The sequence below is a fragment of the Lactuca serriola genome, chromosome 5 (assembly GCF_051521515.1).
Source record: "Lactuca serriola cultivar US96UC23 chromosome 5, Lser_US96UC23_V15, whole genome shotgun sequence".
NCBI lineage: Eukaryota > Viridiplantae > Streptophyta > Magnoliopsida > Asterales > Asteraceae > Lactuca > Lactuca serriola.
The window spans coordinates 286,201,827-286,273,915 of NC_136412.1; the positions used below are offsets into that span (position 1 = coordinate 286,201,827).

At 37.6% G+C, this 72,089-nt stretch overlaps 4 protein-coding genes across 4 annotated transcripts; all 4 read left to right on the forward strand.

Moving 5' to 3' along the window:
• Positions 1–13,922: 13,922 nt before the first annotated feature.
• PUM23 (pumilio 23) lies at positions 13,923–17,527 on the forward strand. The gene is made up of 8 exons (XM_079002769.1): positions 13,923–14,171; positions 14,590–15,675; positions 15,772–15,915; positions 16,023–16,142; positions 16,227–16,412; positions 16,490–16,638; positions 16,736–16,918; positions 17,011–17,527. Exons 2-8 carry the CDS (start codon positions 14,608–14,610, stop codon positions 17,351–17,353), a joined length of 2,193 nt encoding a protein of 730 aa, XP_078858895.1. The 5' UTR covers positions 13,923–14,171; positions 14,590–14,607; the 3' UTR covers positions 17,354–17,527.
• Positions 17,528–23,230: 5,703 nt separating this feature from the next.
• LOC145054544 (muscle M-line assembly protein) lies at positions 23,231–25,807 on the forward strand. Its single transcript, XM_079002770.1, has 7 exons — positions 23,231–23,453; positions 23,560–23,916; positions 23,993–24,045; positions 24,201–24,238; positions 24,327–24,675; positions 24,759–25,102; positions 25,186–25,807. The coding sequence occupies exons 1-7, from the start codon at positions 23,441–23,443 to the stop codon at positions 25,649–25,651; spliced, it is 1,620 nt and encodes a 539-aa protein (XP_078858896.1). The 5' UTR covers positions 23,231–23,440; the 3' UTR covers positions 25,652–25,807.
• A 17,864-nt stretch (positions 25,808–43,671) lies between these two features.
• LOC145054545 (K+-H+ exchange-like protein) lies at positions 43,672–46,094 on the forward strand. Its single transcript, XM_079002772.1, has 8 exons — positions 43,672–44,205; positions 44,288–44,352; positions 44,463–44,561; positions 45,115–45,162; positions 45,262–45,331; positions 45,452–45,523; positions 45,627–45,725; positions 45,828–46,094. Exons 1-8 carry the CDS (start codon positions 44,008–44,010, stop codon positions 45,966–45,968), a joined length of 792 nt encoding a protein of 263 aa, XP_078858898.1. The 5' UTR covers positions 43,672–44,007; the 3' UTR covers positions 45,969–46,094.
• Positions 46,095–47,703: 1,609 nt separating this feature from the next.
• On the forward strand, positions 47,704–50,509 carry LOC145054546 (26S proteasome regulatory subunit 7 homolog A-like). The gene is made up of 9 exons (XM_079002773.1): positions 47,704–47,892; positions 48,543–48,624; positions 48,756–48,847; positions 48,936–49,013; positions 49,103–49,164; positions 49,243–49,387; positions 49,458–49,858; positions 49,941–50,116; positions 50,217–50,509. The coding sequence occupies exons 1-9, from the start codon at positions 47,806–47,808 to the stop codon at positions 50,372–50,374; spliced, it is 1,281 nt and encodes a 426-aa protein (XP_078858899.1). The 5' UTR covers positions 47,704–47,805; the 3' UTR covers positions 50,375–50,509.
• Positions 50,510–72,089: the final 21,580 nt, after the last annotated feature.

Consider the following 72,089-nt stretch of genomic DNA (forward strand, 5'->3'; position numbering starts at 1 on the left):
AAACTAATTTATCTAATTTAACTAATAAAAAGGGGGTTTTCTCTAGTTTTACAAGACTAGAAACTTGTTAATGATTACTTGTTAAACTAGAAAACAAAGACTTGACTAGATTCAATAACGGAGAAGTACTTCTATTTAGTTCAACTTAATTGATCCTATGGTTGATTTCAAGGTAAAAGTGCAATGGATTAATTCTTTTGCTAGTTACCGATTCAATTGATTAGTTCCGTATTCACTTCATTAATCCTTAGCAAATAAATCAATTTAAACAATGGCCAGTTGTCTATTTCAATTAAATTTACTAGATATAATATTCAGGTTAAGTTAGACTTGCAATAGCTAATTAATTTATCTTTTAATTAACTTCTTGTTTAATGGTCATCTCACAAGCTTGCACATAAATTTACTTGATTTTCTTATTAATCCTAGTTTCATGTTCATTACACTAGACATATGGCAAAAAGTGTTCACTAAGCATATGAGATTGATAACTAATAGATGTTCATGCTAATTAATTATCTCCCTATTAACAGGAAATCAATTATCATTCATACACAAGGTTCTTTAGCAAGCTAAAATAACTAAATTAACCAACATAGAATTAATCCTACCAAGAATCAAACCATATTACCAATTTCGTATCCCCAAATAGAAGTTTAAAGAATTTAGTTCATAACTAAGGTAAATAACAGCAAACAAATAAGTTCAAGTTGCTTAATCATGTTGACAAAACAAAAGAAATAAGTAGAATGGTGGAATTATGCCTTAATTACTTCCGGAATTGGATTCTAGCTTCCTTGGTCGACTTCTAGGGTTCTTCTGGTTTCTTATTCACAGCTAAGCACTTCTGAATTGTCCCAGAACTCCTCTCTCTCGATCTGTGGAATTATCTTTAAATAAGCGGTCCGACTCGTCGAGTCAAGTGGTGACTCGTCGAGTCCCTCTCACATTCTACGTATTGCGATAACTATCTGGGATCCCGAGTCATTATCCTTCTGATTCCTCGACCGGACTCGTCGAGTAGATATATGACTCGACGAGTCAAAGCTTCTTTTTCAGTGTTTTCCTTCTTCATTCCACTCTCAATCTTCTAACCGCTTCTCTTGCTTCCTTTTACTCCCGAGCTTCATTTTTGGACTGAAAAACATAATTTAACACTTTTAAGTACCTTTTGTCCATAATATGCGATAATTTAGCTAATATATGAATAAAAACTATACTAAATACACACTAAATATGCACATATCAAAATACCCCACACTTGTCTTTTGCTTGCCCTCAAGCAAAACTGAATTTTAATCACATTAGAATTATATATAACAACTCCAATCTAACCCAGCCATTATGCCAAGACCGCAACGCATGCATTTGTGTCTAAAATTTTTCCTAAAGAACCCCCCCACATTCCAAATACTCACAATCCTCATAAACATTCACCCACTCACCCCGAACTATGCTCATTTTATGCAACCCTCCGAATCCATCCTCATAAAACCTCTTAACCTCAAGGTATTTTTGGTTGAGCAACCAAAGCATACATATTCTAGAAAATTACAACTTTTCGATACCACTATGGAATTCTTTGAATTCTTCACTTCTTTGAACATTTCATCTTTGATATCTTTGAATTCACCAACTTGTATTGACTTTCGGTATCTTCAACTTTTTTTTTTTTTTTTGATTTTTGGAATTTTGATCTTTGAACTTCATACTTAATTGCTCCAAAACTCTTATAACTTTTCTTGTAATTCTCTCTCTCTTTTTTTTTTTAACATGTAACTCACTTTTTTTTTTCACTCAAAACCTACATGCTTAAGCAGGGGCGCTCAATCTCAACCTTTATTGGCTAATGATAACAATTTTCCTGGATACATTTCAGGTTTAGGCTGCTAAACATATTGCATCCCCCAGGCTGAGCAGGGTCGTGTTTTTGTCCCATGATTTCACTGGAATAAGGAAGCCACAAATGCACTAGAACGTATATAGGCTCAACTAAACATTTGGGTTCTCATGCAATTATTAACACAATTCTAATATGGAATCCTAATTTTTACCAAAATTTTCTAATTAAATCCTAAATAATACTTTTGGTATGCAAATTTTTTTTAAAATTGACTATTATGTAACCAACCCCCTACCCCACACTTATGTGATGCAATGCCCTCATTGCATATTATGCATAAAAACATAAAAAAAAACTAAAGAGGGAATTGGAACAAACTCCCCTGGGATAGCAGTCGATAGGCTGATCACTTCCATTTTAAGCTCCAACTTCAATCAACTTTAGACATGGTAACATCTCATCCATGTCTTGGGTGTCAAAACTCGTGTGGGTCGCTCCAAATACGCGGAAATCAGTGTAAAATCTTCAAGAATGGAAATGGAAGAATAGGTGAGCAAGTGGGACCAGTAGCAGCATCAAATCAGCAGTCCATCGAGATAAAAAATGATCGACTCGTCGAGTCTTATAGTGGACTCGTCGAGTACCAGCGCGCCTTCTCAGAATATGTAAAAATACAAGGCGACTCGGCGAGTCTGCTTAGTGCACTCGTCGAGTAGGCCACTGAACGAAAAAACTTGGTATTTTGCAACTGTTTTAGCCTTTAAAAACTTCTTTAACCCTTCCTCACATTTGGACTCAATTGCTCATACCCCCTAGGACCGGACTCGACACTTTGACGTTAAAAACTCGCTTCCTTGACTCGCTCTTACTCTAGAAAACATCCATGCTTTACATCTCTAAACCATCCTAAGCAAGCAATCATCATTCAATCCTGAAAAATAACTAAAGCAAACAACCATTAAACATAACAAAATCTCAAAGCATACACACCAAATAATAAAACAAAAAATAAAATAAAACAAAACAAAACAAATTAAAATTGTTTGATTAAAAACACAAAAACATCAATCGTCATCTTCTTCATCATCATTAGCAGCGCCACTTCCCCCGGCTCCGCTTCGTCTAGCAGCAATCCTCTCATCCCAAGATGGAATGAATGGGTAATTCCCACCATCAATATGTGGGATATTGAAGTGGTCAAAAAGTCGAATGTGGGATTGGTTACTAAAGTTCAGCCCCCTCGCCAATTGATCATGCATCCGCCTCATCTCTACATTGTACCAATCCATTGGTACATCTTCATTTTCGACCGGAATCACTGGCGGCTCGTCCTCCACATCCCGTTCTCTTCTCGATCTCACCCTCCTTCCCGGTGCATCGGGACCAACAACGGGGTCATCATTTGGAATGGCATAATGGCCACCACCATAGTCTTCAATTATCCGTGCTCGTCGGAAAAGAATGGGATTAAACGGGGGCGTCGGGATCATTGACATGAAGTTCCAAGCTCCGCGGTTCATCAACCCGAATGAATTAGCCAATCGAGTGACAAACATTCCTCCATTGATACGGGAGGTTTTGCGATCTTTGACCGCACCCTCCGAAAGGTATGAAGCAATACACCATGGAATGTTGCAAAAGACGTCGGGTGTTATTATGCTCCATAAGTAGAAAACGTCAAGGTTGGAGACCTTGTCATCGTCTTTCCTTTGGTTGATGGTGGAGGAAATAAGGCGGTGAATGAGGCGGTGAGTCGGGGATCGGATGCTCCCTTCTTGTGCAGACTTTGGGATGTAAACTTTGTTTCCTATGGTATTCCACCAACCCGTGCTTGTGACTCCATCGGGGAATGCCATATGAGTGTTTGACAAGAAAGCCCGAAAGATGTTTGTTGTCACCAAGGGTTGATCATAGATCCCTAGTCGGCAGGCAAGGTCCACCACCGAGCATTGACGATACTCGCCCCCAAGACAAAAAGTAAAGCTCGTCGGGTGATACACATCCACTCCCCCGGTGAAAGATACCGTGGAAAAGAATTCTAAACATAGCTCCAAATAAACCGGTTCTTGAATACGGAAGACCCGGCTCCACCCATCACACACCATACTGTCGCCTTCATGTTGGAACTCCTTCAAAAGGTAAGGAGCTAGTTCTTCTTCATATCTCACACCTTGCAACCATTCCCAATCAATTTTGTTCGGTACATACACCTCCTTCTTCTTAATGTCGGAGAGCTTCTTCTTCCACTTCCTCATTGTTGAAGCGGATTCAATTTGCGGGAAGTTTAACCATGGAAACTCCCCTTGGTTATCAGTTGAAGATTGTCCTCTTCTGAACATGATTTCTGCAAAATAGACACACAAAACCCAGAAACACAGAATATAATTAAAAACTGAAATGTATCTGTAAATCGACTGGACTCGTCGAGTCCATGACCGACTCGACGAGTCGCGCAACCTGCACGAGTCAGTCGACGGGTCGCATAAAATTGGACCATAAAACTTGTAATATATGTCAAGGGTTTTTGTTCAAGGACTTCCTACTAAGTAATAAGGCCAAAATAAACGTTCAAAACAACAATATTCATGAAAAAATCGAAACCCTAGAATTTCATTACTTTTCAAAAACGGGTTTTTTTTTCATGCAATTGCAGGTATAGATGGCCTTATAATCTCATTCTTTCTAGAAATCAAGAAGAAAGTTGTTACCTTTTGAGTTTATACCTTGAGAAATTGGAAGAAGATTTGAAGATTTCTTTGAATGCTTGAGAGTGTTTGCGAAAGGGATACCCGGCGAGTGTGGTGTGGAAACTGAATTTTTAGGGTTAAAACCCTATTTACCAGATGTAAAAGTAATTTCGAAATTATTTTTTTCTGTAAATAAAACCGACTCGTCGAGTCAGGGTCAGACTCGGCGAGTCTAGTCGCGCAGTCAAAGAGTTTCAGTAATCAATATATACTCGTCGAGTCAGGGTTAGACTCGGCGAGTCATTTAACAAATTTGCATATTTTTCAAAATTTTTCTGTTTATTATGAATCATTTCACCCCACACTTAGGCTAGGCACACTCTCAAGCAGACATGTCCGATGATTTGGAAGATTAAAATTGTGAAACGAAACAAAAACTAAAAAAAAAAAAAAAAAACTAAAGAGTAAAAGAAAGCAAACTCTAACGACGGGTTGCCTCCCGCCAATCGCTTCTTTTTGAGGAGTCATGAGCTAGACTCCTTCCCATTTACGTTTTGTCATCTTCAAGCATCGGGAATGTACGCCTCTCTTTTTGTGGTTTATACTTGGTCTTGTAGGCGTGAATCTTCTTCTTGTAAGCCCTCTTCGATTCGTCTCTTCTCCTTTTCATTGCCTCATCTTCAGCTGCTTGGTCTTTCCTTTTTCTCTTTTTCTGCTTTACCCTTTTCTTTTTCACCAATTCTTGAACATCCTTCTCTTTAAATTTAATGACTTCATATTTCATGATAGTCGGTGCTCTAGGTTTAGTGGTGAATTGGTGATCAGCTTCCTCCTTCTTTTCCTTTATTCCTGCATCCTTTCCCGTGCTTATCCCTTCTTCAAATGGCATCGTATCAAGGCATGCCACATCGGCGTGTTGGACCTCCATTCCCTTTACTTCTTCTGCCAATTGTTCTTCCAAAGAATCCAAAAGAGTAACTGAACCCACGGTATGTGAAGAACTATCAATAAACATATCAGCTTTGGTCAAGTTTTTATCCAAATCGACTGGACTCGTCGAGTCCATTATGACGACTCGGCGAGTCGGATCGGGTTCGATCAATTCTGGAGTGTTTTCTGAGTTGGCTCTTTCCAGTAACTTTTCTAGATCGTCCAAGTCTTTTTTAGCATCTTCAACTCCTTCAGAGTGTAGTGTGAACTTACTTGGGTCTTCTTTTAGTAAATTTTCAAGCTCTTTTTGTAATACCTCATCATCCAATTGATAAATGAGATTTCTTCTTTCTTTTCTTCTTCTTGCTTGACTTCTGGAATAGCTTTAAACATCGCCGACTCATCCCCCACTCTTAATGTCAATGTAGACTCACATATGTCAATTAGGGCACACGCGGTGTTTAAGAATGATCTTCCCAAAATAATTGGTATTTCGGGGTCTTCTTCCATTTCCACCACCACGAAGTCTACTGGAAAAATAAACTTGTCCACTTTGATAAGGAGGTTTTCACAAATGCCTTGTGGATTAATTATCGTTTTGTTTGCCAAATGGATTCTCATATTTACCGGCCTTGGTGCTGGTAAATTTAGCTTCTTAAAGAATGAGTAGGGCATCAAATTAATGCTTGCACCTGAATCAGCCAATGCTCGTGTAGAAACTTCATTACCAAATTGGCATGGAATTACTATGTTACCCGGATCACCCTTCTTCTCAGGCAGCTCACTCATCAATATCTCTGCGACTTCAGCCAAATCCTTCCTAGCAGCAAAAAGGCCTTTAAGCAAGTTAAAGTATTTAGGAGTTTGGAGCATTGTTTCCACAAATGGCATATTGACTTGTAAAGCTTTAACATGCTCCATGAAGGTTCTATAGGCTTGAATTTTTTCTGCAGGCATGGCTCTGGTTGGGTATGGTAAAGGAGGGTTGTATGGCTTTAGGTGGTTGACAGTATCTTCATTCCCGACTAGACTCGTCGAGTCCATGAGAGTGACTCGGCGAGTCTGGTCGGGTTTTTCTGGTTCTGGTTTTTCTTCCTTCCCTGCCTTCTTCTTGGAGACTCTTAGTGTTTCTGTAAATTCTTCTTCACTGCTGGAGGTTATTACGCTCACGTTCTCCTTTCTTGGATTGGGCTCGGTGTTGCTCGGAAGTTGACCCGGTCTTCTTTCATTCACTTGATGTGCAAGCTGTCCCAGCTGTTTCTCAATGTTGAGAATGGAAGCTTGCTGATTCCTCAACATGTTCCTGGTTTCTTGCAATGCTACATCGTGATCATTATGTCTTTTCTCGGATGCGGTTATGAACCTTGTGAGTATATCTTCTAAATTTGCTTTCTTTTCCGCCACCGGCTCTTCCTTTTGGTAGAATCCCCTCTCCCTCTGTTTGTATTTCTCCTCTTTAGCCTTTTTATACTCTTCGTATGGGAGCCATTCCTTCTTTGGTTTCCTCCAGTCTTCATCGTATCTATCGCTACTGGAATAAAATACTTGAGCCTTTTTATTTCCATTCTCGTCTCGATCACATTCCTTGGTAAGATGGGGGCCGCCACAATTTTCGCATCCTACTCTAATAGCATGGATCGTTTGATCCATTTTCGTCATTCTTCGGTCTAGGCTATCGAGTTTAGCTATTACCGCCGCCATGCCATCGTTAACCGAGTTTACTGCTCCACGACTCACTTCATTCCTCGGATTGTGGTATTCTCTAGAATGCTTAGAGAATTCTTCAATTAATTCCTTTATTTCCGGAGGTGGCTTTCGGGTGAGCGGGCCTTGTGAATCGAGTAGTTGCCTTGTGGTGACATTAACTCCATCATAAAAGATGGAGACCTCCTGTTGGCTATTAAGATCATGGTGTGGGCAATTTCTAAGTAGGCTCTTGTACCTTTCCCAAGCTTCATAAAGAGATTCTCCGGGTTGTTGCTCGAAGTTGGCAATGGCTTTCTTTAGCTTGGCTATCTTGGAAGGCGGGCAGAAATGGTCAATGAACTCTTCTTTCATCTTAGCCCATGTGGTGACCGATCCGGGAGGAAGTGATTTTAACCAATCTTTCGCAGCGCCTTTAAACGTGACAGGGAGCATTCGAAGAAGCTGGGTCTCGCGTGGAACATTAGGCACGTTGAAGTAGTCGGCCACATCATTTACTTCGTCCAAATGCTTGTAAGCGTCTTCATGATCTCTCCCGTAAAAAGGGATCTCCTTGAGTTGAGCGAGAATATGGCCCTTTAGCTCAAACGTAGCGGTTGCGGGAATTGCGGGTTGCACAAGTCCCGGCCCGGTGTCATCACGCATCCTTTTCTTCCACTCCCCCATGGGGACTTCATCGATGTTAGCCATAGTGATAGCTAACTCTTCTTCGGAATCGGTTTCGTGCTCGGAAATATGCTCTTTTTCCTCCTCGGTCTCGTACTCGCTACCTTCGTGAATTGGTTCTTCAATTGTTAATGAGGCACTGGATACTCCTGATTTGCTGCCTTTCTTCTTGCTGAAAACGGATTTCAAGTTCTTGAGTGGTGAGTTCTTTGAAGTTGCGGTTTCTCCTACGGCTTTTCCCTTGCTTCTCTTTAGTGCGGATTCCGGGTTTTCCAAAGGTGGTACTAGAGGTGTGTCCGATCCTCGGGTCATGAAACAGCTAAAAAAAACGAAACAAAAGAAACGAAACGCGTAAAAGGAATAAAAATGAAATAAAAAAAAATAAAGACTGAAACAGCGATGGACTCGCCGAGTCTGCTCGAATGCACTCGGCGAGTTCAAGGCAAAAACAGAAAATAAATATTTCTAGTTATTCTAAAAACGAAATTTTATTAAAACTAAATCTACTTACTGATTTGCTTTATAAATAACTTTGTGTAAGATAAATCCCACACAAAGGATCGATTAAACCAGATTTTACTATTAATTTTAGAACCGTTCCCCGGCAACGGCGCCAAAAACTTGATGTGTGTAAAACCCACTAGTTTTAAACCTACTTTTAATTATCAAATAACACACAAAAGGCAGTGAACCTATCAATTGTGGTATAGTTCAAGCAAGTAGAGTATCGAACACAGGGAACGGCAAATTAAATAGTAAAAACTAATTTATCTAATTTAACTAATAAAAAGGGGGTTTTCTCTAGTTTTACAAGACTAGAAACTTGCTAATGATTACTTGTTAAACTAGAAAACAAAGACTTGACTAGATTCAATAACGGAGAAGTACTTCTATTTAGTTCAACTTAATTGATCCTATGGTTGATTTCAAGGTAAAAGTGCAATGGATTAATTCTTTTGCTAGTTACCGATTCAATTGATTAGTTCCGTATTCACTTCATTAATCCTTAGCAAATAAATCAATTTAAACAATGGCCAGTTGTCTATTTCAATTAAATTTACTAGATATAATATTCGGGTTAAGTTAGACTTGCAATAGCTAATTAATTTATCTTTTAATTAACTTCTTGTTTAATGGTCATCTCACAAGCTTGCACATAAATTTACTTGATTTTCTTATTAATCCTAGTTTCATGTTCATTACACTAGACATATGGCAAAAAGTGTTCACTAAGCATATGAGATTGATAACTAATAGATGTTCATGCTAATTAATTATCTCCCTATTAACAGGAAATCAATTATCATTCATACACAAGGTTCTTTAGCAAGCTAAAATAACTAAATTAACCAACATAGAATTAATCCTACCAAGAATCAAACCATATTACCAATTTCGTATCCCCAAATAGAAGTTTAAAGAATTTAGTTCATAACTAAGGTAAATAACAGCAAACAAATAAGTTCAAGTTGCTTAATCATGTTGACAAAACAAAAGAAATAAGTAGAATGGTGGAATTATGCCTTAATTACTTCCGGAATTGGATTCTAGCTTCCTTGGTCGACTTCTAGGGTTCTTCTGGTTTCTTATTCGCAGCTAAGCACTTCTGAATTGTCCAAGAACTCCTCTCTCTCGATCTGTGGAATTATCTTTAAATAAGCGGTCCGACTCGTCGAGTCAAGTGGTGACTCGTCGAGTCCCTCTCACATTCTACGTATTGCGATAACTATCTGGGATCCCGAGTCATTATCCTTCTGATTCCTCGACCGGACTCGTCGAGTAGATATATGACTCGACGAGTCAAAGCTTCTTTTTCAGTGTTTTCCTTCTTCATTCCACTCTCAATCTTCTAACCGCTTCTCTTGCTTCCTTTTACTCCCGAGCTTCATTTTTGGACTGAAAAACATAATTTAACACTTTTAAGTACCTTTTGTCCATAATATGCGATAATTTAGCTAATATATGAATAAAAACTATACTAAATACACACTAAATATGCACATATCAGTTAGTTCTGCCTCCTGGTAGATAGGATGACACTATGCTTGTTGATCTGTTAAATCTGCATCCTGGGAGTTAGGATGAGGTTATGTTTATGCTTAGTGATGTGGTTAGGTCGGTGTCCTGGTTATAGGATGTTGATGTGCTATATGATCTATTAGATCAATTTGATTGTTATATATGTATGCTAGCGTATGATATTTATATTCACATGTTTGTTTGATTGGGGGTTGGTTTAAGGCGGTCCTGCTTTGTACTGTAGGCCAACATACTTGGCGAGCGGTCCGGATAGACTGTAGCCCCCGCGAGGCGGTCCAATCATGTCGAAGGCTCAGAAACGGTCCAGATAGGCTGTAGGCCCTGCGAGGCGGTCCATTCATGTTGAAGGGTCATGATGCATGCAGGTCTGTATTGGTTATATAATATGGTTATGTTTGTATGGTGTTGGTATTTTGGAGTAACTCACTAAGCTCTCGGGCTTACAGTTTCTGTTTATTGTTTCAGGTACATCAGATGATCGCAGGAAGGCAAAGGTGTGATCGTACAACTCCTCATATTTTATGGTTTTATGAATTGATTATGGGGATACTCTGATGTCTAAATTATTTTGAAAACAAACTATAATAACTTGATGGTTTTAAATGTATTAAAAAGTTTTAATTTGGCTTGAATTATATGGGTGTTACACAAAACCTTCAAAGTGTCATAACTCACTCGTCCTAAGTCCGTTTCCAACGAACCTTATATCCACAAAAAGGTGGTGAGAAGCCTTACGTTACTAGCAATACACCCGAGCCTTAAAGGCTTCCGATTATAACCCAAAATCATTAAAAGACCAATATATCAATTTACAGTCATACCCTTGGCTTCCGAAGACATAATCGAATACATGGTTCACTTAGACCTTGGCAACTACATTCGATACGGGCTAAATCCTCCCTTGCCCAAAGCTCCTAACCCCCATGTCGACTGATGATTGGGCCTCAGCCCCCCCGCAACGAAGCAATCCGAAACTGGGTGTTACAACTCTCCCCCACTTAAATTAGATTTCGTCCTCAAAATCACTCCTTACCAATACTCATATCCAAAACTATTGATCCGAGGAACGCAACCGATGATCCTACGCATAGAACAACCTTTTCTAGTTAACCGAAACCACACCGAACTTCCATCCCAAAGAGACGAACTCCCAACTTCTGTAAACCACTTCTGCCTTCCCAAAGTCTAAATTCCATAATGATCCGTCTCCCTGACCGACCACCTTCACAACAATGTTACCATGCTTAAACCTCGTCGAACAAATGATCAACCACAGAACTTCCAACTCTAATGGATTTGATGCAATCTTCCAAGACAAAGTCCTTGACCATAATCTTGCTGCAAAATTCTTATACCTGACAGAAGGCTTAGATAATACTTCGAGTAGAAGGTTCATCCCTGCAACGGTTAGACTCATACGAGAGATGCGCAACAAGGCCAAATCAACTACTCTGAGATTATTTAATCCCACTGCGAGTGACTTGTCACTTCCCAATCAAGCAATTAATTCGTCTGTACATGAAATCCTAAAACACCAATACTGTCTGATACACTGAAACTACCTGTAACATAGAAATGCCTGAAACACTAAACTGCTTGAAACACTGATCTGTCTGAAACAACAGGTTGCCTCCTGGCTGCTTTCCCGAACTCCACCGAGACCTCCTTGTCCTCAATTCATTTGTCAGTCATCTAAAATACTGAGTTTCAGCCCGGTCGCCGAGTCAAAAGACTCCCACATACTCACCTTACGCGACTTTCGAACGAAATCCTCATCTGTTAATAGTTGCCATTATTTATCTTACCATTATGGCCATAACGACCTCCTGATCCAATCGATCGGGTCCATACGTTGAATCCTGATGTCACCAAATCCAAGGCTGGAAGTGATTGCTACATGACTAAGGGTAGTCTTATATCACAAATTACCTTAAACGGTCCATCGGGTACTGCATTCTTATCACTAGCTCAACCAGGTCTAATTTATATGGGGAAATCCGTAAACCAATATGTGGATTTGCCACGCCCTCACTGCTGCACGGCTGCACCCGAATTGGTGGGTACTACTGTTCCTTCCGCAATCTAACAACACTCCCATGCTGTCTACCAACCTAGTGAATGTTACAGCTACACCCGCAGTCTTACAACATTCTAGCACTATTTGCCAACCTTGTGAATGTTACAGCTACACTCGTAGACTTACAACACTATAACACTATCTGCCAACCTTGTGAATGATACAGATACACCCGCAGATTTACAACACTCTAGCATTACCTGCCAACCTTGTGAATGCTACGGCAACACCCGCAGACTTACCAAATAAATACGTTAATTCATACTATTTTATTTTCACTTTTTATACAATAATACATAAAAGTTGATCTAGATTTGTTTATTATTTATAACAAAGTCATAAAAATATTAAAAAATCACTTCGAAGTTTAAAAACAAATCAGTTTATTTAGATTTTAGTTTATTTTATAAGTCTGCAGATGTTAAAAAAACAATCTTTTTTTTTTCAGACTGCAAATGTTTGGTCTACCTCTTCTACTACAGAGCTCTACATATATGGTCCGCAAACTGCAGATATTTTGCCTTAGAGAAAACAAACGACACCATAGTGTCTTATGTGGTTAGTTCCTGGGCCATATAATTTTTCATATATATATTTTATTTTATTTTAGGCTTTTATTTTTTTATATACAAATAATTAATTTTGTAATTTAAAAACCAACCTATATGTTAATCTATATACATAAACGGGTTAAATCTATTGATTTTATTATATTTGTTATAGTAAATTACTGAAATCGTCTCTGTGGTTTGGTCAAAATTGCACGTTTGGTCCCTAATTTTTTTTTGCACTCAGATCGTCCCTATGGTTTGCTTTTGTTGCGTTTTTCGTCCCTATGGTTTGATAAAAGTTGCATGTTTGGTCCCTAACTTTATGTATGTAAGGGACGAAAAATGCAACAAAATCAAACCACAGGGATGAAAAACGCAACAAAATCAAACCACAAGGACGATTCGAGTGCAAAAAAAAAGTTAGGGACCAAACATGTAACTTTGACCAAACCACAGGGACGATTTCAGTAATTTACTCTATTTGTTAACTAGTTGTGAGACCCATTATTATATGAGTTAATTTAAAAAAAAATTGAATATAAATGTCTAAATATTTAAAAACTTTGAATTTATAAGAAAATAAGAATAATAATGAATTATTATAATGGAAATGTTTTTTATCTTTTAAATTTAAATAAATAATTTAAATAAATAAATAAAAAATTAATGAGTTTCAATTTTAAAAATTTAGAAATTAAAATGTAAGTTTATTAATGACATTGATATTTATTTATTACTGCATTTATTGCAATTACCACAATTAAATATTATGTGAAATTTAACAAAATAAGAAAAACTTATAATACATAAAAAAATTTATTTCAAAATAACTACAAAATAACATTTTATATGGAAAATAATAAAAAAAATCTTCATTCACTTATTAAAATAATAGTTTAAAATCCGTGGAAACCACGGTTATAAAATTAATTAAACTTTAATAGTGAGAACTCAAAATAATTAATCAATTATTTTAAATAAATTATTAATTAACTGATATTTTTTTAGTTATATAAAATTTAATCGTTAATTTAAATAAATATATGAAATTCTATCACCTTATAATTTATATTAATTTTATTTTATTTTTTATTCTAGTGTTATTAATTTAATGTAATTAGAGTGAAAAATTTAAATTTTAAAATTTGAAATTAAGAATTAGTAAGTTAACAAGTGACATACATTAATTAGGAGGTATAATAAAATGACACATAGCATAAGAATAATAAAATCTATATTAACTATGAGACTTAATATGATGACACATGTCGAAAAGAGATTAAAACTATTTTTTTATTAGAATACAAAATTTGTCCATCTATCTTTCAAGATATCCGTTCTTATTGATGGGTCACAGCCCAATTGTCTGCAAGTATCGGCATTGGGCCGCTTCAAAACACCTTCCGGCTTCCCCCTCACTCGGCCCTCAAGCCTAGTCTTTCTGAGTTCTGACCTTCTCCTTCGTCTTCATCGTGCACTTCCTTCCTCTTGTAGGTTGTACGTAGCCGCACCAGAAAAAATTCTTCTTCGTCGCAAAGCCAACAAGGCTGTGAAAAAAAATCCGTCCAATTAACTTATAGAGAGTTGGGGCCTTTAACTTTTTTCAAATTCCTACTCTTGTGTTTTACGCTTTCACCGTCATATCATCGGCGGAATCCTCAAATCGTTGCAAGGTTCGTCTAAGTTCCTCTCTTACATTACTTTGTAAGAACGCCACTAATTTTTCATGTTTTACGCCTTTACCTGTTACTCCTTAAATCGTTGTAAGATGACTAATACTGCATATGGTATCTGAAATGCTATGAACCAGAAAAGCATCAACTTTTGGTAGAGATTGTGAATTGTAGATGATATGAAATTAATCTCATATTGAACCACCATCACCATCATATTTGTTGAGCAGCACCGCAACACTAATGTTTGTTAAATTAACAATTTTTTCTTTGAATTGATGCTTGTTGAACATTAAGCAACCATTGTTGGTATCCGCATCTCTTTAGTTTTAAATCATGCAAGAGCGTGTAAACTTCATATGGTTCACACCCATCTTTTGCTTACATAATGTGGTTTCTTCCATTGTTGTCAATGCAGGTTGTCAAGGACTTGCTTATGGTTGCTATTGGTTCAAAAGCTCTGCCACTGAGAATAGCTGAAATTTGTGATTTGATAGCTGAGTGCAGTGTGGCTGGGGAAGATAATACTTACAACCAGGGTGGGAGAAGAAGAAACATGAGCAGGAAGTCAATGAAGAAAACCAAAGGCCTTGATGGGGACAATTCTGGTAAAAATACGTCTGGTGGTAATTACAACTCAAACCATCAAGATCAAGAAGCTTCTGTGCCACATACATCATTTTTAAGGCAACAGGTTGATCCAGAAACAGCAAAATACTTTACAGAGATTTCAAATGTCATTGAAGGAACTGAAATTGATCTTGAAGAACGTTCATCTATATGTGGAAATGCTTTGGAAGAAACAAGAGGGAAAGAAGTAGAACTTGCAACCGATTATATCATAAGTCACACTTTGCAAACACTTCTTCAAGGGTGTGATTTAAACCAGCTTTGTACCTTTCTCCAAAACTGTTCAAAAGATTTCCCTCGTATTTCCATGGATAGATCTGGATCTCATGTAGCAGAAACAGCTCTCAAGTCATTAGCTTCACATCTTCAAGAAAGTGACACCCAAGATCTTGTTGAAGTGACTTTAAATGATATATGTAGGTCAATTGTTGTCAATCCTGTTGAAGTGATGACCAATTGTCATGGGTCTCATGTTCTTAGAAGTCTGTTATGTCTCTGTAAAGGGGTTCCATTAGATTCATCAGACTTTCATTCCAAGAAATCATCTCAAGTTCTTGCACAACGGTTGAATTTCAAGGCTTCTCGGGTAGATGAAAGTGGGACCCATGGATTGCAGATGGGGTTTCCTGATATGCTAAAGTTTCTTGTATCAGAGATACTTAAAGCAGCTAGAAAAGATATTGAAATCTTGCAAGTTGATCAATATGGCAGCTTGGTTTTGCAAACTGCTTTGAAGTTATTGGCTGGATATGAGGATGAGTTATTGCATGCCGTTCCAATCATTCTTGGATGCAAAGGGAATTTCATAGACAAGAATGTTGTTAAAAGGCTTTTGAGTTTAATGAAAGAAACTGCTTTCAGTCATCTGATGGAGGTTTGATCAACTTCATTTTTTTTTCTTTTTGCTGACATAAATTTATATTCTTTTTTATTAGTTTTGAATCTTTTATGTTTGTAAATTGTAATGCAGGCCATCTTGGAAGTTGCTCCTGAAACATTGTACAACGAATTAATAACAACGGTTTTCAAAAATTCATTATTTGAAATGTCCTCTCATCACTGTGGGAATTTTGTTGTTCAAGCGTTAATTTCTCATGCTAGAAATGAAGATCATGTAAGTGAGGCAATAGTTTAGAGTATCAAATACATTTTCCTGGTTATATCATTTTATATATTTTTTTCTTATTCAACATTTAATGACAATCTTTTCCCCTTTTCCAGGTGGAGCTGATGTGGAAAGAACTTGGTACAAGATTTAAAGATCTTTTTGGAATGGGAAAGTTTGGAGTTGTTGCTTCTTTTCTTGCTGCATGTCATAGGCTCAATAGCCATGAACAAAAGGTATAAATATATTATAATACAACTCCAGGAAATATCAACATACTTTACATACTTTATTTATCATTTAAAAAAATGGTTTTGCAGTGTTGTCAAGCTCTGATTGGTTCTGTATGCATGGAAAATGAGCCACCTAGATGCATTGTTCCTCGAATACTATTTCTTGATAATTACTTTTACTGCAAGGATAAATCCAATTGGGATTGGCCAAGTGGTGCTAGAATGCATGTCATTGGGACATTGATTCTTCAATCGGTTTTTAGACTTCCAATTGTACGCCTCTTTTTCCATCTTTCATTAAAACTTTCTCCTAATTCACATTTCAATAACATTTTCCAATTCATATATAGGAGTTTATTCATGCCTTTATCTCAAGTATGACATCTTTGGAAGAAGATCATCTTCTTGACACGACAAAGGACAATGGAGGGGCAAGGGTGATTGAAGCTTTTCTCACTTCAAATGCTTCCACAAAACAAAAGCGTAAATTAATCGTCAAGTATGCGACTTTTTATAAAAATCCGTTATATAACACATTTGTTTTATTCATGTTTGACTCTATTAACATAAGTCTTTTACTTTGTGATTTTATGTAGACTCAAAGGGCATTTTGGGGAGCTTGCTGTGCTTCAGTCAGGTGCCTTTACAGTTGACAAATGCTTTGATGTCAGCAATGTGTCTTTGAAAGAGGTGATTGTATCAGAAATGGTAGCACTTCAGGGAGAGATCTCAAAGACAAGACAGGGTCCTCATCTTTTAAGAAAACTTGACATTGAGGGGTAATTTCTTTTTTTCTTTTTTCTTTTTTATTCTTATAACTTTTCATAGTTTATTTAAAAGTTGAGTTGATGATAATGATATGTTTTAATAGGTATGCAAAACGACCTGATCAATGGAAGGCGAGACAGACTTCAAAAGAAACTGTGTACAATGATTTTATATCTACATTTGGTTCAAAAGAAACAAAATATAATGAATCTTTTACAGAAAATCGACCAAAAACACAGAAAGAGAAGATCAAGGACATGAGGAAAGAGATTGACACTCAACTAACTCCATTCCTGGCTCATAACAAGAAAAAGTCGGGCCAAAAGCGACAATCAGATGGAACTGAAAGGGGTGATGTGAAATTTACCAAACATGCCACTGAAGATGATGTAGGAAAAAGCAAACGAAAAGCTCATAGAAAAAGAAAGCACACTGAGAAAATGTAGTAAGGTAATAGTAGTAATAGATGACTCTTGTATTCACATTTCTAAACTTTTTGTTACATGTAAGTTTAATATAAAATTTTGCTTGAACTAAAATTACAAAACTCAAAACCATTACTTGTTCCCGATTGGATTTGATCTGCTTGGTGGCATCTTTCGAAAGCTTGATTTCATCTTCTTGAATGGCTCCTTTGTTGTTCTTGTCTGCAAATCTTTGAGAGTTTGTGAGGTCGAAGTTTGTGATAGGAATCTTCCTTGAACTCCAGCAAGAATTAGTATGAACATGAATGCAAGAAAGATAAGAAACATTTTTTTGTATTTAGGATTCATGATTCGTTTTGATATGTATGTGTGTGTGTGTATTAATGATTAGAGGCAAAAGGTTCTTTATATGTGGGTGTTGTGTTGTGGATGGGATCTTTGACTGTAGATTTTCAAGATTAGTTGTTATTGTTTCAAAAGGTGTCACGTGATGAGGCATGTGATGGCATTATATATATGATATATCGACTGTTGATACAACTAGGAGGTGATTCAGACATTGGTAATGGGTGTTGTGGTGGCTTTGCGGCCTCTATTTGCTCCATTTGTCAAGATGTTTGTTCTCATGTGGTATGTTAAGTAGGAGTGGGAATTTTATAATTTAAAAAATAGTAATGTGGAGTTGCATTGGTAAATGGGTCTGTTTGATCCCAATGTGTTTTTTTTTTCTAAGTTGTATATTGTTTATAATTTATACACAGTGTCGGCTACAAAAGCGTGAGATGTGATTGTTGAATAAACGGTGTTTAAAATTCAAAGGTAAAAAGGTCCTCCTCATTTGGTATCAACACATATGGCATACCACTTAGGTGTGATTAAGCATATAAATTCAGTGACTTTTTTTTTTTCTTTCTAAAAAGGTCCTATCATTTGGGAGAGTTATTTAATTTGGTTTTGAGGTTATAGGGACGTGTTACTTAGTACATGTTATAATTAAAGGAATTGAATTGAAATTGGTTTGGTTTAAGATTTAAAGAAAATGGTTCAGTTTGGTGTTGTGCGGTTTAGTTGAAAACAGGGGTTTCCATATCACAATCTTGAAATTGCAATCTCTTTTGGGTTTATGTTTTACAAATTACACCAAAACCTTTTATGGTTTCGGTTGATGGTTGGATATGGGATCAAACCAGTGCAGGTAGGTTATTTAGTGTTGCATTAATTTTTGTATTTACGTTTTAGGTTGTTTATCTTATTTATTGTAATCAAAGCTGTAAATAACATTAGTCGTAATTTGGCGGCAATGTCAAGTCTCAAGTTTTTACAAAACGTGACGAACTATATCGTTTGTAAAACGTGACTTAAGACGACAATTTTGTAAAAAAAATTAAGAGTTTTGTAAATATTTTCTACTACTGTTCACACACACACACACACATATATATATATATATAGGTAAAGGTTCAAATGAGAACAAAAAAATGTTAAGAACTGTAAGAACCTCTAATTTTAGATGTTTCTAAAGGGTTTAGGGTTTAGGGTGTTTATAAAGGGTTAGGGTTTAGGGCCCTAAACCCTAAACCCTTTATAAACATCTAAAGTTAGAGGTTCTTACAGTTCTTAACCTTTTTTGGTTCTCATTTGAACCACTCCTTATATATATATATATATATATATATATATATATATATATATATATATATATATATATATATATATATATATGACTTAAATGATATTTTGTTAAAGTGTGACATAAGTACAAGTCTTGAAGTCATAACAAACTTTTTAGAACCTTGATTGTAATTTATTATTTTATAAGATTTAAAATAACTTATAAACTATTTTTTTAATTAACTATTTGAGATAGCTTATCGACAAACATACTTTTTCGTTAACAAACCTATGAATGAGTATTATTTGGTTTGGAACTGAAAAAATATAAGGCTAGATCAAACCAAAATAGAATTTGAATCAAACCAAAGTTCAAACTGGATTCTCGATTTGGTTTCAAACCAAACCAAATTAATGAATTTATTATATGGTTTGTGACTTTGTGTTATGATCTAGTGGAGTCAGACCAAACCAAATTGAATTAACAAATTTGAATATAATTTTTTTTATTAATTAAATATTATATTTGTGTATATGTTAAAAATTATTTAGAATAAGTGAATATATATATATATATATATATATATATATATATATATATATATATATATATATACTAGTTTATAACTCATGGAAACCACAGTTATAAAATTATTTAAACTTTTATAAAAAAAATTTATAATTATTAATCAATTATTTTAAATAAATTATTAATTAAGAGATATATCAAAATTGTAAAGTTATTATAACTTCAAATTTAACATATAATTAGAAAATGTAAATTTGAATTTTGAAATGAGTTGCCTAATATATCTACATGACACATGACATAATATTAATGAAGAGTTGTATTAGAGTGACACTTGGCAAAAGAATATTAAAACTATTTATTTATTAGAATAGGAATATATATATATATATATATATATATATATATATATATATATATATATATATATATGGGCGGAGCTACCTATGGGCCAGGGTAGGCTCAGGCCCACCCTCAAAAATCTCAAAAAATCTTTTTTTCTGCTTATATATATATATATATATATATATATATATATATATATATTCCGATTAATTTATAAGGATCTCCCTGAAAAAAATTTATAAGGACCTCTCTGAAAAAAAATTTTGGCTTCGCCCCTATATATATATATATTTGAACCTTTGGATTTTATGTTTGGAAAATTAAAACTTATGAGTTTTATTTTTAACCTAAAATTTGCTCTCTTTGTTTTTCAAACTGAATTGTAATTCAGTTGTTTGGTTTGCATTAAGTTGTCTTGAATTTGGTTTGGTTCGGTGTTTGGTTTGAACCTAAAAAAATCAAACCAAGGAAACCAAACCGAAAAAAACTAAGAAACCACTAACCGAACTGATTACCACATATATTGCCCCTAACACAACCTTAGTTTGACACCGCTAGATGTTAGTACTACTTTTTTTATTAGTTATATTATTTTAAAAGTGAAAAAGAGTGTGTATGTTGGAAAATAATAAGGAACTAGCAAGTTGGCTAGTTTTTTTTGTCTCACATAGGTGGAATGAAGAAAGATTTGTGAATTTATAAGGTTTTCCTAGCCTTAAACATTCAAAGGCTATAATGAAGGTTAATGGGTGGATCAAGCCTATAGGCGCGTCTAGTTGGGCTAAGGATGTGAGGTTCGTGAAATGAGGTGGTATGTGCACTTTGCATTTTGCACGTCGCTCATTTCTCATCTCTCTATCCGCGACACAACTTTCTTCATGTTTCTGAGTATTCGTTTTGTGTTTATCAGTTTTTCCATTGTTGTTCAAACGAATGATATCTGCATTAAATCTTGGGCTCTACACTACGACTTACAACCATTAGAGCATGTAAAAACCTTTAACAACATGACTCATTTTGTGTAGTTACTGGTCAAGATCTACAATCTTCATGTTGATTTTAATTTTTTTTCTCGTCTTTTAATTCAGTCTGATAACAAGACAATCTTCTTCTGCCTTTATTATGATTAGATTCGATTGCGAAGGATCTATCTAATTTATAGATGAAACTTGGTAATTAAGTAATAATAATAAGACTTATTATTTTTGACATTTTGACATATAATTCTCAATATATTTGTCGGCTTGTTTCGGTTTGATTTTACTAACGATCCGATTCTATATTAGTTCACGATACTAATCATCAAATTGTATGTCAAGTCTGAAATACAACAATCTTAAAAGTTTTTATGTGTGATTAAAATTTCAAATAAATAGAGACTGAGATCCATTCCCAATAACGATTAATATTTTAGATAAATTTCAGACTAATGAATCATGAATTTGTCAAACTAAATTGATTCGACGGTCATAACTACACATGTTGGGCTGATAATGTCAAGGTTTTTGTTTGTTGTGATAAGCTTGAACTTGTTTTGGACCATGAATTGCCTCATATTCCAAATGATCCAATCCCCAAAGCGGGAAAGGAGCCATATCTAAAAGTAGTTTCTAATATGGAAAAGTTGGGGGCTCTGTGCAAAGAGTATAATGGCTTATGTCTTGGCCATAAAAGAATTCCATATCACATCACCTCTATGATATGTACGAGGCATTCACAGATCCTATAGAGCTCTAGAAATCCTTAGAGTTCAAGTATGTGACATATGCGGAAGGTACTAATAAGTACCTTGTGTTAAAGAACTTACAATTTCAAATGATCGACGAAAGACCAATCTTAAAGCAGGTGCATGAGCTTCGACCTTTGTCAACAAACTGATTGGGCTTTCCATCTCTCCACCAAAGCTCTTCCATGTGGGTGCAATTATCATAAAGTTGTCACCCTCTTGGAATAAACTCTCTAATAGGATGATATACAAATATGATGCTACTTGGATTATCTGTTGAATCACTCTAAATTGAGGAGTGAACTCGCAACATGGAAAAACAAGGTAAATTCGGATCAAGTGTGTACCATTTGTGAGATGAGGTTTTGGCTAAAAGGGCTAAATGGGTTAAAGAATAAGAAAGGCTTCATACCAAAAAAAAATGGGAGTTTAAGAAACTCAACTATCAAACTCAACTGTCAAACCAAAAATGCTATGTCTGATGTGAGATCGGTCACTATGCTTGGGTGTTCCCCATACGCAAAGCATGTCTCATACACATATCTGCAAACATTGTTGAGGATCTCATATGATTGGTATTGGCAAAGTCAACATGATTTCCTCACTTACATGGACAATGGCAACCCGATGTTGGTTATTAGATTTTGGAGCTGCTGTGCATGCCTATGGAAGCAAGCCATACTTCTTGACCTATGGCCCTATACGACAAGGAAATATGGTGGCATCCGATAATGGACATAGGGTTAGAGTCTTCGATATTGGCACAATGCAACTAAACTTCATGAATGGCCACCGAGTTACCCGTTAGATGTGTTGCATCTTCCTAGGATCTTGAAGGGGGTCATGTCAGCATAAAAGTTTGACAAGAATGAGTACAAGATGGTAATCGAGAAGGGTCTTTTGGAGTTATCAAGAAATACCTTTTTTGTTGGCAAACAATAAACACGCATATAGTTTATCGGCTTGACCTGAATGGATCTTGGATGATCTAGGCATGGTATTTTCATGTTAAATGTTGATTTTAGTGATAGTAATAGTGACAATATTGGTAGTTATAATGTAATCGATTTGGAAATGAATGTTTTTATTTATTTATTTTTATTTATTGTTTGTTTAATCTCTTCATGACACAAATGTTTAGCACACACAAATATTAGAAGTATTTGGAAAATGCAAACTAAAGACATGTTAAAACTAAACAATAAACAATTTGATAAATGTGAAACATAGGTAAAAAATATTTTCCAAGTGCTAAGCGAGTTATATCATTAATAGAACTAATCCATTCGGATATCTCTAAAGTAAATGAAATACTTACACGAAAATTTTATCTATTGCAATTAAAAAAAAAAGACACATTTAAACATGTAGAAAATCAACATGAGAAAGACATAAAACAAAAAAATATCAAGTTTTAATCTATTAAAGATTCTAAAATTCATTTTGTATTTTTTTTTTACTTTATAATTTTGGTTATCCATGTTATCATGGTACATGAAATTCGGCTTTTTACAAACGTATGTTTTATTGGGCTCTCACCTCTCATCATTTTCCGAAAATGCAAACATGAAAATAAAAAAAGAAAAAGAATAACAATAACAGAAAGCGATAGAAAGATATTGAAATTTTAGGTCTTTTGTATTTTTGAAAATTAAGAAAGTATTTATATTTATATAAATTGGTAAAAGAAAGAAAATTAGGAAATAGAAAGTAGCGGATTCATTAGCGTTATCTTCCTGCTTCACCGTGGTGTGTGGCTATCGGTGTGTTCGCTCCGCTCCCTTCTTCCGTCTTCCGTCTTAAACCTCAACCCTTGCCCTACTCCTGTATTTCACCTTTCATGGGGTTTACTTACCTTCTTCTAATCTGAGTCCGATTCCTGATTGATGACCTCCTCATGCCTTTATTAGGTACACTAATTCATCGTCTCCAATCTCACATCCTGACAACAACTACACGATTTTATCATTTTGAGATTGTTGTGAATAACAATGATTTTCATCCTTTGTTTTGCAGATATTGCTACTCCACAATCTTCTTTCAGGAACAACCCCTATTCAATTGGGTTTCAAAGACTTCACCATGTTTCATTCATATCTGGCAATCAAACAACTGCCAGGTCGAGATTTTTCAAGCCAAACGGCATTATCAACCCCGCAAATGGTCGACTTATGATTAAGGCCGTCGCTACCCTTGAACCTAGATGTTCTGATAATGCAAACCACCAGCTTCCCATTGATTCCACACCAACGCTACCAGGCACTGATGACCAACCTGTGGTTATCGACGACAGGGAGATTTTGAGGCGGAGCCGGATTTCCGATGCTAACAGAGGGAAACAACCTTGGAATAAAGGGCGGAAGCACAGTGCAGGCACTATTTAGCTTAGTTTTACACATTTTACATCTTTTTGCTCTATACCCTGCTTCTAACATGCAGATATTTGCAGAAACCCGAGAGAAGATACGTGAGAGTACCAGGATTGCTATGCGTTCTGAGACGGTAATTGTCAAATAAGAGCCACAAAACAATGTTTTTTGTGGATCTAAATTCCAGTTATCTACTTGGTTTTCCACAATACAATTTCTACCTTCTGGTTATCTGTCATAAATTGGTACTCTATCTACACTGACAAGTTACAACTGGCGTCCATGCAGGTTAGGATGAAACTGCGTAAGGCAATACATAGTCAAACGTGGGTCTCTTTTCATTCCCATTCTTCATTTCAACTTCTTTTTCTATGCTTGTCTTGTTGATAATTACTGTGTATCATGGTCCTTCAGTCTTGAAACTAGATCAAAGATTGCAGCTGCAGTCCGAGTTACATGGAATAAAAGGCGTTTTCAGCAGAGGATGATGTCCCATTGCCAACAAGAATGGCGCAACTTAGTTTCAGAAGCTTCTAGAAAGGGGTTTTGTGGTGAGGAAGAGCTCCAATGGAACTCCTATGAAATAATTCAGAAACAACTTACCAAGGAATATCGAGCAGGTGTTGAATCAAGAAAGGAGCATTTAAGAACCAACAGCTTAAAACCAGAAGGACAACGTGGCGTTAGCCACCTTAGAGCACCCAAAACCCCAGAACAAAGAAAGAAAATCTCAGAGGCCATTGCTGCCAAATGGGCTGACCCTGTAAGCTTTCTGTTACTTACTTACACATGAATGGTTTATGGAGGAAAGTTTTGTTTTATTCTTTAATTTTTCATTTGGAGTAGACATATCGTGAGAGAGTTTATAGTGGCATATCTAAAAGGCGTGGTTTAGATCCTGAGAGAAGAGATCCAGAGTGGGGGACAGGGAAGAGGAGGAAAGAAGCTACAAAGCTCAATCCATCACCAAGGAAGAAGAGGGAAAGCTTTGGTGGGGGTACAAAGGTCAAAAGTCCTCAACAGCCTAAGGTGAAGACAAGTGTCAGTAGGGTTAAAAAGGAACCACAGGCTAGATTTAAAGATCCACAAGCTAATTACAAGTTAGAGATGATAAAGAGTATAAGAGCACAAAGAGCAGGTTCAGATTCAGATTCAGACCCAAAGATTAATGAAGCTGTTTTAAGAGCAAAGTGAGTAATGAGTTCACCTTTTGAAACTTAGTTACCCTTTTGAGGTTTCTTGAAAAAGATTAAGTTTTTGTTTTGTTTTTCAGTGTTTTGATTGGTGAAGCTCAGAGAGCTGCTGAGGCGTTAGAGGAGGCAGCTGCTAAGAGTCCTGTGGCTGAAGCTTCTTTGATTGAAACAAGGAAGTTGATTGCAGAAGCAATTAGATACATCGAGTCTATAGAGATGGGGAATAATCAGTCTCTGGAGTCTGGGAATGATAAGGATGAGAAGATGGTGGTGGAAGATGTGAGGGGAATTGAGCAAAGAGGAGTGAATGGAATTGGAGGTGTGGGGTTGAGTGATGGCGGAATTGGAATGTTAGCTGATGTGGCAAATGGGAGGGAGAATATTGATATATTATCATCAGCATCAACATGGGGTGATATGGGGTTGGAGATGAAGGAAGTGGAAGGTGATGGTGATGGTGGGAGGAAGATGATGTCTGAAAAACAAGAAAGAAAAGGTAGAAGATGGGTTTGTGGGAGGCTGGTTGAAGATGAAGAAGATGAGTAGTTAGTTAGTAGTAGTTGTTTGTCACAAGTATAAATGACACTGGAGAAAAGGCATTTCCATGTTTTATCTTTGTAATCTTTACCCAATTGTCTCTAGTTGTGATGGAGAAAGAACTATTTAATATTTAATAGAGAAATTCAAGATTTTTTGGTTAAATCTTATTTTGTTATGGATATGTCTTTATTTATGTTGATAATACTAATGTAGGGATGAGCAAAAGGACCAAACCGGACCGGAACCGGCTTCGGCCAAAATCAAGAACCGAACCGGCCCGGCGGCTCTACCGGTTCCGGTTCCCGGTTCCTACCGGTTTTTGTCGTGTTTTCAAATATTGGAACCGATCCTCAAAAAATAGCATCATACGGTTCCGGTTTTTGCCGGTTCTACCGGTTCCGGTTCCTACCGGTTCCCGGTTCCAAAAATCCACAAAAATAATGTCCCGGTCCCGGCCCGACCGGTTCCGGTGCCGGTTCCGGTTCCGGTACCGGTTCCAGCCGGTTCCCCGGTCCATATGCTCATCCCTATACTAATGTGTTATTAACTAAAATGATTTAAATGGAAGGTGCCCTATATGGAATGATCTATTTTTCTATAAGTATCACGAAACTATCTATTTCACAAAGTTTATTTGCAAAATCCATTTGGTGTTTTGTGCAACTTATTCACAGGGTTAATTGATAGTTTTGAACATTACAACATTCTTATGGTGCACATGCAATCTTAATTGCTTTGAATCTAAGTTTTTCTCTATTGAACGTGCAAATACAAACTCCAAAGCAATAACCTTAAGACTAGCATATACAATTTCGAAATTGACGTATAAATTAGGGTTTAGATGTTACCTCTCTTGTTATGTAGCAATAACAAGTTCACCTTAAATATCCTCGACCCTTGAAAGCTTAGTGCCCTAAGTGTTGCACCTCTAATAGAGTCACAAACACCCAACACAACAAGGATGAAGAGGAGAGACAAGAAATCGGCCATCTTAGGGTTTCTCAAGCTTAGGCCGGGAGGGCTTATATAGGTTGTGTGGGCTGCTAGGGTTTCTGGAGGAAACCCTAATTCCTGCTTAAGGCTTAAGCAGCCCATGGATTTCGTCCACTCCACTCTATGGAGTCCATCAGCCCAATTTTGCATTTATCAATAATTTGCAAAACCAATCCCTCCATTATTAATCAGTTACTTTAATCCTAAAATTAATATTAGATTAATTTCTGATTAATTACTAATTAATAATATGATTTCCAAATAATATATTAATCTTATAATATTTTAATAAAATCATTCTGAGTACCAATTTATTATTCATATAATAAATCTCACTCTCTCTCCACTTGTCATCCTATCAAGTTGTATGAGTGAAGGCAACCCAAAAGGACCATGCTCATAATCAAATCAAGTACATACCAAATATAGTTATGAGTTTAGACACCTAATCCAATATTAATGACTTATAAAAATGTATATATTTTTATTAATTTTTTTTTACAGTGGGGAACAACTTGGATGACAGTCCATGACCCAATTGGATTTGGAGCCTCAAGTTATTGTCAATCATTTACATCATTTATTTGGAGTTCATCATGTTGTGCCATTGAGGGATGGTTAGGGATGTCTTACTAAGCTCTTACCCTATTCTCACTTCCTAGAGAAAGGCTAGACATCCTTCGACAGGTCGGCTGACCCCACATAACTCATCCATGAAACTTCCACCAACCCTGCAACACTCGTGTATGCTAATCATACATAACATTGGATCCTATAGACAGTCAAATATTTGATTATACTTTAATCTGAAAACCAAACTAGGAACAGGAATTAAGGCAATCAAACATTTTCAGGCTATAAAATCTTAGTTATATACAATTTTGATGCATACACTAAGCAACTACAGATGTCAATTTCATATAAGGAAGAAACCTAAACTATCATGCATCATATAATTAGTCAATTCTATCATGCAATTCCTGAAGATCTCTAGCCTATCACTAGCATGTTGTTTAAACATATCACAATATCAAATAATAGTGTGGTAACTTGGGGTCCACTTACTGGCTCCGACTGATTGCACACATCACATTTTTTCTTGATTACTTTTGAAACAATTTTGGAAATCATTTTTAAAACCTTTTCAGTTCCTTAGTTTGAGACTGGATTCACACGGGTATTCCTCCAATTCAATCAAACCAAGGCTCTGATACCAACTTGTAACAACTCAAAAATCACAACAAATTTAAACTTTTGAAAACAACCCATAGTCATAAAATGTTTACAAAATCATTGTTTCCAAATTGTTTATCTAATCAGAGTATCCGCAAATCATAAAGCCATAAACAGAAGATGTTTACGGTTACGCCTTCGCCTTCCCGCAATCATCAGAAGTACCTTAAACAACAACTAAAAATCATAAGCCAAAGCTTAGTGAGTTCCCCCAAAGTACCACCACATCACATATATATCATAAACAAACAAACATGTTGGGTCCAATCAATAATCGGACTGGGATACCCCCAGGTCCACAGTCGTCAGTATGGATTACCCCTGACCCAATCAGTCATCGGATTGGAATGCCAATATACATCGGGTCCACTCAGTTATCAGACTGGAATACTCTCAAGCCATTAGTATGAGTCTGGCATGCCAACTGGCCCTCAGATCATATCTGGAATGCTCCCGATACCTCAGTATGAGTCTGGCATGCCAACCGACCCTCAACTCATATCTGGAATGCTCCTGGGTTTGTTGGCTACAACATAAAGCAGTACAACCTCAACCTAACACAATCTATTGACATATAACGGATAACAAACATAAGCAACATACAGATAATCATGCAGACAGAAATCACATGTAGTCCTACATATCTACCGGTCTACGCATATCATTAACTAGCATATAATCATACATATATATCCCATACTTAGCATATCAATGTATAACAGAATATCAATCCAATAGGTCAGCCTTGGTGCCTTCGACCCGTAAGTACAGTGAGGAAAACTCACCTTACAGCTTGACGAAAAATTGATTAATACTCTGATCTTGAATACCGGCTCCACCCAAGTCCTAAATGTCCAAACATTTCCCATTAATAATATAAAATCAATCTCCTAAATTACCCTTGGTCAAACTTGGTTAGAACTAACAAGTCAACTGAGTCAACCCAGCCGATTCGACACAGAGCGTGTACGCAGGGCATACTCCAGAGGTACGCGGGGCGTACTTTGGTTGACCGAGATCGGGGTTGTTGACCGAGTACGCTCGGCGTACGCATAGGTACGCACGAAGTACTCACATAACTCTTCTTTTCACATTAAGAGCTTAATACTTCGACTTAATGCGTCCAAATGCAGATCCAACGCCAAAATATCACTAAGAGTCATAAAGTTTCCAACTTTATGACTTTGCATGTCCAATAAGTACTTAACTCAACATCTTAATGCATTAAGACCTTCTAAAGAATGCATGGAGAAAAACCAACCATTAAGACCCCATTTTTATGACTTAAGACCCTTCTTAAGGTCTGAAAGGACGACTAAATGGGTTAAAAATGTAACGACCTAATTTTCACGTCCAAAAAAATTAGTTTTTAAAACATTACTTTAGAAAAACATTAATAATTAAAAACATTGTTTGATCAAACCACATCACAACGTAAACCATGTCTAAAAGCCAAGTCATACAACCAATCGAAATATCAGAGTATCAATCCCAGGGTAAACTCATAAATGCGGAATCAAGGAGTGTGTGTGATAAGCCGCTACCGCGCCTGCTCCTTCCCCTTGGCTGAAGAGGTACCTGAAACAACAACTGAGAAACGTAAGCACAAAGCTTAGTGAGTTCCCCCATCGTACCACATACCATACAACACATATCCTACATACTGCCAGGCTATTCTGGGGTGCCTGACTACCCGGTACGACCATTCTGGGGTGCCGACCACCCGTGCGGCCATTCTGGGGTGCCGTCCTACCCGTGTCAAGCCATTCTGGGGTGCTGATTACCCGCCGGTCCTGAAAACCGATCCTCGGGGACTATTTCACCCCTACTGCTACTACTATCACATGTCATAACATAACATATTATCAGACATATCTGGGTGTCTGAACTACCATTCGGTCCTAACAACCGAACTCGGGGACTGCTCCCCTCCTACTACCTCTAACTCATATAACAGATCATGCTAGCATATAAACATAACATCACATACTGTCAGACGTATCTGGGGTGTCTGACTACCCTCCGGTCCTAACAACCGAACTCTACTACTATCACATATAACATATCATGCTAGTATATAACATATCAGGTAGCAACAAACCTAGATGATATCACAGAGACAATCATCTATCATACGTCTCCTACTGGTGGGCCGGCATTATGGCCTTAGACCCACCGCTACTGGAAGGTAACTCACCTCAAAGTAGCTACTGATCTGATCGGGAACTGACTGTCTACTGCTGCTCTGGAAATCCACCGGCTGTAATTCCCACAACATAATCAATCAATCACTGCTAACTGATCCTTGGGTAAAATGACCATTTTACCCCTGATCATGTCATAAGTCCAAATCAGAGTCAACTTCAGTTGACCTGACTCGCCGAGTCCCTACCCAAACGATTGTCCTGAATCCCGTTTCTACTCGTCGAGTTAGGCGATGACTCGACGAGTTCTCCTTCTAAACTGATATTCAAGTCCTTCATCCTACTCGCCGAGTTGTATGAACAACTCGCCGAGTTCATCTTCATCCGATGAACACTTATGCTAAGACTCGCCGAGTTGTATGAACAACTCGCCGAGTCTGTTCTTGATCTAAGAAGATTGCCTTGAACTCGCCGAGTCAGGGCATTGACTCGCCGAGTTCCTCCATGGATGAGTTTGGCTTCCAACTCACTGAGTCACAACCCGTGACTCACTGCTCACACTCGACACTACAAAAAGGGGACAAACTCGGAGACTCGCGAGCAGACTCGCCGAGTTAGATGAACGACTCATCGAGTCGTTGCCATGCAACCATTAACTATGCGGTTTTGCTCGATTCCAGTTCATGCCATTCATAGATCTGGGTTCCATGAGCATGAATCACACGTAAAGTTTCCAACTTTACGTGTAGATATTCACCAATAAGGGTTTTAGGGTTCAAAATGCACCCAAAAGGGTAGATCTAGGGTCTTCATGCAATGTGGGTCCATAAAGGCAACAGATTTGAGCTCCTGGAGCTCAACCATGCCTAGATCTAAAGGCCAATCAACTTATTACGGATTATATTGCGCATACAAGCTTTGGGAAGGGATCAAGAAAGACTTAATGGAGTAATAAGCATAGAAACAGAGGGAAAACGGGTTATACCTCAAAGGAAACACTAAGAGAACACTAAGATGCTTGGTTTCCTTCCCTTCCTCTTGATCTACACCACTTCCTTCTCAAAACCTTCAAGATCACACAAAATGCTTCAAGCTCTCTAGGAAATAAGCTTTGAACGAGGGTTGGGGGGCTCTGAGGGTGAATGGGGGCTGGCTTGGGGCGGACATGAGGCTTAAATAGGGTGCAAACCCCTGAAACTTAGGGTTTCATCCAACAGCGGTGACTCGCCGAGTCCGGAATATGGACTCGCCGAGTCACCAACTTAAACGTGTCCCGGGTCCCATCTCTACTCGACGAGTCGGGCCTATGACTCGCCGAGTCCAAGGCTAAAAATGGAAAATACTCACATAAGATTTACATACCAGGAACCATGTGCTACAAATCTCCCCTACTTATTTTAGACTTCGTCCTCGAAGTCTGCTGCTCGATCCTGAAATAGCTCGGGATAATGCTCCATCATCTCGTCCACCGGCTCCCAAGTCCATTCCGAACCCTTGCGGTGCTTCCATTGCACCTTTACGAGCTCCACCCTCTTGTTCCTCAAATCCTTCGACTTCCTGTCGAGAATTGCGACTGGGCGCTCAATGTAATTCAGGCTGTCATCAACCTGAATATCCTCTAACGGCACTACTGCCGAATCGTCCACTAGGCACTTCCGCAGCTGAGAAACATGGAAAGTGTTGTGGATCTGGCTGAGTTTGACTGGCAGATCCAGCCTATACGCCACCTTGCCCATCCGGGCTACAACCCTGAACAGCCCAATAAACCTCGGGCCCAACTTGTCCCGCTTCCTGAATTGAATGACGCCCTTCCAAGGTGACACCTTCAGGAGAACCATATCCCCAACCTAGAACTCCAAGTCGGATCGGCGCTTGTCGGCGTAACTTTTCTGCCGACTCTGAGCAGTCTGAAGCCTGCTCCGAACCTGCTGGATCCTCTCGGTCGTCTTGAGCACCACTTCGGTGCTCCCCATGACTCTCTGGCCTACTTCACCCCATCATATCGGGGTCCTGCACCTCCGACCGTACAACATCTCGAATGGGGGACGGTCAATACTCGCGTGGTAGCTGTTGTTGTATGAGAACTCAGCCAAGGGAAGATAAGTATCCCAGCTACCACCGAAGTCTAGCACGCACGCCCGCAACATATCCTCCAGAGTCTGGATGGTCCGCTCGCTCTGACCATCTGTCTGCGGGTGAAAGGCGGTGCTAAAATGTAAACGAGTGCCCAACTTGTCATGAAACCTCTTCCAAAACCCGGAAGTAAAACGCACATCCCTGTCCGAGATAACCGATACTGGCACCCCGTGCCGCGCCGCAATCTCCCTAATATAGATTTCGGCCAATTTCTCGGCCGATATGCTCTCATGAATCGGGATGAAGTGAGCACTCTTGGTCAGTCGATCCACGATGACCCAAATCGAATCTACTCCACGCGCAGTCCTGGGAAGCTTCGAGATAAAATCCATCGTGATATCTTCCCATTTCGACAGTGGAATACCCAACGGCTGCATCTTGCCATGCGGTCTCTGATGTTCAGCCTTGACCTTCCTGCAGGTCAAGCACCGCTCGACGTACCATGCCACATCCCGCTTCATGCAGGGCCACCAATAATCTGGACGAAGATCCCTATACATCTTCGTCGCCCCGGGATGAATAGAGAATTGGGAATTGTGCGCCTCCTCCAACAAGATCTGGTGCAGACCTCCGTGATACGGCACCCACACCCTACGGTGTAGTGTCAATAGTCCTTGGCTATCATAATCGAAGGAGGAAACCTGACCCACCACACGCTCGCTCTTCCGATGTTCCTCCTTGATAACCTCCTGTTGAGCCTCCCGAATCTGCTCCAACAGGGGAGTCACTACGGTCATCCTCATGCAAATATCCCTGATCGGCGCCGCCTTGCGGCTAAGTGCATCGGCCACCACGTTGGCCTTCCCCGGGTGGTAAAGGATCTCGCAATCATAATCCTTCACCACGTCCAACCACAGACGCTGCCTCATGTTCAGATTCAGTTGATCCATGAGGTACCTCAAACTCTTGTGGTCCGTGTAGATGGTACATCGAACCCCGTAGAGGTAATGTCGCCAAATCTTGAGGGCAAAAACCACCGCCCCCAACTCTAAATCATGCGTCGGGTAGTTCGCCTCGTGAGGCTTGAGCTGCCTCGAAGCGTAGGCAATGACATACCCCTCTGCATCAGTACCGCACCCAGCCCTGAAATGGACGCGTCACAGTATACCACAAAATCCTCTACGCCCTCAGGCAGGGCTAAGATTGGCGCCTCGCACAATCTCCGTCTCAGCGTCTCAAACGCCACCTGCTGCTTGGGTCCCCACCGAAAGACTACGGCTTTCTTCGTCAGCCGCGTTAGGGGTATGACTATCTTGGAGAAGTTCTGAATGAATCTCCGATAATAGCCTGCCAATCCTAGGAAACTACGAATTTCAGATGGAGACTTCGGAACCTCCCACCTCATCTCGGCCTTGACCTTGGCCGGATCGACCAGAATCCCGTTCTGGTTTACAAGGTGTCCGAGAAATTGCACCTCGCGCAACCAAAACTCACACTTGGAGAACTTGGCATACAAGCTCTCCCTCCTCAGGGTCTCCAATACCTCTCTCAGATGCCCCTCATGCTCTTCCTGTGTCTTGGAATAAACCAAGATGTCATCGATAAAGACTATCACAGACCAATCCAACATCGGTCTACATACGCGGTTCATGAGGTCCATGAACGCGGTAGGAGCATTGGTGAGCCCAAACGGCATCACCACGAACTCATAATGGCCATAGCGCGTCCGAAACGCGGTCTTCTGTGTATCCTCCTCCCTGACCCTCATCTGATGATAACCCGAACACAAATCAATCTTGGAGAACCAAGATGCTCCCTGAAGCTGGTCAAAGAGGTCATCAATCCTCGGGAGTGGGTAACGGTTCTTCACCATTACCTTGTTCAGCTCCCGGTAATCTATACACATCCGATGCGACCCGTCCTTCTTTTTCACGAACAAAATCGGGCTCCCCAGGGTGAACTACTCGGTCGAATGAATCCCTTGTCTAACAGCTCTTGCAGCTGTGTAGACAACTCCTGCATCTCAGGAGGAGCCAACCGATACGGTGCCTTGGCTATCGGAGCCGCACCAGGAACGAGGTCAATCCTAAACTCAACTTGTCGCTCTAGAGGTATCCCAGGAAGCTCCTCTGGAAAAACATCTGCGAAATCTCGCAACACCAGAACCTTGCTCACCGTCGCCTTACCCGCCTCCCGGGTATCCATCACGTACGCGACATATCCTGCGCATCCCTGCTGAAGGTATCGTCTAGCCCTCGCTGCCGAACAGACTGTAGGTCCACACTGTGGCCTCTCGCCATGAATCACTAACTCTCCCCCACCTGGGGTCCTGACTCGCACTAGCTGCTGTGCGCAATCTATCACCGCCCCATTGGGGCTCAACCAATCCATGCCTATAATCACCTTGTTCCCACGCAACGGAATGGGAACCAAGTCTACCAAGTAGCGCTCGTCAAACAAACGCAATACGCAATCTCGAAACACCATCGATGCTCGCACCGATCGATCATCCGCAAGCTCTACCTCTAAAGGGCAATCTAACTCGCCCGAAGACTCATGAAACTTCTTGCTAAGCGCAAGGGAAACAAATGATCGGGATGCACCCGAGTCGAACTGTAACGACCCAATTTTCACGTCCAAAGATTTCGTTTTAAAACATTACTTTAAAAAACATTAATAATTAAAAACATTGTTTGATCAAACCATAACACAACGTAAACCATGTCTAAAAGACAAATCATACAACCAATCAAAATATCAGAGTATAAATCCCAGAGAATCTCGTAAGTGCGGAAACCAGAGAGTGTGTGTGTGACATGTTGCTACCGCGCCGGCTCCTTTCCCCTAGCTGAGGAGGTACCTGAAACCAAAACTGAAAACCGTAAGCACGAAGCTTAGTGAGTTCCCCCATCGTACCACATACCATACAAACACATAGCATACATACTGCCAGGCTATTCTGGGGTGCCTGACTACCCGGTACGGCCATTCTGGGGTGCCGTCCTACCTGTGTCAAGCCATTCTGGGGTGCTGAATACGCATCGGTCCTAACAACCGATCCTCGGGGACTAGTCCCCTCCTACTACCTTTATCGCATATAACATAACAAGCCAGCATGCAAACATATCATCACGTACTGTCAGACATTTCTGGGGTGTCTAAACTACCCTTTCGGTCCTATCAACCGATCTCTACTTTTATTTCATATAGCATATCATGCTAGCACATAACATATTAGGTAGTAGCAAACCTAGATGATATCACAAAGACAATCATCTGACATACGACTACTACTGGTGGGCCGGCATTGAAGCCGTAGACCCACCGCTACTGGAAGGTAACTCACCTCGAAGTAGCTGCTGATCTGATCGGGAACTGACTGCCTATTGCTGCTGCTCCGGAAATCCTCCGGCTGCAATTCCCACAACATACTCAATCAAACACTGCTAACTCTCCTTTGGGTAAAATGACCATTTTACCCCTGATCATGCCCTAAGTCAAAGCCAGAGTCAACTTTCAATTGACCCGACTCGTCGAGTTGGCTTTCCAACTCGCCGAGTCTCTACCCAAACGAATGCCTAAATCCCGTTTCTACTCGCCGAGTTAGGCGACGACTCAACGAGTTCTCCTTCTAAACTGATATTCAAGTCCTTCATCCTACTCGCCGAGTTGTATGAACAACTCGTCGAGTTCATCTTCATCCGATGAACACTTATGCTGCGACTCGCCGAGTTGTATGAACAACTCGCCGAGTCTGTTCTTGATCTAAGGAGATTGCCTTGAACTCGCCGAGTCAGGGCATTGACTCGCCGAGTTCCTCCATAGATGAGTTCAGTTTCCGACTCACTGAGTCACACCCCGTGACTCACTGCTCACTCGACACTACGAAAAGGGGACAAACTCGGAGACTCGCGAACCGACTCGCCGAGTCGTTACCATGAAATTACTATATGGTCGATTCTGCTTGAATCCAGCTCATGCCATACATAGATCTGGGCTCCTAGGGCCTGGTTATCACGTAAAGTTTCCAACTTTACGTGTAAATAGACCACCATGAGGGTTTTAAGGTCCAAAATGCACCAAAAGGGGTAGATCTAGGGCTTTCATGCAATATGGTTCCAAAAAAGACAGTAGATCTGAGCTCCTGGAGCTCAACCATGCCTAGATCTAAAGGTCAATCAGCTTATTACAAACCCTCAAACATACACAATCTTGGAAATGGCTCAAAGAGGACTTTAATGGAGCTATAAGGGACAATAAGCTTAAAAACAGAGGGGAAATGAGCTATACCTCAGGGGAAACGTTGGAATGACACAGAGATGCTTGGCCTCCTTCTCCTCTTCTTGATTCACTCTTCTTTCTCCTCAAAAACTTCAAGAACACCACAAAACACTTCAAACTCACAAGGAAGCAAGGCTAGAGAGAGATACAGGGCTCTGAGGGTGAATGGGGGCGAGATTGGGGCGGAAAGAGAGTTTAAATAAGGTGCAAACCCCTGAAACTTAGGGTTTCATCCAACAGCGGTGACTCGTCGAGTCCAGAATATGGACTCGCCGAGTCACCAACTTAAATGTGTCCCGGGTCCCGTATCTACTCGGCGAGTCGGACCTATGACTCGCCGAGTCCAAGGCTAAAAGAAGAGAAATACTCAAATAAGATTTACGTACCAGGAACCAGGTGCTACACGAACAACACCTGAACTGGGATGCCGTTCACATGGAACGATCCTAATGCATACATATACATACGGAGCACATATCAATATCATAACATCATAAAATAAAATAGAGGGAAAGAATCATACCCGTCACCACATCGGGTGCGGCGCGTGCCTCCTCGGCGGTCAGCTGGAATGCCCGGCTCCTTACCACTGGAGCCTCTGCCTTGCCCTGCCGGCCATCTGTGATCCGTAGGGTCGCTGGAGCTGGCGCCTTCACTGGCACTGAAACTGTCAACTGGGGGCAATTGGCCTTCTTGTAGCCCCTCTGGTTGCAGTGGAAACACAACAACTCAGACGTCTGAATAGCTGCTGCCGGAGCAGTGCAATCCATGCTAAAGTGCCCAGACTTGCCGCACTTGTAGCAGCCTGATGATCCCAACCTGCACGCCCCCTCGTGCGGCCTGCCGCATTTCCTGTAGCGGCTCGGTCCTGACTGGCCTTTCGGCCTACCATCTGATCCCTTGGGCTTCTTCCCCGAAGCCCCTCCTGTCTGTCCCTCCTCTGACTTCCGTTTCCGGATGTGCTCCAAATCTATCTCTCTCTCCCTCGCCCTGGCAATCATGGAGTCCAAGGTGGGGCAAGCTGAAAAACTAACGTGCTCCCGGATATCAGCCCAGAGCATGTCATGATAGCGGGTCCTCCTCATGTCCTAATCGCCCGCATACTGGGGCACCAACAGTGCCCTCTCCCGGAACTTGGCGGTGATCTCCGCCACAGTCTCCGTCATCTGTCTCATGTCCAAAAAATCCCTGGCCAGATGCTGAAGCTCGACAGCCGACGCAAACTCTGCCCTGAACCTGGTCACAAAGTCCGACTAGGTCATCGCCTCGATAGCTAAGGCTCCCAACGAGTCACCCACTGACTCCCACCAATCTCGAGCTCGGTCTCGTAAACATCCTGATGCATACCTCACCTTCGACCCCTCGGGGCAGAAGCTAGTCAACTGTGCAGACTCGATGTCTGCAATCCATCGACTGGCAGCAATGGGGTCTTTCACCCCGTGGAAATCCGGCGCACCACTGCCCCTGAAGTCCTTAAAGGACAGCGTGCGAGATCCCGACTGGCCAGATGCCATGTCACTCCTGAACGCCCTGAGGCGATCCTCCATCAACTCGATGATCCCTTCCTTGATCGACCCAAAGATAATGGGAGTCGACTCAAGGATACCCTTGGTGATCTCTGACGCGATGAACTCGTGTAGTCCCTCATCTACCGGCTCGGAACCTGATCCCGAACCTGACCCCTCTCCTGAACCGCCATCTATCGGCTTCGATCGAAGTACCACCATTCTGCAATACATAATACAATCATTAGTGATACTGATACTTCCTGAGGGATCACTGCTACTTACAAGTTCCCTGGTCTTATCTTGGCCTTCCTTGGTTCGGGTACGGATCCTCTGCTTTCAGTAGTACGGGCCCATACTACCTTCCACATCTATCCGTACCTTCTTCAAGGAGTGCCTCGACTCCACCAGATCCCTTTCACTACTGCTGATCACTGCTATACTCATCCTAGGCTTGCCCTAGGGAAATCTATGATTCTACTCTATCCAGTCCTCAGCTGCTGCAAGCCTCCTTGTAATGCCAATTAGCCATTACCCGAATACCATCACATGTGACGAGGCTCAGATAATCCTTCGAGTACCCGACTCGTCCCTACAACGGTTGGACTCAAACAAGAGCTGCGCAGTAGGATCAAATCCGACACTCTAAGATTATTCAACCCTGATCACATGTGACGTGACGTATTCGCCTAACGGCTAACTCCTATTATTCAGAGTCCCACATAGCACGAAGCAAGCAGCATTCAGACAAGGGTAACAATCTCAATCAACTCTATCTGCTTACAGGAACTGTACTAGCATAAAATGCTAAGCTCATATTACCAGGCATAACCTAATCAGGCTATCCTACTCGCTGTCTACTCAATACTAGCATGCAATTCTCATACAACTGAAACACATAAAGCAGGCACATAAGGCATCATTCCTAGATCCTTAGTCCTATTTTAGCATGCTGTTCTACAAAAGCTGATAAACATAACATAAACTTGTATGGGTACTTTGGGGAATACTTACTTGAGCTTGGCCGGTCGCCCACATCACACACTTCGTTCTTTCTCAAAACTCTTTTCTCAATCTTTAGAAAACATTTTCTTTTGGAAAATCTTTTAATCCCCCGATTTGAGTTCAGACACCCCCGAAGGTGTGTCCGAATCCCTCAAACCAGGGCTCTGATACCAACTTGTAACGACCCAATTTTCACGTCCAAAAAATTTCGTTTTTAAAACATTACTTTAGAAAACATTAATAATTAAAAACATTGTTTGATCAAACCACATCACAACGTAAACCATGTCTAAAAGCCAAGTCATACAACCAATCGAAATATCAGAGTATCAATCCCAGGGTAAACTCATAAATGCGGAATCAAGGAGTGTGTGTGATAAGCCGCTACCGCGCCTGCTCCTTCCCCTTGGATGAAGAGGTACCTGAAACAACAACTGAGAAACGTAAGCACAAAGCTTAGTGAGTTCCCCCATCGTACCACATACCATACAACACATATCCTACATACTGCCAGGCTATTCTGGGGTGCCTGACTACCCGGTACGGCCATTCTGGGGTGCCGACTACCCGTGCGACCATTCTGGGGTGCCGTCCTACCCGTGTCAAGCCATTCTGGGGTGCTGACTACCCGCCGGTCCTGACAACCGATCCCCGGGGACTATTTCACCCCCTACTGCTACTACTATCACATATCATAACATAACATATTATCAGACATATCTGGGGTGTGTGAACTACCCTTCGGTCCTAACAACCGAACTCGGGGACTGCTCCCCTCCTACTACCTCTAACTCATATAATAGATCATGCTAGCATATAAACATAACATCACATACTGTCAGACGTATCTGGGGTGTCTAACTACCCTCCGGTCCTAACAACCGAACTCTACTACTATGACATACAACATATCATGCTAGCATATAACATATCAGGTAGTAGCAAACCTAGATGATATCACAGAGACAATCATCTATCATACGTCTCCTACTGGTGGGCCGACATTGTGGCCTTAGACCCACCGCTACTGGAAGGTAACTCACCTCAAAGTAGCTACTGATATGATCGGGAACTGACTGTCTACTGCTGCTGCTGCTGCTCCGGAAATCCTACGGCTGTAATTCCCACAACATAATCAATCAATCACTGCTAACTGACCCTTGGGTAAAATGACCATTTTACCCCTGATCATGTCATAAGTCCAAATCAGAGTCAACTTCAGTTGACTCGAATCGCTGAGTTGGCTCTCCAACTCGCCGAGTCCCTACCCAAACGATTGTCCTGAATCCCGTTTCTACTCGTCGAGTTAGGCGATGACTCGACGAGTTCTCCTTCTAAACTGATATTCAAGTCCTTCATCCTACTCGCCGAGTTGTATGAACAACTCGCCGAGTTCATCTTCATCCGATGAACACTTATGCTAAGACTCGCCGAGTTGTATGAACAACTCGCCGAGTCTGTTCTTGATCTAAGAAGATTGCCTTGAACTCGCCGAGTCAGGGCATTGACTCGCCGAGTTCCTCCATGGATGAGTTTGGCTTCCAACTCACTGAGTCACAACCCGTGACTCACTGCTCACACTCGACACTACGAAAAGGGGACAAACTCGGAGACTCGCAAGCAGACTCGTCGAGTCAGATGAACGACTCGGCGAGTCGTTGCCATGCAACCACTAACTATGCGGTTTTGCTCGATTCCAGTCCATGCCATTCACAGATCTGGGTTCCTAGAGCATGAATCACACGTAAAGTTTCCAACTTTACGTGTAGATATTCACCAATAAGGGTTTTAGGGTTCAAAATGCACCCAAAATGGTAGATCTAGGGTCTTCATGCAATGTGGGTCCATAAAGGCAACATATCTGAGCTCCAGGAGCTCAACCATGCCTAGATCTAAAGGCCAATCAACTTATTACGGATTATATTGCGCATACAAGCTTGGGGAAGGGCTCAAGAAAGACTTAATGGAGTAATAAGCATAGAAACATAGGGAAAATGGGTTATACCTCAAAGGAACCACTAAGAGAACACTAAGATGCTTGGTTTCCTTCCCTTCCTCTTGATCTACACCACTTCCTTCTCAAAACCTTCAAGATCACACAAAATGCTTCAAGCTCTCTAGGAAATAAGCTTTGAACGAGGGTTGGGGGGCTCTGAGGGTGAATGGGGGCTGGCTTGGGGCGGACATGAGGCTTAAATAGGGTGCAAACCCCTGAAACTTAGGGTTTCATCCAACAGCGGTGACTCGCCGAGTCCGGAATATGGACTCGCCGAGTCACCAACTTAAACGTGTCCCGGGTCCCGTCTCTACTCGGCGAGTCGGGCCTATGACTCGCCGAGTCCAAGGCTAAAAATGGAAAATACTCACATAAGATTTACGTACCAGGAACCAGGTGCTACAAAAAACATGCCATACTCAAGAATCATTATTTTGGGACAAAAAGTGACTTAAAAGAGTGAAATTTCTAGTTCTACAAGATGGAGTGATCAAGATGCAAACTTTATACCTCCTGGAGGTTGCAAACAAGAAAGAAATCTCATATCCAAATTCAGGCCCGACCCAAGGGCAGGGTGAGCAGGGCCAAGGCCCAGGGCAACAATGGATATGAGGGCATCAGATTTTGTTTTAGTTTTATGGGTAGACATCTTATTTGGGCTCAAAACTATGATGGGTTAACTAGGGCACGATTGAAGTTCTGAGAATGCAGCGGGAAAAAAAACCACGCCTCAATATTTCAATATTTTGATAAATGTACTTTGCACGTCTAATTCGAAGATTCCGTGAGAGCTGAAAAAGACGAGGAGACGGGGATCAATATTAAATAACAACGGAAAGGACAGATGGGGCAACTTGGAAGATGAGCATCCAGTTGATAATCATGGCCCGAGAGTTAAGAGGGTAGAAACGACCTTACACGATGAGAGAATGATTCGAAGAAGATGGATGCACACAAAATCATATCGGTCAATCCAATCAATCAGAATTGGTAACTTCTTGATTTTTTAAATGGAAGTGTATAAATTAGCCCCTGTATGATTCTATCTATCAGTTTCTTATTTCTCATTCACTAGTCAATACTTTTTTTTTTGTCAATTCAAATTCTCAATATCCATATTGATTTTCACCATATTGATCTGTAAATTAGAATCAATTTATGTTAACATCTAAATTTGGGCAATTTATGGTGATTACTAAAGTCTAAATCATGAAATTGCTAACTTGTTTCTCAGTTTGACTAATTTCATAATTTTAGTAGTTGCTAAATATTTCTTTCTTTAATTTAAAAAGCAGAATCTAAAACTATCGATAAATTAATCTTGTTTAGTTTGGAATTGCTAATTTGATTTTAATTACAGTTTCTTAGAGTTAACTGAGAAATTTTGTGTTGAAATATTTATTGTGTTTTCTTGATTTGAATCTTGTAGTCAAAAGAGATGGATTTATATGTTTGCTGTCATTAAGTCATCAATGGATGATAAACATTGGATTGTTGATCAATGCACAATACAAAGAAACTTCTCTGTTTTTTATTGTATATAAGGTTTATATATTATTTCATATTCTTGCTTCAAATTTGTGATTGTTAGTTTATTGGTGTATACTATATTTTTTTTTTCATTCCATTTTTGAAGTGGTTGAAGTTGGCTACTAATTATTGTTCTGTTTGGGATTACTTGGGATCGGTTGTATTTTGTTATTCTCTATGTCTTAGATGTGTTTGTTTGTTTTTTTTTTTTTTTTTATTTTTTTATTTTTTTATATATAATGTAGTTGCTGATTTAGCTTATCTTCTAGGTTTTTGTTGGTTATATTATATTGTAATATAATCAAAAACTTTGTATCAACTAATTTTACATGGTAATTTTTTAATGTTCGTTAAATTAAAGTTTACGGTTCAGAAAAAAGGAAGAATTTAATTATTTTCAAAGAATTAAAGATTTACTAGATTGTTGTATTTGATTATAGTTTGATCAATGTTAAAATTTAGGTGTCATCGGTAAGCTTTAGTTTTATATGGATATAAGGATAAGAAGGTTTTAAAAAAATGTATTATATTTTAGTATTATAAAAATGATGTTGTATATAGATAATATGTGCAATCAGAAATGTATACCATTAGGGTATTTTTTAGCCTTTTCGCCCGGGCCATGAGAAACCAATGGACCGACCCTGTCCAAAGTGATTTTAAGCTGTAAGTTCTTCTCACCACCACCTTATTCTTCTTCAAGAATGCAAGTAACCTAAAGTACCTTGTTACCTTGAGAAACTTCCTTGCACTGCGTAACTTGTTGCCTAGAAAGACAATTGAAGAATAATTTTTCCAGTTAACGTATAAAAGGAAGGAATTGAATGTTTAGGGTGGTGTTTCATTTCGTTATATTAGCTTTGAATTGGGTTTGTGCAAGAAAGAAAAATCGAAATTAGGACAAGGTTGCCGAAATTTAATGACATGATGGTTGCCAGAAAATGTGAAGGATGATGAGGGTGGTGGGAGACGGAGGTTGCCAAAATTACTCTAAATGGGCGATACATGGTGGTGGTGGTGAGAGACCCTATTCATTGGTTTGGAAAATGTGTAATCGAAACCAGCAATAAGGACCAGTTTTATTAAAATTAAAAAACTAGGACTAAAACTGTAGAATTGTGCCAACCACAAGGACCATTTCTGTAATTCACTCAAAGTAATTTGGTGATACTTTATAAAAATATGATCATGTGTCATTCTCAACTGATGATTGGGTGCTGACTGTCATCTTTCAATTGATGAAGGCGGCCAAATGTAAATCCAAAAGGGGGTGGTCGTTGAAATATTCCAGTCACCGCTCCGCTATGCACAAAATACCACCAAAAACGCCGCTGCTTCAACGCTCTGCCCATTTCTATTCATCCCTCGACGCTCCCTGATTTCAGACTCTGCCCACTGAAACCAGCACCACCATTTAACTGCTCATCTCCTTCTTCCTGGCATCCATTTACACCTTTTCCGAACCCATTTACTATAATCACCTCACCCTTAAAGAGATACAGTTTCTTCGATTTCACCCTACCATTCTCATAAGGCATAACCCAATTTCTACATTCGCCGTTTAACTGTTTCATGGTCTAGAATACTGAAGGATCAAATATGAGAGCAAGATTATTAGTGTTTCCAATCAAAGGAAGGAATTGGTGCTTTATCAGATCGATTGACCGTTCAACCTCAGAATCCCAATCTTCACAATCTCCGACTACATTCAAACAACTATGGAAAAACGTTTCTTCGTCATCTCCGAAAGCCACTGCCGCTAATGTTGAGCTCTGTGTTGATTTTGTAGCTAATAAGGTATTCCCATTCTCTTTTTTTCCTTCATTCTTAATTTCTTATATGATCTTCATAGTTTCTTCAACTTTTGTGCACTATGTAGATGAACAAAGCTTGGTCTGGTCTGGAGAAGGCGCCTCCCGGCAGTTTCAAGAACAAGATTCATGGGTATAAAAACTGTGATCTTGTGTCTATATGTCATATTCACGTTATCATCTGATACCCGTTCCCTATCAAAGATTGATTGTGCTTTTTTTCTTTTTGATTCTGATGTGTAGCGTGGGATTAAGCCTCTTGTCGCGTGTTAAGCCGTCTGAGATATTTTTGAAATCCATTCCCAAGCAGTTAACTGGTGTGGAGGTTGTCTTCCCATCAAGGTTTGTTTTGGTGTCGGATTTGTTTGATACGATTACGACCTAAGTATTAAGCCCAAATGATGATATCAGTGATCTAGGCCCAAGTGTCAATCCAGTTCACGTATAGGACAAATATAATACCCATCCGCCTCTCATTTATTTTATCTTCTTTTTCCTTTGTGTTGAAGTTATTATTCATTAGAGGTGATGCTGAAAACTACAAACAGTATGCAAATCACCAAAATAGTTGGTAATGTGAATGATACTGATAACAATAGTTTCTTTTGTGATGAGAAATTTGAAAGATGACATGTTTGTAAGGGAGAGAAGCCATAATTACATCACTTATCACTTAGCAGAAGAGGATGTTGAAGTTAATATGGAATTAGCTCACATTTCATAAAATGCAATATCAGGGTTAACAAGTAACAACATAATTCTCCTCTCATTCCACCCTTAGATGTCACTCCTCCTTTTTAATCATCAGAAAAAATTAACATTTATTACGCAAGTTTTTCAACCTTGTAATAGTGCTAATTACTGAATCTCTTTATTTTTTATTTTAAAATTGAAGCTTAAATGCAAGACTTGTTCGTAGAAGATTAAGGCATATTGCAATGAGGTGCTCACTCCTGTCTAATTAACATTTTAATTTGTCAAGTTTTTATTTTTTAAAGATTATATTATGAATTATGATGATGTTGAACTTTCTGATATGCAGGGGGAGTATTGTTCACAAGAATTATTTTTATGGTTCAGTCACACTGCTACCAGTTACCTCTGCTTTTGCAGTATGTATCTGAAAATTTATAATTATTTATAAATGCTCTTTCTGAAACATTTATATCATATAAAATCTTTTTTTTTTTTTTTTTTTTTTTTTTTTTTTTTTTTTTTTTAAATTTGTTTAGGTTTTACCTTTGCCAAATGTACCCTTCTTTTGGATATTATTTCGTACCTATTCCCACTGGAGGGCCCTAAAGGTAAGTCAAGCTTCTGAAATTATGTCAGTAGTTGATTTTATTATATGTTTTTTTTTTTTTGAATTTATATTGTGATGGATTCACTCATATTCTTTATTTTCAGGGAAGTGAGAAGCTTCTTCAGCTGGTATCAGATTCCTCAAAGACACACCATGAGAATGAATCAGAGGAAAAAAGCTCAGATTCCTCTGATCCTCCATTGGTAAATTATATCTCTGAATTGTGTATATATATATTTTTAGTTTAACGTTTTATATATTTTTTGGTTTTGAACTTTTGATATGAATGTTTATTGTGTATACAGGTAATGGAAGCATCTGAGGAGCTTGAAAGACTTGTTGGAGATGGAGATGATGTGAGCAAGTGCAGATTAAAAGACATCTGCAAGGTCTTTGATTTGGAGACATCGGATGTGCTTAAATACCAGCAACAAAAAAACTATTAGGAAAAAAGGAAATTCATGCAAAATTTTGATTTGTTCAACAATGTATTGAAATATTGTTTTGTTTGTGACATTCCAAGGATTATAAAATTATTTGAAAACTAACAAATTACATTACATTTTCAATAAGTTTTGTGTATTATTAGGTTATTTTACAGAAAATTTGATGGATAATGGCTAATTTTAATTTGTTGAGGTATGTTTGTTGAAATATTTATTTTTGAATTGATTTTTATAGGCATAAAATTATTTGAACAACGAAACTGCATCAAAGTTGACCCATTTTGTTTGGTTATATAAACTATGTTTCGAATGTTTGTGCAACATTTTATTTAATCATTAAGGCTTCCAATAATAAATTACTTATTTTACATCACCATTACAAATAAATTGTTTGCAAGTCTATTTAGTAGAAGTTATCTCATCAACAAACTACTTCCATGCCTCATAAAATTGCAAGTTTGATTTATAAGGAGGGCTAATAATTCTTGACACGACATGTGACACGACCCGCGACACGATACGAAATAAATGAGTTTGGGTTGAGTTTTTCAACCCACCAACCCGTCAACCCGCCAACCCGTTTATTAAACGGGTCATATATGAGTTTCTTAAAAAATAAACGGGTTGACCCGCCAACCCGTTTATATTCTTAATAAAAAAATTATTATATTTTTAAATATATTTATTTATCAAGTATTAATATTTAATAAGTATTATATAATATATACCATTTATTCATAGACTATTTGATTGTTTTGACATTATTACTCGTGGTGGATGGTCTAAGGTCATAAGTCGTAACCTATAAGGTTAAGTATGTAACATGTTTCTACAAATGTTTTTAATTTTCATTTGGATGTTTAAGACTTAAATATCTAAAATTTGGACCTACGAACCCAAATTTGACCCACGAACCCGCCAACTTGTGAACCCGTATAAATAAATGGGTTGGTGGGTCATATATGGGTTTATGTTTCAAACCCGTCAACCCGTGACCCGCCAACCCGTGACCTGTATATTTAAATGGGTCGTGTTTGGGTTGGCATATTTTGACCCGCCAACCCGCGACACGCCAACCCGAACACGACACGATTGTCAGGCCTATTTATAAGACCAAATTCTATTAAGACCAATGTTGTTGGATTTTTATTTATTATTATTTTTGTTAACATCGATTTTTTTCTTTTTAAATTTATTTATTTAACTAAGATTCATGTTTTCTCTTTAATTTTAAACCACCGTAAGTGTTTTTTGGTAACTAATAGCAGAAACAATATGAAAAATGTTGGAGTCGCTTTTGAAATAAAAACTTTAAATTATAGTGATTAAATCTTACATAAAAAAATCGACTTATTAAACCGAACAAATTTAAAGCTATAATATTTTTATAATATTCAAAGTTTCTATGTAGTGGGTTTTACAAAAATATCAAAATTCGAATGGTTAAGCCAGAATAATTTTTTTTGGTGGTTAAAAAAAAAAAATCAAACTACAGTCTATAATATATATATATATATATATATATATATATATATATATATATATATATATATATATATATATATTTTTTTTTTTATTTTTTTATTTTTTTAATTGGTTTTCAACTACTCCATGGAGTTTGGGCTATATAATTTAAAAATTATATTTGTCTTTTCTAAAATATAAATAATGATTCTTCCAAACAAACAAAAAAGAAGTTTGTAAAAGAAAATTGATATTATATTTCAACGTTGTAAGATATGCCCTAGAACCCCCTCTATTTCTCTTTTATTTGCTTCTCAAGAAACCGCCTGGTCTCGGAGATTTCCTTCCTCTCCGGCGAGAAGAAAAAGAAAAGATGCCGACTGACATTGAAGACGAGATCAAGGACGAGAAGAATCCCCGCCCTCTCGATGAAGACGATATAGCTCTCCTCAAGACTTATGTAAGAAATATGTTTTTTTTAGCAAAAGCCCTAATAATTCTTCCTTCGCCTAACGGGACATTTTCTTTTCTGCGTCCTTCAATTTTCTTGCTAAATATTAATCATTTATCGTATGCAAAATTACATCCTTGACGAAATGCTGCGGCTATGAAATTAGAGCTTAGCAGTTTCTTCCTTGGTGTAGTGGTGAAGCAAATTGATTCTTCTGTTTTCAACTTTATTATAATGATATTCTATGAGGATCAATGGAAAGAGTTATTTAATCATTGTTACTAACGTCTTGAAAATAAATTATGGATTGGTTCTTTGGTTAGTTGCTGCAATCTGATATTACTTCTGCAATTTTTAAGAAAAAAAGAACATGAATCTATTTTATAGTACCAAGGTGGACTTATTCATGTTAGCTACTTATTGTGGACATATCCTCTTTCCAGGCAGCACTTGCTCATAACGTTTAACAAACATCCCCTAAAGAAGGCTTTTTCAGCTAGTTTTCTGCATGTATGCCTTTTGAAGCCATGAAGGCTGACACAAATGTTGTTGTTCATTATAGATTTATAGCATAAATTTTGATAGATATTGTCTGTTTTTATTAAAGCGTCGACAGAATTCCTTCTCCACAAAAAACTAACATCAGGAAATTCATGTAGGGATTGGGACCTTATTCCAACAGCATCAAGAAAGCTGAAAAGGATGTAAAGGAAATGGCCAAAAGGATCAATGATTTATGTGGTATGTCTTTTGTGATAACCTTTACTTAGATGAGCTAGATTTCATAATGTAGATGATACTTCACATATGTTTTTTCAAAGATGATGTCCATTTTGTTCCTAAACTGTAGTTTTCCCCATCAACTATGATAGGTATCAAGGAGTCTGACACTGGTTTAGCCACACCTAGCCAATGGGATCTTGTTTCTGATAAACAAATGATGCAAGAGGAGCAACCACTTCAGGTTCAAATTCATCAAGAAAAGTTCCTTCATTTCTCTTTTTTTCTTTGATGTTTTTCCTTCAAGAATGCTGTCTTGTTGTTGCAAGCAGGTGGCTAGATGCACAAAGATAATCAATCCAAACACAGAAGATGCAAAATACGTTATAAATGTCAAGCAAATTGCCAAGGTACACATATCCCACATTCCTAATTTTTCAACTCTATCCATATCATGAATTCATCTGATATATATATGTTCCTTTCTATAAATTCTCAGTTTGTTGTCGGGTTAGGTGACAAAGTTTCACCCACTGATATTGAAGAAGGCATGCGTGTTGGGTAAGCCTTATTATCTCTCCACCATTCTAAGAGTTTCCCAAATCCATAAATTCATTTTTTTTTCTTTTTAAATTGCAGCGTTGATCGCAATAAATATCAGATTCAGATTCCATTACCTCCCAAGATTGATCCAAGTGTGACCATGATGACAGTGGAAGAAAAGCCAGATGTCACATATAACGATGTTGGTGGATGCAAAGAACAAATTGAAAAGATGAGAGAGGTTTGTAAATTGCAAATTTGCCATAATCAAAACTATACATAATTTGTTTTCTATTATGAATGTATTATAGGTGGTTGAGCTACCAATGCTCCACCCTGAGAAATTTGTCCAGCTTGGAATCGACCCCCCAAAAGGTGTCCTCTGTTATGGTCCACCTGGCACTGGTAAAACCCTTTTAGCAAGAGCAGTTGCCAATCGAACTGATGCGTGTTTCATACGTGTCATTGGAAGTGAACTTGTTCAAAAGTATGTTGGTGAAGGGGCCCGCATGGTTCGTGAGCTCTTTCAAATGGCACGTTCAAAGAAAGCATGCATTGTTTTCTTTGATGAAGTTGATGCAATTGGTGGGGCCCGGTTTGATGATGGTGCTGGTGGTGATAATGAGGTTCAAAGAACCATGCTTGAAATTGTCAACCAACTTGATGGGTTCGATGCACGTGGTAACATCAAAGTTCTAATGGCCACAAATAGGTATGTTTTTGATACTTGAGTCACTTTTTATATCACATGGGTGATGGGACCCATTGTGATTTGAATGTGGTGATGATTGCAGACCAGATACATTGGACCCTGCATTGTTAAGACCTGGAAGATTGGATAGGAAAGTGGAATTTGGACTTCCGGATATGGAAAGTAGGACTCAGATATTCAAGATTCATACACGGACAATGAACTGTGAAAGAGATGTTCGGTTTGAACTTTTGGCTCGCCTTTGTCCGAATTCTACTGGTATGGACTATGGAATCAACCATTCCATTCCTTTTTGCTGATTCCGTTGTTGGATTTTGGAAGGTGACATGAATGAATGAATGTGTATATGAATGTGCAGGTGCGGATATCAGGAGTGTGTGTACAGAGGCTGGAATGTATGCGATTAGAGCAAGGAGGAAGACGGTGACAGAGAAGGATTTTCTTGATGCAGTGAATAAGGTGATTAAAGGGTATCAGAAGTTTAGTGCTACTCCTAAATACATGGTTTATAATTGATTTCGATTTCACTAGGCTTGTTTTATCCATTAAGACCTTATTTTCAGGCTAAAACCTATTTCTTCTTTTTGTATTTCCTTTGAAACCCATTTAGTTCTTATTTGCAGTTTCAATTCATAATGGTTCTCTAATAAACATCGCTTGTTTTTATTTTTAAGTTTAGACAAAAGGGTAAAATGGTCATTTTATCGCTTGGTGGAAAAAAAAAACCAGTCTTTGTTTATACAACGCATGCTTCAGAGAAACATTATTTATAAAGTCATCACTTAACGAGGAAAATAAGACAAACCAAAATGTTTTTCTTTAGAAAATAACAATCCACTTTATAATATGCTCACAAAAGGTGCACTTCCAGAACACGAGTACATACAATTTGTATCAACATGCATAAAACATACACACAAAATAAATAACATGAGTAGGAGTCGGGTATTTACAACAAAATATACTAATACAATATAATATCTTTTAAGAATTTTGTGCCTCTTGTAAAGTGTTTCCCTTCCTTTTATCAACATATTATGCATCTATAGATAGTGTTAAGCTTGTAGCAACATGCCACTTCCCCTTACTATACATGAGTGTTTATCTCCACAACTTTCATCAACTATTTAATGGTAAATGACTTGTCATTTTAGTCTTGTTTTGTTCCAATATCATTAAACATTAGGTATGGATTAAATCATTCGGTTCAATATTGGTTTCTTGATATGTGAATATGAATAAGATTATGAGACTTAATTGAACATTATGCCAATATCATATGAGTGTGGCCACACACTCAAATATACTCAATTCATCAAAGTTGCTTGTGAACTGATATCACACACCAATGATTAGAGGAAAAATCTATGTTGACTATTTGCCTTCGTGAACAAGTTTCACATCATATCTAATACTAACCTTAATAACTAATAAGTGCCTTGTTTCGAATGACATTTAGTTATGTCAAGGTATAAAGGTATAATGTTATGCTTTCTCAAAATATGTTAATAAAACAATCACATGAATTTATGCTCCATATGTTGTAATGCAATATAACAATATCACAATATATCAGTGTTGTAAAAATACCGACTAGCTCCCGATTAATCCTCATGCGCTACTTGACCGACTAGAGATAGTTATTTGAATGTCTATTGTATTATGGGTTATGTACGACTACACATTCATGAGGCATTTCTTGTGCGTTAGTTAAGGCTTGTTTTGCTTGCGGGTTTTTAGGATGTGAGAAACCTAGAGATAGATAGATAGAGAGAGTTTAGGAAGTGTAGTACTATGTATATGTCTAGCTGTATGCATGCATGTGAGGAGTATAATGGAGTGATGTAAAGTGACTTAGGAGTCTTAGGATGGACCTCAGAACAAGTATGGAAAGGTGTTGAAGGTAGTATTGGGCCCATATTACTGAAAGCACAAGATCCATACTTAGGACAACAGGTGTTTCAGGATTACCAGGGAGCTTGTAGGTGGGTATGCACGATGTGGGTTTGCACTATGCGTTGTTGTGCGTTGTTCTTGATGTGTTTCCATTATCTTTTAGATTCAGGATGGCGACCTTCCATGTTAGAGATTCAAATTTGAGTGAGAAGGATGTCCGCGACATTATTGCTGTAGAGATTTCGAGGTTCATGAGGGAGGTTTGGCCTAGTAGGATAAGTACTGTCAGAGATGAGTTGATTCAGTTCTGGATGAGTGTATTAGGATTCTACGGGCCAAGTTGGAGGGCGGTCGGCCATGGGGTCATGTGGTTACCTTCAGGGAGTTTGATGCTGGTGCGGTTCCTCGTTTCTTTGGGAGTAGGGAGCCAATTACCGGTATGTGTTGGATTGCAGATGTGGAGAGTGCCTTTCATGCCAGCTTTTGTTCGGCGGAGGTCATGGTCAGATATGCGGAGTGTCTCTTGCACGATGGAGCTAAGGATTAATGGTGCGAGGTTGTCCAGGGCCTCGCCTCGAACCAGGTGCGTTCGAGTCTATGACCTGGAAGGATTTTGTTACCAGATTCAAAAGGGAGTTTGTGCTAGCGATTGAGGTTCAACAGTTGGCCTGAGAGTATTTGGCACTTGAACAGACTACAAAGTCGGTGGCTGGGATCATCGCCAAGTTCACGGAGAGAGCGTTGTTTTACTCACAATATGCGGCTTCGAAGGAGTCGAAGATGAATCGCTACCACGATATGTTGAGGACGGAGATCCGGGAGTTCGTGAGTATTTCTGAGCATAAGAGTCTTTCCAGTTTAGTAGAGGCAGCCAGGGAGAGAGAGTTGGAGTTGGAGACCCAATAGCAAAAAAGGAAGCATGATCAAGTCTATGCATCATCAACAACAGACAAGAAGGCCAAGGCGACTGATTGTCAGTCACGAGATCGAGAGACTTGTAGATTTTGCAACAGGTGTGGTTGGTCTCATTAGGATAGTTGTCGTACGCTAGTTTCTAGATGTTTCAGATGCAGTCAAGATGATCACTATCGTCAGGACTATAGTTAGAGGGAGTCAAGAGTATGTTTCCTTTGTAGTAAGACATGCCATGTTAAGGCTGATTGTCCCCCGAGAGCGGATGAGATGGTTGGATCCAACACCTTTAACATGGCAGTTACCAGATGAATGACTTTGGACAACTGGAGTTTAAGTGTCAGGGTTTGAGTTATCAGTTCTTTATCTCGACCCGATGCTGCATTATTGATGTTATCAGTATCTTTTTGTTTACATTTTAGTTATTTGTAATCAGGGATGATATGTTAAATGGTATCATTTTAATCGAATTTCGTTCTGTTTTGAGTATTTATTTATGGTTGGATTGTTGTTGTTGTTGAGGGTATAGATGCATGATTGGAGCTCTTTGGTTTTGTTGGAAGAATTCTATATCTCTTTGCTTTTATGTTGGTATAGCTACATGGATCAAGTGGTGTAGTCATTGGTTGTCTGGGAATTTTTTATATTGTTTTGAAATCATTGGAGTCTAGCCAATCCCAAGTAGGGGAGAATATCCTTATCATATGAAAGGATTTCATGTTACATGACATCTCGAAGTTCGTATTCAAGGATGATGGGTGGAAGGTTCAGATGGTTGTCAGGTATGGAGCTCATGCAAAAATTATTGCTCGAAAGTAATTTGTGACCAAAGAAGAAGATGTTGAGAATTTAGGGTTATCTCGTCTGAAGACATGAAACATCGATGACGACGCAAGATCGAGTTAGCGGCTAGGATCAAGTTGAAGGTTATGTGAGATCCTCTCTGCCTGTTCTTGTCTGATGAAGGCTTTAGGGTTCAAATCACGACCCAAACACCTGATGGGGTCTAGTAGCCTAGGGGCTAGTCTCATGTCAACTTTGCTTGTTATCTTCATAGTTTTGTTTGAAAGACCATGGGGGAGCCTATGACAATTGCAGGAGTATTGTAAGACTATTATTTGGCCTATAGCATACACTTGGCTGAAATAGGCTAGAAGTGATTGTAAGACTATGGTTGGATCATAACATTCACATATGGAAGACCATGATTGGATCATGGAATGAATGACTGCAGCAGGGCTATAGTAATGGAAGTGATTGTAAGATTATGGTTAGATCATAGCATTCACAGATAAAATACCATGGTTGGATCATGGCATGAAAGACTGGAGCTGGGCTGTTGCAACGGAAGTGATTGTAAGACTATGGTTGGATCATATCATTCATAGATGGAAGACCATGGTTGGATCATGGCAGGAAAGACTACAGTTGGGCTGTAGCAATGGAAATGGTTGTAAGACTGTGGGATAACCAAAACATTCACATGGTTTGAGGAAAAACCTTTATTGCTTGTTTTTTTTGTTGATTTTTTAGTTGTTTGCCTATCTGAGGGTAAGAGATTTTAGACCCGTGTTGTTTTATAGACTATTTTAGACGTCGTTTGTTGGGTTATATTTGAGGTATCAATTTTGGCGTCTGAGAGTGAAGTTGTCGGCTATGGTGGTGGGTTGTGGATTCCATCCTTTAGTTTATCAGTAAGATGACAAGGTCAGAGAGGTCTTGGTCGGATCATAATTGTGAGTTTTAGTCAGTGTGGCTGAGGTTCGGGTAACTTTGTTTGCCTGGAAGTCGGGCAGGGTGTAGAGTCTTCAGATTATGGCAATGAAAGTGAGTACTTTTCGTTTTTGGTTAGTGGTGATGTGTTGGCGACCGCTTCTTCGTCAGGACAGGTGTTCCTCACTAAGGATTGGTCCAACAACAATGTCGGAAGGTGGCTGTATATTTAAGGAATTATTTCAGACTTGCATTAGTCAAGGTTTAACTTTTGGAAGATTCCGCTTGGGTATGGTTTATGCACATGGTTTCGGAAATCCTCCTATTGGTGATTGTAGATGCTGAAACTTAGAGTGACTTTGAATGGTGGAAGGAAGTGGACTTTGATGAACCCACAAGGGTCTGGAGGGTGTTTTATGAAGTAAATGGTAATGACATATTTTGAGGACGAAATCTAATGTAAGTGGGGGAGAGTTGTAACACATGTTTTCCATAAGTATTACTGTATTAGGTAAAGACTTATAGGGATAAAAAAATAGGGTTTTAGAGAAAAAAAACTCTGCCATGAGGTGATGCATGGATGCCCACGACATGACATAAGTTACATGAAACGTGTGTCTCTAGTGAGCTCCATGACGTGGCATGAGGTGGCCACGACGTGGCAGCTGTTGCAACCCAAGCCCATGATTTTAGGGTTTTTCCCATATTAAAGGTTCTAAATATTGGTTAAGGGAATTTCCTTCATCCTCCACCTCTCCATTTTGAAACCCTAGCCTCCACGCATGATTGAGAGCTTGTTTGCTTAATAGGAGAGCTTGTTCTTGGATTTGGTAAAAGTTGAAGAATGAGGAAGTTCATATTGGTTCAAGGAAGCAAGGAGCTAGCTTAGGTCCATCATCTCCTTCATGTTTCTGAGTTATAAGAAGTATAAAGTTCACACCTTGAACCTTTTTCTTCTTATTTGAAGTTTGAGTCCATTTTGGATGATTTTGGTCCCTTCCATGGATGCTCTTGGATCAAACTCATAGCTTGTTATGGCTCTATATGGTTATTAGGTTCTATTGAGTTGTAACATCTTGATTTCTAGGCATTCCATTTTGACCCTTGGTTTGTGATTTGTTTGCAAAGCTAGTCCCTAATGACATTTTTGTAATATTAGGCCATGCATGTGGACACTGGGCATACATGTCGAGAGTGTAAACCCTAATTTTTAGGGTTTGGACCCTATTTAAACATCATTATAGCCCTATACTCTCTCTTAACTCCAACCTCCATCCCTCTTTGCCCTCATTTCAAAACCCTAAAGTGCGTGAGTGTATTTTGAAGCTTGGAGAATCATTTTGGTGCCCTTTTGGTGCTCTTGGTGGTGAAGGAAGAACCTTGGAGTTGTGGTGCTTCCCTTAAAATTTTGGATCCAACAACTACTCTCCCTTGTGCATCTTTAGGAGGTATAAAACTCCAACCTTGATGAATATTTCATTAAGATCTAATTTAAGCTTAAAGTTGGCACCTTTTGTCCCAAATCTTGATCTTTGTGAGTATGGAATACTCTAGGACTTTTTAGTTGTCTTTTTTAGAGGTTTTAGGATGTGATAAGTCTTAAAAATATGATCTTGGGCATTAGTTTCTTTCCATGAATGATCTAGGTTGTCTTAATGGGTCAAGAAGCTAGGGTGTTTGATGTTGAGCTCTTAATAGCCATGCAAAACTATAAAGTTGGAAACTTTATGGTTAAGAACACCTTTCGAGGGCTAGATCTGGATTTTGGATGAAAGCGCTTAAAGATTAAGCTCTTAATGGGTAGAATAGATGGCAGTCGCATACGCTGGGCGTACCAAAGGGTACACTACACGTACGTGGTCAACATCACGACTTTGGTCAAGCACGTACTACACCCCGCTTACGTGTTGAGTACGGCCAACGTACTCACCGAGTTGACTCATTTGACTTTGACCTGGATTTTCACCAAAGTTTGACCTAGGGGTATTTTGGGTATTTTGAGTTGTATACCGAGTTTTGGCCACTGTATTTATAAAGGTGACTGGTAGAGTTGATTTCAGAGCAACGTATTGTTTCAGCTTTTCATCTGTCTGTGAGGTGAGTCTTCTCATTGTATCCATGGGTTGAAGGCACCAATGTTGGCCCATTATTGTGTTATTTAGGATGATAGCTGTTATGTGGCTAATATGAGTTACTATGACGGGTTGAAATAAATCCCAGGGCGGGGCCCACTATCGTATATTCAGGTTGAAATAGACCCCAGGGCGGGGCCCACTATTGTATGACTGGGTTGATAGATACCCCAGGGAGAGGCCCCAAGGCGGGGCCTATATGTGTTGATCGGGTTGAAATACACCCCAAGGTGAGGCCCCAGGGCTGGGCCCTATATATATATATATAGGTTTGGTCTATATCCCAGGGTCAAGCCCAGTTGTATTATTGGTATGTGGTACTTTGGGGAACTCACTAAGCTTTATGCTTATAGTTTATGTTTTTTGGTTTCAGGTACTTTCGGTTCGAAATGGACGGGCCCGACGTGATGGCACAACATCCTCCCCTCATGATTTCCGCATTTTGAATAATTATACTATGATATTTTGGATATTATATTTGGTGATGGTTTTTGAAAAATTTAATGAATGAAATTGATAGTCTTTCAATGAAAAATTTTATCACTGTTTTTGGACTGTTACATGAGTGCGAAAAAGGCTATAGATTGGATGTTCTTGGTTCCATGCTCAAGATTTGGCCTTGGAAGAGAGTATTTGGACATAGGGTTGTAGATATTGCCTTGCAGTGAAGTCCTAATGGATAAAGTTGGAAACTTTATCCATTAAGTCAATGAGAAGGAGTAGATCTGAAGTTTTGAGCATTGATATGTAAGGATTAAGCTCTTAATGAAGGATTGAAGGATCTACCAGTGACCACGAAGTGGCAAAGGAATGACCACGATGTGGTGGAGTCCAATTTAGTGACTGTTTTGTCTTGTCATACCCACAACATGAACAAGAGGTCTCCACGTCGTGGTGGCTATTGATTTGGTTAACCGTTGACTTTTATTGACCATTAACTGTTGAATTTTGACCAGTTTGAAGTGAGGTCAAACTTGGAGGATTTTCGTTGTTGATTGTGGGTTTATCTCTTTTGGTGTTAGTTGGTTCGTGGGATTGTGCAATGCAAGGAGTGAGAGTGTTGTTGTGCTTCTCTAGTTCTTTAGTTCAAGTAAGTTTCTCACTATGCTATGTATCCATTGTATATCCTTTTCATGGTAGGATATGGGTAATGTTAGAGTACAAGTATGCTAGTTGACTAGGACAACTACTTGTTATGCATATGCAATGTATGACACTCGGTGTCATGGTATGTTCGACTGGTGGGGTCTTACCTTTTGATCGTATGATACTGTTAAGAGTTATTTTGTTTAGGGTAACTGGAGAAGGCTATTTATCAGGATTATGTATGTTTGACCAACGAAGGAATTAATTGAGAAGTGTTTAATGGTAGGGTAACTAGGGAAGGATAGTTACCAAGGGAATATAATATGCTAGTTTATGATATGTTTTATGTTATATGATTATGTGGTATTGATAGCTTTGGTTCTATGTATTAGGTTGGGTAGCCTGATAACTTTTGGTCTAATGCCTGATTGTGATGTTCTTGTCTAATTATTTGCCCTTGGGTGGATCATCTGTTCGACTATTATATGATTCATGACTACATATGACTCTATGTATTATATGAAAGACCATGGCCGTCTAGGGATGGGCCCGTTATGTATGATATATGTATATAAATAGGAGATCCAATTGTTCGGCTATTGAGTTGAGGCTGGCTTGGGTGCATTGTATGTATGGTGGAATATATGATATAGTAGGTAACTCACTAAGATTTATGTTTATAGTTGCAGATTAAATGTTTTGCAGGCTATTCATGAGTAGAGCTCGACGGTACTGTATACACGAATCGAAGATACCAATTTTCGTATTTTTGTAAAATTAATTCCTATAATGTGTGGTTTCAATCAAACAAATGTTACTCGGTGGTTTTGAAGCAAATTTTTTAATTGGTAAATCTATTTTAAAAATGAAAAAATCTCTCTGTAAATTTTGGGACGTTATATGGGATCTCATTTCACTTCTTGCAAGGAAGTACCTTATTGTTCCCCAATAGGTAAACAAGGTGAAAACACATCATAATTGTACACTTGTTAGATAGAATTGTTGGATTAAGTTGTCTACGTCAATAACTAAATTGTTATATTCTTCAATTATAATCAAAGTCTTTTATGGGTTGCCCTCACAACCGATAATTGAATAGAATGAGTTTTAGAGCGAGAGAGGTTGATTTCTTAATTTATTATATGATTAATAAATTGTAACAAATGATTTATTAATATCTTATATAATTAAAATATTTAATAGAATTAGTAATAATTAATTAAGAATTAATAAGAAATTAATTGGGATTAATTTCAGTTTAATTAGAATTAATTGGAAGTGCATGGACTAAGCTATAATTGTTAAATAATTGAGCAAAATAGGGTTTCTAGAACTTTCTATGCATGGCCAATTTTGGCTAGGCATTTTAGAGTTTCTAGATTAATCCTATTAGATAATTATGAAGTTGGATAATTACCTAAATCAATATATTATTATTATTATTATTATTATATTCAAATTAGGTTTATCCAAGGCTTCCTTATCAGCTATAAATAGGACCCCTAGGGTCCCATATTTTTGTCCACCCTTACACACTCTCAAGAGCTGAAATTTCGCTCTAGCCTCTCCTCTCCTCAAGTCTTTTAGTTAATAGGGTTTTGGGTACAAGACATTAGAAACATTTAATCTTTTGGTGCTTGCTTTCCAAGGAACTTTAAGAGAATTTGATTTGATTACTTTCTATAACAATCAAAAGGTATGTAAACCTACCTTATGTTAATTTCGTTTTTTTATAGCCTATCTATAGGGTTTCTTGATATTCATAGCTTATTTCTATCAATAGAGAAAACATATATCTTTTCTAGGTTGGTTGTGAACTTAAGAGTTTAAGTGTTTTTCCGTTTATATGTAATTTTTTATAACCTAAAAAACTCATCAGTGGTATCAAAGTCTGAGTTTTCTATTTGATTGTGCATAATAGTGAGTTTATCAAAATTAGGGTTTATGGAAATTAAACCCTAATGGCTTGAATTTTCATAAAAGGCTAGGGTTCTTGAAACCTTAACCTCCACCCCTTAATTTCGAAAATGCTAGGGTTTCTGGTTTTCTTAAATTATTATTTTTAATGCCTTAAATTTTGAATAATTAAAACCTGGTAACCTTTATCCATATTTTTTGAAAATTAGAGGGTTAAGGATTAGGATTAAATTTGAATTATTTTATTAGCTGTTTAATTGAAGATAATTGTTTAATCCCTAATGATTAAATTTGAATTATTTTATTAATTGTGTAATTGAAGATAATTATTTAATCCCTAATGATTTAGATTTGAATTATTTTATTAATTTGTTAATTGTAGATAATTATTTAATCCCAAATGATTTAAATTTGAATTATTTTATTAATTGTTTAATTGAGGATAATTATTTAAACTACTAATGATTTAAATTAATTTAATTGGGTAATTAAAGGATAATCGGTAAATCATTAATTTTTTAATTTCGAAAATTAATTTTAAACCTAATATCTTGAAAACTTTTAAAATACACCTTATACTATGTAATATTAATTGTTTAATACTATATATATATATATATATATATATATATATATATATATATATATATATATAAGAAAAAGTCAATCAAATCAATAGTAGGCCTCAGTCACGAAGCCATACTATAAGGTGGTATAAGGAAACAACCTATAATATGACCGTTGAATGGGTGTCCACTCTCACCCACCGCTCCCTTGTGTGGTGGGGGGTCGTTAGTTGAACGGATTTGATAGGACATAACCTCATTAAAAGTATAATACTATAAAGTACTAGAACCCACTTTAAAAAATCCCAATCTAGTTAGTTTTGGAAACATGTGAAGTGTATGCTAATCCATGAAAACACACATGACTCTTTATATGTCATTAGTGGAGTGCGCGTGGTTAACTGACACACTAATTTGGTACTATAAATTTGAGTGATGGACAAATAAAAAATTATCATTTTTGATGAAGTGTGTGTGGTTTACCAGCACATCAATTTGAGATGATAAATGACCTCAAGGTTGTCAAGCAGGTTTGCATGGCTATTCACATCTCGTTTATGATCCTCGGTATCTGAGTCACAAAAAGTGAAAGCATATTCCGAGATTAACCATGCCATTGATAAGATTCAATGAATCTCAAAAGATCTAGGAGTTTTATAAGATTGAAAATGGTAAAATCCTTACCTACCTAAAATAGATTCGCAATTTGATTACGACATCCCTCTTCAAAGTTTGAATCGAAAATATGGATCCTAACCTTAATTTAAATTTTGGATTAATAATTAAGGATTAAAATCAACTAAATTGAATTATTTATTTTCCCACTTTTAGATGTCTTTTGAAGATAGAAACGGTCTTCCTCGTTCTTCTAGAGATGGTCTTCCACTTTCAAGTCAAGGTGAAAATATCTTTCCTTCCTTAGGAAATGGTGGAAGTGAACATCGTCTCTCTTTAACTCTTCCACCTCCTCCTCCTCCTCTGTGACTCTCCCAACATCACATTTTCCTCAAGTTGAAAGATATGAAACTACTGAAGCCCTATTGGCATGTAAACATGCAGATGGAAATTCTGTGTGTGCGCATGTTCTGAAAATGAAGTCGCACATTAACAAATTGGACATGATGGATCGTATTCCCAAGGGATTAAGCCATTGATTTGGTTCTTCTTTTGCTTCCAAAGTCATAAGATCATTTCATTGAGAGATTTTATACAAGGAACCTCGACGTGACACTAATTGATCTGATCCAAATGTTAGTGGTTGCTAAAGCGGAAATGCTTAAGAACACATCTGAAGCAAAGATGCTTATAAGTTCTGATTCCAAGGTTTCCATTGACATTGACAATGGTGACATTGGTGGTCTATAAAAGGTTTCTCTTCCTAATGTAAATGGGTCATCCAAGCTCAAACCGTTTGATCATATGGAAAAAAGAAAGGCTTGTTATGGGATCGTTCCACATGTTAACCCCAAAGAGTGCATTTGTTTCTACTGCTACTTGAAGGGATATTAGCTGTGAAGCTACCCAAAGTACCTGAAGGATCTTAGAGATGGTAAAGTCAATTCGTATGAATCCACTTTAGGTACATCCACTATCTCACTCCATTATTTTATAAGTTTCTATTCATAGACTCTTAATACATAATGTGATGATCACATTTTTATGATATTGCTGGATCTAAGAGAAAGAAGGAATCTTAAAAAGAGTGAGCTAAATCTAATCATAAGAGATGGACTTTTGTCACATGGTTTGATGGTTAAAATTTGGAACTAATGTTAAGGAGTTAGGATAATTTAATAAGATTTCTATTACCTTTCAAAGACGTCTAGAAACATAATTTTCACTTTATACATTATAAGGATATGTTCCAATATTCTTTTTCAGTAAAATGAAGTTTTGATTCATGTGGTTGCCTCAGTTTATATTTCCTTGCAATGACATAAATGAATATGTTGATCATGTTTCTAATAGTGAAAATGTTAATTGTGGATTTGATTCTTATGATACTAGTTGTGATACTCATGTATTACATGAGTTAATTTAAAAAAAAAGTTAAATATAAAGGTCAAAATGTTTGATAACTTTGAATTTATAAGAAAATAAGAAAAATAAATTATTATTATAATGAAAATGTTTTTTTATCTTTTAAATTTAAACAAATAATTTAAATAAAGAAAAAAGAAACTAATGAGCTTTAATTTTTGGAAATTTGAAATTAAAAGGTAAGTTTATTAATGAAATTGATATTCATTTATTACTACATTTATTGCAATTATTATATTAAAATATTATGTGAAATCTAATTAAATAGGAAAGCTCATAAAATGACATGTGGAAAAAAATTAATTCAAAATAACCACAAAATAACATTTGGCAAATTGAATGAGAGTGTGACAAGTGGCAAAAAAACGTTTATTTATTAGAGAGGATTGCTTATGGTATTGTCATAATTGACCAAGTGAAAGGAAATCTCATCGACAACTAGACAAATACTTGGAGTCGTACAATTCGAATTGTATTATATATGAGAATCTTGTTCATTGGAAAATTATGACTTAAATCATTTTTCACATGTTTATGTGAGGCAAGTAGAGGACTAAAGGATCTAGTACATGTTGATATGGACTCTTTAGATCCACCACAAGGGACGATAACTCTATTCATCATGATTTATTGGTTTTTCAATAAATATGGTTTTGTTTATAAGATTAGACAAAATTCTAAATCTTTTGAAAAGTTCATGAGTAGTAGAACGAATGGAAGAATCTATTAAGCAGAGAGATAAAAGATTCTCCAATCTAAAAAGTAAAGGACAATGCTTTAGTATCATGTTTCATGATCATCTTATTAATTGTGGAATTGTATCATAATTAATCCTCCAAGAACATCTTAGTATAATTCTATGACTAAGAAGAGCAATCGAACATTGTTAGAAATGTTTTGATCATAAGACGAGTCATACTTTGTTCCCAATCAAGTTTTAAAGCCATGCTATAGTAACTATGAATCGTATCTTGAAACTCATTTCAAAACTAAGAAAGATAATAACACCTCTTAATATGTGGAGTAATAACGTTTTCGTACTCTAGTACATTTAGATTGAAGTTGTGATGTTTTCTTTGATCGAGAAACAAAAGATAAACTGAGACCTATTCAATAAAGTATTTTTCTTGTCGAAAATCCATGCGAACTTTTGAATAATTGTTTTAGCTTGTTAAGGAATGTTCCTTGTGAGAAAACTCATATGTCAAGAAGTCAGTGGGAGTCACGTTGATCTTGATCTTGCCAGAGTCAACTAGCAATGATCCTTTTAGTTATCACAAGCATGCAACCTGAGGATGAAACCTGTTGTTTTTAGTTGACATATTCTTACTTTTGTGCACTTCCACTTGAGTTGGCAATGCTTATGAGTTTTGTGTCTTGATTTAACTATGAAAGCAAAGAGGGTTGGTCAGTGAAGGTACACTAATCAGTACAGGTGAGCTGCTAATAGGAATGGAAGCGGTAATGGGATTTGAGCTTCTAAAAAGCAAGAAATGAAGAATAACAAAGTTCAGTCCATGAAGGAGACATAAATGTGATTTTGGCTTGTCCTAAAAGTTATATTATGACTGTAGGTTCAAAATGAAAGTTCTACATGGATGGGGACGTATACACCTTCAAATCTAAGTGGAAAAGGTTTCACTCTAGTTCATGAAAATGGTTTTGTGGAAATATTTTCGTTGATAGATTTTAAGGATCTGATAAAGATCAATACAAATATTAGTTATATTAATTGTATTATGAAATTCACAATATAATTATGGCATCCCTCATTATATTTTGAATTGTAAGGAAGGTATTGTTTTAACTTTCTGGAGATATGTTTATCACGTCTTGAAAGGGTTTGAACACATAAACTATCCAGATACAGTGCATAAGCTTAAGAAGCCTAATTAGAGGCTTGACGAAGCATCATGAAATAGGAATCTGCACTTCCATAAGAAAGTCAAAGGGTATTGATTTCTAGAAGTCCAGTTGATTTTTGGGTACATGTCAGAGCTAGTGGGAACATAATTGTTATGCTAGTATTGCATGATGACAATACTGTTCGTAGGGAACAATGTCTCTAATTTGCAATGTAAAGTTTGAGAATTGTCTCACTATATTGGACTTAAGGGAGAGGGCACTCATACTTCGTTACAAATCTAAAGGTTTAGATCGTATAATTTAATAGAACTAAGTTAAAGACATATATGAATAACATGTTGAAATGTTTCAGCATTGGATATTCTATATATGGAAATATTATAGTAAGAGATTGAACATATATTAAATCCTTATATAAGAGATAATGAGTCGAGTCCCATATGCTTCAGATATATGATCGATTACTTATGCTATAATATTCTCTTATTCTAATTCTTCAAATGTTATGAGCATTGTGAGGAAGAGGACTCGAATGTTAATTGAATAGAGTTATTAAACAAACTCTCAAGAACATTCTGAGGTTTACCGAAGATTGGTTGCTTATGGACAACTAGAAGTATGGTATTGTTTTGGAAGGACCATAGTGACACATTCTAGATTGAGATGATTCTTCTTCAGAGTTGATGGTCATATGGAAATATACAAAAATTTCCGTAATAGGAGATGGGTATTTGAAAATGTTTCCATAATAAGAATTCGTTATAAGATCTACATGTGAGTTGGAAACTTTAATGCAAGAGAAGTGTTCAAGGAGTGTACCTTGAATTTGAGACTTCATAACCATGGAATTGTTTATAGTAAAAAGTTCTAGTAGAACATTCTGTAATATCGGAGGCTCAGTTTCTGTGACTTTAGAACCTCGACATCGCAGAAAGACAATGCATGTAAAGATGAAATTCCACTACATCTTAGATAGCGATAAGAATTTGGAATTATGAAATGAGCATCATTTGAGTAATGTCCAATCGATCTGTTCACAAGGGAAGGACCATTGAGAATCATAATATGTATGTTCATAACATGGCATGACTAATGTTATCCAATTCAAGTGGTTAATTGATTACTCGAAACAATATACAATGAATAAATTTATAATTGTTATGGTGATTAAATAATAGGGATATATTTATGATCCGTGTGTATGATACCATAGTTAATTAATTTATCATAGTGTTTCACTTTGCATGTTTTACTTACCTAAGTAATTTTTAATATTATTCAAAATTTCATAGTCATTCATACTTTTGGAAGTAAGTAGTGAATTAAGAATGTCATGAATTGATTATAGATTGTCAATTGAGATTAAGCCATTGCAATTGGAATTGCTACAATATTCATGAGTATTTTGAAAATAGAGATTTTAAGTATTAGATAAGCCCATTCTTAGAGAGTACTTCAAGGATTCAATCACAAGTAATTCTAAGATGATAATATCTTCTATTCTTAAAACACACGCATATATATATATATATATATATATATATATATATATATATATATATATATATATATATATATATAGATAGATAGATAGTTCATAGTTTACAGATTAGTTGTGCATTGGTTTACTCAAATGCATCTCGTAATTGGATGTTATAAAGGTTCATTCATATGTGATTTGATATGCAAATTATATAACTATATAGTCAAATTCATTCATTCCTTTTCTTTATCAGGAAAAGCAATATCTGTGGGTCCATTAATGATTTGAGTTGATCTATGAAAACTAGGCACCTGGTCCGGACTAGATTGATGGGTTGAATTTTGTAGTCTAAACTGATCACAAATCGGGAAATCGGGAAACAAAATAAATGAAAATGAGGTTTATCATTTAATCCAGGACTATGTTCATACGATATCTTGAAGAACGAAGGAATAGTTGATCACTTATCTTAGTGTTAGTGGCTGATTTGAATCAGAGTTTGGTTGTGGCTTTGGAAAACACATTTTGCTGTTTAGTTCAAGGTCTATACTTGCAATTATAGTTATATACTTATCCAAGTGGGAGATTGTTGGATTAAGGTGTTTACGCCAATAATTAAATTGGTATATTATTGAATTAGAATCAAAGTCCTTTTGGGTTTGCCCTCATAGTCGATAACTGAATAGAATGACTTTTAGAGAGAGAGGTTGTTTTTTTAATTTATTTTATGATTAATAAATTGTAACAAATGATTTATTAATATATTATATGATTAATATATAATTTCAAGTTAATTAGAATTAATTGGAAGTGCATGGACTAAGTTGTAATTATTCAATAGTTGAACAAATTATGGTTTCTAGAACCTTCTATGCATGCCCGGTTTTGGCTAGGCATTTTAGGGTTTCTAGATTAATCCTATTAGATAATTATGGAGTTGGATAATTACCTAATTCAAGATATTATTATTATATTCGAATTAGGTTTATTCAAGGCTTCCTTATCAGCTATAAATAGGATCCCTAGGGTCCTATATTTTTGTCCACCCCTACACACTCTTAAGATCTGAAATTTTGCTCTAGCCTCCCCTCTCCTCAAGTCTTTTAGTTAATAGGGTTTTGGGTACAAGACATTAGAGGCATTCAAGCTTTTGGTTCTTGCTTTCCAAAGAACTTCAAGAGGATTTGATTTGATTATTTTCTATAATAATCAAAAGGTATGTAAACCATAACCTTATGTTTATTTTGATTTTCATAGCCTACCTATAGGGTTTCTTGATATTCATAGTTTATTGCTATCAATAGAGAAAACATAGATCTTTTCTAGGTTACATGTGAACTTAAGGTTTTAAGTGTTTTTCCGCTCATATGTAATTTTTTATAACCTAGAAAACCCATCAAGAATGTACATTTTTGTTTCGAATATGTATTTGATTACTTTCAATTGTTTTATCTTGTGGTTTGTGTATATATATATATATATATATATATATATATATATATATATATATATATCGAATATATGCAAATATGATTTCCTTAACGAATACCTTGTTGAGGAAGTATACATGTTCCTCGCGTGGTGACAATCATGGTCTAGGCTATGCTATCGCCTTGAGAAACCATTTTATGGCCTCAAACCAGAACCTCATGCTTCACTTAAAAAATAAGCACTATTATTATCTCTGTAGGAGTCTCATCTATCTCATATGACTTGAGACTATTCATTCATACAATGGATTATGGTACCATTCTTATTTTACTATATTTTGATGATATAATTATTATCGGGAGCGACAATGCAAATATTACAAATCTGATATAGTCACTTTGCTTAAGTTTCGACCTAAAGGACTATAGAACTCTTCATTATTTTCTTGTCCATGAAGTTTTGTTTGATGCTTCCAAAAGCTATCATTGCATGCCAAGCAATATACATCTTTGTATACCATCTTGATCAGGCTATATAGATGCTAAGGTGGTTTCCACACCACTAGAACTAAATACTCACATGGTCCCTTGGAGTGGTACTCCTTCTAATAACCCTATTATTTACATATAGGTGACAAGTTGTTTGGTTTACCCTAGGATTTATGTGACTAGATTTTTCTTATGCAATTCACACGGTCAGTTATTTTGTGTCTTCTCCATATTCTGATGATTGTGAAGTTTTCTTTTGGATCCTTTGATACCCTAAATGAATAATGATTCATGGACTTCTTTTTAATATGGGTCGTTTTGGTTTTGAATCCTTCTCAGATGCAAAATGGGATGACGATTTAACTAAAGGATGGTATATTGACAACAACTATTTATTTCATGGTGATTCAGTCATATCCATGAGGGGTAAGAAAAATCCTCTATATTGTGATAAAGTATGTAAGATGAATATTGAGCCTTAGTTGGTACAACATAGAGAATAAGTTAGGCAACATTGGATTTTGGATAACATGGGAGCTCCTGAGTCCCTACATGCATATCGATGGTGCAACAAAAAATGTTGTTCATATTGCTCACAATAATGTTTTACATGAATGTATGAAACATACTTAGATTTATTGTCATTTATTTTTCAACACTTATTTGGTAAAACAGTTCATCTTCTCCCGATCTCTAGTAAGCCTGTAGACATTTGAACTAAGGCACACATGCCTAGTCATTTGCAATTCTTAGTATGGCATATGTGCCATGTATTATTGTATACTTGAGAGTTAATTTTTGTAATTATCCGTAATTAGTGGCATTAACATAATTAGTCCTATTTAGCTAGGTTTATATTGATATTTTTATTATATTGGGTCTGAATGATTCTTTTCTTGTAAAAAATACATGATTGAGGGATATATAGACATTCGACCGAGTTCTTGTTTCTTGATCAAGTGACCGTACACACGTACGATTTCTAACATTTAGTATGAAACAAAACTAACCTTAAACCTCCTTAAACATTTATTCCTAATTTGCAACAACCGAACTGTTAGTGTATCCAAGATTTACATGGTCCAATAAGTATATATATATATATATATATATATATATATATATATATATATATATATATATATATATGGTAAAACGCTGAAAATTAAGAGGTACAAGCCATTACCGCGTTATGTACAATGACTTTGTGCTGTGAGATCTAATCCGTTCAACATGGTGAATCAGTCAACTATGTTAAACCAACATTCCCTCAATTTCATCCATTTGAATTGGTGATTCAGTTAGATCAGTCAAAGTTATATAACATCTCAGATTTGAATTGGGCAACGCCTTGCAACATCCTCTCATCCTTCCCCTATATGTTGCGTCTTACAACCCTTATGATCCCCCGTTCTCCATAAACTTTACACTCCACCACCACCGCCACTCATTCCCTCCATCATCACTCATTATACATGTCGCCAAGCAACATCAATCGAATGGATTAACCCTTTTATTTTATCAGGTGAAATTTCATTCCTTTGATTTATGTTCTATAAACCCTTTGATTTCCCTATATCTTTATTAAATATGAAGTAGTTGGAGAGGGGATCTTAAACCATCTTTTATTTTATATCGTCTCTAATTGTATGTGTATATGATCTGGTTCTCCGACCATATAACGAAGGGGCTTGAAACAAAAATTGAAGGTTCTGATAATTTCTCCAACCACCATTGTGCTTCTCTATTTCTGTCAAAGCTTAATCCTCATCTATGATTTGAGGATTACTAAGGTAATATTGATTAATGTAAGAAATTTAGTTTCTAAGTTCATAGACGAAATGATTATCCTTTTTACTGAGCTTTTACAACTTGGATTCTCCCTCTTTTCTGTTCATAGAGTGCGACGTCAAACCCAACTCTTGGAGAATAAATGTTTGATGATATCATAATTAATGGTTGGTGGATGATGAAAAGTTGTTATTTTGAAAATCAAATTCCATAAAACATGGAAATTGTAGACAATTATTTTATTTATAGCTTAAATGACCTTACCCCTAATTTTGTATGATGTATTTCTGGTCTCAGGCTGATGATACCACGTGTGACATCCCCAAAATCTCGGCCAGAAAAGACCGATTTTCATTTATGCTTTTAAATAATTTCAGAGTAAATCCTTTTGATTTGAAAGAGTTGCGGAATTTGTTCCCAAAACAAAACATGATAAAATAATATTTATCAAAGCATTTCATCAAGAGATGCATTTTCATTATATAATCAAAACTCGGGATGTCATGTTCCGATACAGACCATAAAGCATAAACAATAACATTACAAGTCATTCAACAAATATATACATATACAGACTTGTAAACAAAACAACTTGATGATTCAACCATCTTATGCCCTCGCGCCACTACTTGTAATACAAATAAAACTGAGTGAGTTAGGCTTGGGAGCCTGGTGAGCATATAGGGTTTTCAACCCACAATAAATAAGTTATATTTAATTTCACCAACCAATCACTATCCCGATTACCCATTCCCGTTATCCTCACTTTACGTCCCTAAAATAACATCTATCTCAAGGGACCTAATCTAGGATTTTCATCGGGACGGACATCACTGCGAAGGGGTTTCCTCAACAATAGATATCCTAAAGGCAACCATGAGGGGGATAGAGTACACCGGTGAACACATCGTTCACAACACCTACAGGTTATGAACCTGCTAGCGTTCCACTGGACTGTCTAGAAAGAGTCCGTGGTCGTTATCCATACTCCGCTGAATAACTAGATCAACAACAACAACAACATCGAGGCCTCTCATCTGTTTATTACACACCAACTATCTATCCATGTTCTACCCAACATATTAGTAGATAAAATATATACTTTCATACATAGTTTAAAACCTGTATATCATTTTCATTCAATATATATTCCACATAACACATGAGGCATACCCACGTAACACGTATTTCATAGAAAGCAATTCAGATCTATGAGATGGAATATAGTGAATATCCATTCACGCATACAATCACAAAATATACACATAACAAGTATATCGCATAAAATACTTCATAGTTACTTGTTAGAAGAAAGTAACTACACCCTCACACATATAAACCACAATTTACTTAATACACTCAAACCGCACTTGTATTATTATCGTGTTTATGAAAGGTAGTATACACTCACTTGATCAGAAGACGATCAGACAACACTACGACTTGCAGAAGTAGTAATCCTCAGCAGATCTGGAAGATCTTCACAAAAATCGAACTTCTCGCGGGCAGAGCTTCGACTCGGGAACCGCACTTCTCGGGATCTTCGGGATCTCGGGACTTGCCTCGGGGCTCGAGAATAATACCGGGGCTTCGGGGTATTTCTGGCATGCAAAACGATGCAAAACAGGAGAGAGAAGAGAAGAAATTGGCAAAAGACTCGACTGCCTTCGGATTCCTTTTATAGAGGCTGGAGCCTCGGCGTACGCGGGGCGTACTGGCCTCCGAAATCATCACTGCATGCGTCATCCGAAGTGTCGACACTCTTCGGAGTACGCGGGCCGTACGTCGGATCGGACTGGTGACTCCCCCTTCGGATAATGCCGGATTTTTCAATTAAAAATAAATACAATTTATTTATCAAACTTCGGAAATTCATATCTTCTTCATACGAACTCTGTTTTCGACGTTCTTTATATCCACGCGAAGGTGAGACTACGCTCTACAACTTTCGTTTAGACTCCATCGGCTAATTTCGACTTTATTTTTATTATTTATTTTTAATAGGCCGCGACAGAAAAACTTCGTTATAAATTCATAACTTCTTCATTTGACGTCCGTTCTCGCCTAACTTTTTATCGCTTCGATACCAACAACGAGACCTTCGATCCTCGTTTAGATTGCTTCGGCTAAAAACCGCTCGATCTCAAATCGAATATTTCAGGCTGCATACCGCTAAGTCGAAACTTCGATAAATCATAACTTCGTCATACGAAGTCAGATTTGGGCGTTCTATATATATTCGGAAACCTCGTTTCAACTACCACAACATTATCCAAAGATATTAAGTTTATTTTACACTTAAATTTTGACGCTTATTTTTATTCTTAATTAATCAGACCACATAATTAAGCAATTAAGCACAAAACACATAATACTCAAATAATACATTCTTATTATTTCAAAACGGGTTACAATGGTTAACCTAGACTATTACATTGCTAAAAATGGCAAGCCCGGAAACACAAGCGTTACACCACGATAGCCTTTGGAGCAAGAAATGGGACAACATTAGAAAAAAATGGCTAAATTTTATGAGTACACTGTCAAATTGGGGCTATGTATATATATTTCTTCTCAAAAAGGTAAATTTTTTTTCCATATATATGAATTTCTTGACCAAATTGTCTAATTTCTCTCTATGATCTAATGTTTGGATTTTTCGTAAGAAGTAAATCTGTCTAATTTTCTGTGTATGTATTTTTGTAAAATACAAGTGTAGAGAGCAGACAACACTAATCTAGACCATTTCCATCGCTTGCTGTTTTTTCTAAATCCTAAGCATATTTCCTCATCTTTTTGTATTCTTAATTTTTTCTTACTTTTGACTCGAATATAGTGGTGACAATGAATTTGGGTCTTTGAAGACACACATTAAGGTATTGATTTTTTTTGTTTGAAACTTTGTTTGAT

Coding starts and splice junctions, on each gene's coding strand:
- LOC145054544 (XM_079002770.1), top strand. Junction 24,046..24,200: donor TTGCTATGCGTTCTGAGACG/GTAATTGTCAAA, acceptor GCGTCCATGCAG/GTTAGGATGAAACTGCGTAA. Junction 25,103..25,185: donor GAAGCTGTTTTAAGAGCAAA/GTGAGTAATGAG, acceptor TTTGTTTTTCAG/TGTTTTGATTGGTGAAGCTC.
- LOC145054546 (XM_079002773.1), top strand. CDS start 47,806: ATGCCGACTGACATTGAAGACGAGATCAAGGACGAGAAGAATCCCCGC. Junction 48,848..48,935: donor AAGAGGAGCAACCACTTCAG/GTTCAAATTCAT, acceptor TGTTGCAAGCAG/GTGGCTAGATGCACAAAGAT. Junction 49,165..49,242: donor GAAGAAGGCATGCGTGTTGG/GTAAGCCTTATT, acceptor TTTAAATTGCAG/CGTTGATCGCAATAAATATC.
- LOC145054545 (XM_079002772.1), top strand. CDS start 44,008: ATGAGAGCAAGATTATTAGTGTTTCCAATCAAAGGAAGGAATTGGTGC. Junction 44,206..44,287: donor TTGATTTTGTAGCTAATAAG/GTATTCCCATTC, acceptor TGCACTATGTAG/ATGAACAAAGCTTGGTCTGG. Junction 44,562..45,114: donor GAGGTTGTCTTCCCATCAAG/GTTTGTTTTGGT, acceptor TTAAAATTGAAG/CTTAAATGCAAGACTTGTTC.
- PUM23 (XM_079002769.1), top strand. CDS start 14,608: ATGGTTGCTATTGGTTCAAAAGCTCTGCCACTGAGAATAGCTGAAATT. Junction 15,676..15,771: donor CTTTCAGTCATCTGATGGAG/GTTTGATCAACT, acceptor ATTGTAATGCAG/GCCATCTTGGAAGTTGCTCC. Junction 15,916..16,022: donor ATGCTAGAAATGAAGATCAT/GTAAGTGAGGCA, acceptor CCCCTTTTCCAG/GTGGAGCTGATGTGGAAAGA.